Source organism: Helianthus annuus, chromosome 4, assembly GCF_002127325.2.
Source record: "Helianthus annuus cultivar XRQ/B chromosome 4, HanXRQr2.0-SUNRISE, whole genome shotgun sequence".
NCBI classification, from domain to species: Eukaryota; Viridiplantae; Streptophyta; class Magnoliopsida; order Asterales; family Asteraceae; genus Helianthus; species Helianthus annuus.
In genome coordinates, this window is record NC_035436.2 from 155,698,355 (window position 1) to 155,770,443 (window position 72,089).

Sequence of the window (72,089 nt, forward strand, 5' to 3'; positions counted from 1 at the left end):
CAACCCATATTGTTTTGACCCCAAAATCCAGAGTATGATTATTATACCCATATAAAACAAGTTTTCAAACTTGTTGGGTCAAATCACACTCCATTCACGGTTTTCGCCTTTCACGCGATTAAACCGTAACTATCCTTTGAAACTAACCGGTCTAAGCTACGGCTAAATTAAAGACCCGTTAGGATTCTAATAGGTTAAATTAAACCTTCGTTCCAGATTAGGGGACCAGTAAAAACTATCTGCAATTTATTTCAATTTAAGGAATTATACTTGCAAAGGTAAATACTTTTAACTTATTTTCCGTTATACGGGCTTGGGTTACGGTATTTAAAATACCGCTTGGTCGGGCAATTGACCCCAACTCATTAGTAGTTGGGTATTATCAATGTGACCCGTTTAAAAACTTGTTTTGTTGGCTTTACGCCTTTGGGGGCTTAATGACCATGTCCCGGATATCCTTGGCAGCATTTATGAATGGCCACGACCTTGACATCCCGGTGTAGGCGTACACCCGGCATTATGTCTATAACTATAAAAGTATAGCCGTTGGTTACCCGCCACGGTTTTATACTATGTGGTGTGTCTATTAAACTTTAACTCGATACGACTCGGGCGACCGAACGCATAGTAACATGTAATTCTTTACAAGATTTGATTATAAATTATCCCAAGTTATAAAGAGTTTGTGCCTTGTGCATTTAAACCAATTTTATTAAACATTTTACAAAAGTGTCGGTTGAATGTATTTACCAGTGTAAACTGACGTATTTTCCCCAAAAAGACTAAATGCAGGTACTATGCGTAATTGGCTGGGATTTCTCCTTAGCATCACTAGAAGTCTCGCAAGCTTAAGATGCCTGAGTCTGTTGAACAATACTTTTGTTATTTCTATTTGATCCCCTGTGGATTATTATTTCAACAATGGTGATACATTGATATTACACTTAATGTTGAAATATATTATCTTTATGCTTCCGCTGTGCATTCATTTATATTGTGTGGTTTGACTATATTGTTGCCAACTACGTCACGGTAATCCCCCACCGGGCCCACCGGTGAGACACGTGGAAATCGGGGTGTGACATATGAGTACCGCACCTACCGCATTGTCCCCGGTAGATAGGTACAAGATAAGTGGCTCATCTTTGCGTGACGCGGTCAGAGTTGGGAGTTGAATCAAACACTCTTTCATCTCCCGGAAGGCGTTTTCGGCCTCTGCGGTCCATTAGAATTGTTCCTTCTTTAAACAGTCCCGCAGTGTTTTGATGAAAGGATAGGGCTTAGCTGCATGATTGGCTAAGAATCTGTTCAGTGCGGCTAGCCTGTTGGCTAGCCGTTGCATTTCTTTCATCGTGGAAGGTGATGGCATGCGCTCTATCGCCTGAACTTTCTCCGGGTTTACCCTGAATCCATCTTTTGTTACGATGAATCCAAGGAACTTGCGTTCCTCCATTCCAAACGAGCATTTCCCTGGATTGAGCTTCATATTGACGCTTCGCAGAGTTTGGAATGTTCTTTCAATATCGGTAAGCATGGTATCTTCCTCCATGCTCATAACGACCAGGTCGTCCATATAGATTTTGACACTTTTGCTGATTTGGCCGCGAAAAGTGTCGTTCATCAACTTTTGATAGGTTGCGCCTGCATTGCGCAACCCGAACGGCATTTTTGTGTAGCAGTAATTTCCGGTTGGCGTACGAAATGCCGTTTTATCTTCGTCCTCGATTGCCATTTGTACCTGGTGGTAGCCTTTGTAGCAATCGAGGAAACACTTCCATCGAAATGGTGCGAGGTTATCGACTTTTTCATCGATCTCCGAAAGTGCGTAACAATCCTTGGGGCAGGCTTTGTTGAGATCTTTATAATCGACGCACATGCGCCAGCCCCCGGGTGGTTTTTCTACCATGACTGGGTTGGACAACCAAGTCTGGTACTTGACTTCCCGCAGGATGCCTGCGGAGAGCAGTTCTTTGACCTGCTCATGCATTGCCTCGGTTTTTGCAGATCCAAGGTGGCGTTGGCCTTGGATCACTTGCTTGATACATGGCAAGGTATTCAAGAAGTGTTGCGCGATTTCGCGTGGCACCCCCGTCATGTCCGCGGGTGTCCATGTAAAAATATCCTGGTTCCTGAAGAGGAGCTGCTTCAGGTGCGCTCTGATGTTGGGGGACAAGGCATGGCCCAACGTGACCGTTTGCTCTGGGTGTCTCGCATTGAGAACCCATTTTTCTAGTTGGTTGTTGGGGGTAAGCCTTGCCATTTTTGTCGAACGCAGCTCGTCCGACGCCATGACTTCCCTGCGTGCATAGATTATCGCGACCCCTGTTTCGGTTGGGAAACCGACTGCTGAATGGGGTACGGATGTAATCATGTTGAAGTCGCCTTAGGATTCTCTCCCAAGGAGCACGTCATATTTGGATGTGTGATGTAAAACCATGAAGTTCACCTCTTCTGTTCGTGTGTGCCTTCCATTAGTGAGGCGCACAGGAAAAGGAATTTGGCCCAGGGGAAAAGCAGTTTCCCCTGCGAACCCGGCCAACGGGTAGTCCACCGCTTGCAACCGATCTTTGTCCTTCTGATCGAACTGGTTGAAGCTGTCACACCCTGGCTTTTGCAAAAGCGTGGGTTTATTTGGTGTGACTTCTTAATACCATAGCATAATCACAACAATGCTATATGAAAATAAAACCAGGATAGTCATCCATTCATCAAGTTTTAAAAGTTATCACAACAACATTGTTTAAAAAGTCGACACTTAAAACAAGTTACAACATGACATAATTTAAAATGTGTTCACATGACACAACCAAAAGACATGAATAAAAAATACAGTTTAAGACTTGTAACGCGTCCAGGCAAGGGTCACATTTCCTAAACTCGGATGACATCATTATTCCTACGCAGCTTGACGAGATTGCATACCTTGCCAGATCCCCTAATTACCTGAAATACATGTAGTTTGAAAAATCAACAAAAAGTTGAGCGAGTTCATGTAAAAGTGAGTATGAATAACCTTTCATGTATAAATAAAGCTCCTGGTATGTAGCAATAAGGAAAAAGAGATCACCAATGGGTTGCAAAGCCACTGGCATGTGTGAGAAAGTGCAGGGAAACTCAAACCTAGCAAATTTGTTAGCGGGCTTCGGCTGGAAGACACAGTCACCTCTATGGGCCGCCCCGGCCTCATGGGTGTGGGCTCGCTACACCCAAATAGATCTATCACTCTTGTGTCCCTCGGTCCTAAGAACGAGGATTAATGGCCTCAAGTGTTGTACCCACCCCTCACATGATCTAGAAGTATAAACCCTCCCTACGCTAACCATACCATGTAAATAAATGTTTGTAGTAATTGTAGCATGTATTTCACCCCCGAAGTATAAAACTGAAAACAGTAAAGAGAAAAGGGGGACATGAACTCACAGAAGTGCGTAACCTGAAACGTCAATCTCCAACTCAATCTGCTGCGTGACGACCTACACGTACTAATGCATATTAGACGGATGGCCGTGCCTTGGCTTAGGGTTTAACGTTTTTGAAAAAAAATAGTTAGGCAACTATTTCGTATTCACACTTCTTATTTATTTTATAAATATATTCCTTCCCAAGGATGGGTTTTCTTATACATGTATACGTTATAATTCCGAAAAATGTATTTTAAGTCCCACTTAGAAAATATATTTAATTTACTTGTCCAAAACATCTCAACTTCAAAATATATGTATTTTTCCCAATAATATTATATTTTACTTTATAGATTTTTCCAAAATAGTATTTCACCAAAATATACGAATATGAGTATTTTTCTGAAATATACATAAGTTACGTTTTAAAGTTTGCGTTGTAATAACAATACTTGTGTAACTTAAATATTTATTTTGTGAGAGCGTTGGTGTTATTTTGGAGTCGTAAATTCATGGTATTTTCAAGTTATATTATTTTTACCCTAAAAATAATATATCTAGTGCACAGAATAACAAACAATCACACAAGCGTTTTATTATAAAATATATATATTCTAAATATATGTTCATCAAATTTTATTAACGAAAATCCACCTCCGGTACTTGGTAATTCTTGAAATAAAAATCACGACAAAGTTTATTTTGAAAACCAAGTTAAAAATATATTTGTAAACATTTGTTAGAAAAATATTTCTAAGTGTTGAAATTCTAGAAAAATTTCGCCAAAGTTTCCTTTGTAAATAGAGGTGTCCATGCTTTTCCGCATATCATTTTCTATTGTAAAATCATTCAAACAATCATCAACCAACAATATATAATCTCTAATTACCAAACTTGACAAAAATAAGCATAAATCATAAACTTATGAACTTGAAAGTTTATAAAAACAAGTAGTAACTTACTAGCATAATTAGTAAGTCTTGTTACCTTTAAAAATGTGATTAGTTTCTTAAAAGCTTTATTTTTAAAGGATTTTAACATTTGCAACTTCTAGTCATGATTTACAAAAAATATTTCTTTGTGAAATTTTCTTGTTACACAATTGTTTATACACTTGTTTACTTACTAAAAATGTGTTTAGTTCATACAAGATCCAAGTTTTAACAAAACTAATATTTTCACTTGGTTCTTTCGAAAAACCACTTATAGATCTTTAGATCTACAAGTTTACAACTCATTTTTCCAAGAAATCACTTATTTATTCAAGTTCAAAGTTCATGTATGGATGGTTTCATCATCCTTCATATCTTTAACCTTCACATCTTGCTAGTTCATGTTCTTAAACATGATCTAGCAAGTCTAGGTGATGAACCATCTTACTTCTACTAACAAACAACATGTATTAAGCATAACAACACAAGATCAACATGATTTCAACATCATTTAACCATACATCTTCTCTAGTTAGTTTAAACTTCAAGACTTTGATGATGTTCTTTAGAGTTCTTAATATTTTATCATTCTTTCAACTATTAACCACTAAAAATAAGAACAAGATGAATATTTAAAGCACTTACTACTAGCACAAGGCTAGGGGAGTTTCAAAGCGTAAAAGTGGTGGATAAAAGAAAACTAGAGCGGTCCGTGAGCTTCCGAGTGCACCAAGCTTAGTTGTTGGACCTCTTGCATCTTTGTATGTATGTAGGATGCTTGAATGAAAGCTTGATGGTGGTGGTATGGTGGTGATGGGTGGCGGCCGAAAGTAAGGAAGGAGAGAAGAAGAGAAGTGTTTGTTTGATGTTGAGTTTGATGAGAGAAGTGTTAAACCCATGGTGCTTATTTATAATCCAACTTATCTTTTATCCAACATGTAGAATGCTCCTAAACCTCCAACATTTGCAATTAAACAATCAAAAGAAATGTGAGGGTGTCCCACCCTCATGTAACCGTCGAGTGGGGGGGGGTATGGGGTTGGGATTGCAATTGATCTAGTTACTTATTTAGTTAAGTTTCCAAGTCTTAAGTTAGTGTATTAGTGTGTGTTATATAATATAAGGTGTGTTAGGGTGTTCGGGGACCCTAACTAGCTCAGAAAAGTAAAAACAATGTGTTTGGCAATATTTTTATGTTCCGGGTAAATTCCGGTTGTTCGGTTGGATGTTGATTTGTTAAAGTGCTAAATTAGTCTACAAAGTGTCTTTTATATTATTTTTAGTGACACAATAAATTCCCAACACTTTGGAAAGTATCTAGGACTATTTTACCAAGTTTTTGCACTTTACTAGCATTGTTAAATGCTGAATTTTGGTATTTAGTGCAGAATTTTGCACTTAAGGTATGTTTTTGGCACTCCCGTGCACTATAACTATCACCTAGTGACGCAGTTTTATGGTCCTCACTTCCCTACACTCCCTACTAGTGTAGTATTCTATCTCTGGCTCATACTGGTCTCAAAAATATTGTTTGTCTAGGTGCTGGCATTGTCAGCATGTTTTTATAGTTATCCGCTCACTGTGCTAACTGTGCTTTGTGCATCAAGTTTGTCACTAATGTTTGTGTATAATAAATGGAGTGACAGTATAAAATGTGATGCATATGTATGTATGTATCAGAAAACAGAAAGCAGTTTAATCATAATTGTAATCAAGCACAGTCGTTAAGCATAAATTAATTATTAATTAATTGTACGGATACCTGGAATTGTGAGGGTTGTCACATTCTCCCCCCGTTAAGAAAATTTCGTCCCGAAATTTTAAGCTCTGCTTCTAGTTGCAGGGGTCTTTGGAAATAAATGGGGGTACTTTTCTTTCATACGATCCTCACGTTCCCATGTGAATTCTGGACCATGTCTTGCATTCCATCGAACTTTGACGAGCTTGACACTACTCCGGCGTGTCTTGTTAATCTTCCAATCAGTAACCTCAACTGGTTCTTCGACAAAGTGGAGCGTGTCGTCGATATGAATCTCGTCTGCAGGAATGACTACCGTCTCTTGAGTCGGACTCTTCTTCAGTTTTGATACATGGAATGTATCATGAACACTGTTAAGTTCAGCAGGTAAGTCCAACTTGTATGCTACTAAACCAACCCTCTTCAGGATCTTGAATGGACCAGTGTAACGCGGATTCAACTTCCCACGCTTTCCAAAGCATGCCACACCCTTCCAGGGTGAAACCTTCAGCAGAACCATGTCTCCTACCTCGAATTCCAGAGGTTTCCTTCTTCGGTCCACATAACACCTTTGTCGATCCCGAGCCGCCTTGATGCTCTCTCGGATCTGTGCAATCTTGTCCGTCGTCTCTTGGACCAATTCCGGACCCACTAGTTGTCTATCATCTGCGTCAGCCCAGCAAATCGGTGATCGACATTTGCGTCCATAAAGAGCTTCGAACGGTGCGGCTTGAATACTTGCGTGATAACTGTTGTTGTATGAAAATTCGACCAATGGTAGGTGGGTGTCCCAACTTCCACCTTGATCCATGCAAGCTCGCAGCATATCTTCTAATGTCTGGATCATTCGTTCACTCTGTCCATCCGGTTGCAGGTGAAAAGTTGTACTTAGGTTCAACTGAGAACCGAATGCTTCTTGAAAGGATTGCCAAATCCTTGACACAAATCTTCCATCTCTATTAGAGATGATTGAGAGAGGCACTCCATGACGTGCAATAATCTCTCTCATGTATATCTCAGCAAGTTTACTTGTGTTGTCGTTTTCCCTGATTGGCAAGAAATGCGCAGATTTCGTTAGACGGTCGACTATTACCCAAATAGTATCGTGACCTTTGGGCGTTCTTGGCAACTTTGTTGTGAAATCCATTGAAATTTGTTCCCATTTCCCTTTGGGTATTTCAGGTTGCTGCAGAAGACCTAAAGGCTTTTGATATTCGACTTTTACTTTGGCGCATGTTAAACACTTGCTAACATAAACTGCAACATCGCCTTTCATCCTAGGCCACCAGTAGAAATCCTTAAGATCTTGGTACATCTTATCCTCTCCTGGATGAATCGAGTACCGTGATTTGTGAGCTTCATCGAAAATAACCTTTCTCAATCCACCAAACAGAGGAACCCAAATTCTTTTCATGAAACATAAAGGTCCTTCCTCGTTTGGTACCAACTGCTTCTCCATCCCACGGAGATATTCATCTTCAACATTCCCTTCTTTAAGAGCTTCTCTTTGCGCGGCACGAATGCGCAATGAGAGATCTGTTTGGACAATCATCTCTAGAGCCCTAACCCTTAGGGGCTTGATCCTTTCCTTTCAACTTAGGGCATCGGCGACCACATTCGCCTTCCCTGGATGATACTTGATCTCGCAGTTATAGTCGTTCAACAGCTCTACCCAGCGTCTTTGTCTCATGTTGAGCTCCTTTTGGTCGAATATGTGCTGCAGACTCTTATGATCCGTGAAGATCGTACATCGCATACCGTACAAATAATGTAGCCAGATCTTCAATGCAAATACCATTGTGCCCAACTCCAAGTCGTGCGTGGTATAATTTTTCTCGTGAACCTTCAACTGGCGTGACGCGTACGCTATAACTTTCTGTCGCTGCATTAACACGCAACCCAAACCTTGACGCGAGGCGTCACAATATACCACGAAGTCATCCGTTCCTTCAGGTAGCGATAAGATCGGTGCATTACAAAGCTTGTCCTTCAACAACCGAAATGCTTCTTCTTGTTTGTCTCCCCAATCAAACTTCTTGTCTTTCTGGGTAAGGGAAGTCAAAGGTTGAGCGATCTTTGAGAAACCCTCAATGAACCTTCGATAATAACCAGCCAAACCTAAGAACTGTCGAATTTCGGTCGGCGTCTTTGGAGTCTCCCAATTCTTGATTGCTTCGATCTTTGTTGGATCCACATGGATTCCATTTCCATTAACCACATGTCCAAGAAATTGGACTTCACGTAACCAGAACTCGCACTTCGAGAACTTGGCATACAACTTATCCTTCTTAAGTAGCTCCAAAATAGCTCTGAAATGCTGTTTGTGCTCATCCTTCGTCTTCGAATAGATCAAGATATCATCGATGAACACAATAACAAATTTGTCGAGGTACGGCTTACAAACTATGTTTATCAAATCCATGAAAACGGCTGGCGCGTTTGTCAACCCAAACGGCATCACCAGAAACTCGTAATGTCCATAACGAGTTCTAAAATCAGTCTTGGGAATACTTTCCTCTTGTATTCTCAGCTGATGATAACCTGATCGCAAATCGATCTTTGAGTAGAAACTTGAACCTTGCAGCTGATCAAATAGGTCATCAATTCTTGGCAGATGATATCTATTTTTGATTGTCAACTTGTTCAGTTCCCGGTAGTCGATACACATGCGGAAACTACCATCCTTCTTCTTGACAAACAAAACTGGAGCTCCCCAAGGTGAGAAGCATGGTCTGATGAATCCCTTGTCTAACAACTCCTGGAGTTGCGTCGACAGCTCCTGCATCTCCGAAGGCGCAAGTCGGTAGGGTGCCTTAGCCACAGGCGCGGCGCCTGGAACTAAGTAACGTGGAACTCGACTTGTCTTTGCGGCGATAATCCTGGCAAGTCCTCTGGGAAAACTTCAGGATATTCTTTTACCACTGGGATATCTTCGATCTTCGGCTCAGCAACTTCTTTATCCACGATGTGTGCCAAGAAGGCAACACATCCCTTCTGTAAACACTTTCTAGCTTTCAAACAACTAATGATTCTTAATGGAGTATCGCGCTTCTCTCCATGAACTACGATCGTCTCTTCATCTTCTGTTGGGATGCGAATGGTCTTTTCGTGACAAATAATCTCGGCTTTGTTGCTTGACAACCAATCCATCCCTACTACCACGTCGAAGCTTCCCAACTCGACTGGTAGTAGATCCAAAGTGAAGTCGCGTTCTCCCAGCTCAATTACACAACCTCTGACGACCTCATTGGTTTCAACTAGCTTCCCATTAGCCAGTTCAATTGAGTACGGAATATCTAACTTACTAGCGACTAACCCAAGCATATTCTTAAATTCTAATGATACGAAACTATAGTCGGCACCAGTATCAAACAGAACAGATGCAAAGCGTTGATTTATAGGGAACGTACCAGTGACAACGTTGGGATCCTGGCGCGCTTCCCTTGCTTCAATGTTAAACACTCTTCCGCTGGCTTGATTCAACTTTGGGCATTCCCTCTTAAAGTGCCCAACTTCTCCACAATTTAAACATCCCGATCCTCGACCATTTCCATTTCCATTACCAGCTTGAGTGTTGTTTTGGTTGCGATTTCCATTCCCAGCTTGATTCGCAACATTCCCACGGTTTCCATTTTCGCCATTTCCTCCCTGTTGGCGATTTCCATTACCATTCCCATAACCTCAATTACCACTACGCCCAGCACCAGTTCCGGCCCAACACGTGTCCTTCGTGTGGCCATTCCTTCCACACGACTCGCACTTCCTCAACCTGCACTGACCAGAGTGGTGGCGCTGGCACGTATCACACTTGGGCAGAGTACCCATGTAACCCTTTCCTTTGTTTTCAACACCGGTTGCAGCCCTGGCCGGTGTGCTTGATTTGTCACACCCCAACCAATGGCGGAAACATCGGGATGAGACGAAGTGTGAAGATTGCTCGAGACATCATAACACTATTTGTGACGACATTTCATTTCATAACTTTCAATTGTCAACATTACATAAACTCGAGTAACAACAACTTCAAAAGGAATACATGATAATATAAGCAAAACTGATACGACATATTAAACCTAAACGTCTATATGTGTATCTAGGCATCAACGCTACTTCTTTTCATAGCATCGTCATCATCAACCTGTAACATGTTTAAAATACAATTCAATGCAAAAGCAAAGGCGAGTATACAAGTTTGGTACGTACATAACAAAAGATAAGTTTTAAACAATTCCTCATAGCAAGCATGTGATTCAAGATAAACATTTAAATATGGCATGTGTCTAACATATCAAACCAAAAGAGACGCAACATGCTCATGACATAACCTCAAGTCTACGGGCGGGTCGTCAATCCTATAGCGCTACATATGTCACGGTTAGGCTCGTACGAAGTTAATGATAAGTTCAACACATAAGAATCACCCAAGTTTAAAGTATCAAGCCATCACGTATACAAGCATGTTATAGGAATGTTCTTGTGTTTAAGCAAAATGTTCATGTGTAAGTTTTTGCTAAGTAAACATGTTACACCCCAAAAGTGGTAAAAGTAAAAAGGGGGAAATACGAGTATACTCACATAATTGCTAAGTCTTCCGATTATCCAATCGTTGGCGAGTGTATGAGATTAGCAGGATGGAACACCAAGGTAACCCTATAAGGGCAAACGATGGTGCATGAGTAAAAGGAATTATGACGGAGGATAGGAAGTGAAATCTAAAGTATTACTTGTTGCTGTATAAACATATATATATTTTATATAGTTTATACAATAATTCTAAATTACGTCTATCGGAAAGGTTATAGAAGTATTGTAAAAATAAATAAATAAATAAATACATATATATTTATAATTATTGTTATGAAAATTTGATTGAATCCGATAGGCTTCGCCAGTTAAAATAAACGTGTTTCGTTTCACAGAATTTTATGAAAAACAGGCAGAGTTTCCTCTGTTTTTGGACAATCCCGACAACACAAGTTGTCGATTTATTTGTCAAAATTCAACAAGTAACAAAACATTTTATACGAGTTTCATAACGGAAATAAGTGTATTTATACAAGTTTCAAAACACGTTTAGTTTACAAGTTCGAGTAACGAACGTTTCAAGATTAAACAATAACTATATAAATATAAACACTAATAATAGAAATTGCGCCGCTTAAGATTATACCAAGTCGTGTGCCGACTGAGTTTGATCAGTTGACTAATGTTGACCGAGCCGAAACGAACCCGAACTGAACATGAGCTGAACTAAGTGAATCGAAACTGAACTTGAATCGAATCCGATTGTACAGAACCCGAACCTGCTGAATAACGAAGGAATTAACAAAATCGAGTCGGAACTTAGCAAAACAAAACCCGAATCACAACTGACCTGAAGCGACTGCGTCGCGAAACTCGTGCCAGAGCCGGAGCCAAACGGTTGGCCGTCACCCGCACCATCATCTCAAAACCCTTACCGGAACTGAGACTCGAACTGAAACCACGCCACTGCCGTGAACTGCTAGAACCCAGCCGCTGTCGTCGTCGGACCGTCGAGACCCTGCTGCCGTCTCTGATTCCTCTCTCTCATCTCTCACTCTCCTCGTCTCTCTTCTCTCGACTGTGCACTCGCCTCCATACGACACCACCGAAATGGTGGTGGCCGGCCGTTCGACGAACATAGGTAGAAGAAAGGGGTGGTGGTTTAAGAAGAAGAAAGGGGGTGAGGGGGTGGTGTTGCCTGTCGGATAACCCGTCGCCGAAGAATCGGCCGGAGAAGAGGAGTTGAAGATCAGATGTTATGTGTTAGCTTGATCTGAGGATTTTTATTTGTGTAAGCATTGTCTTTGAGTTGCAGACAAAAGGAAACAAGGGTAAATATAATGTGCAGCTGATGATAAAGATTAGGGTTTAAACAATGGGTTTTAGGTTTGATTTAGCGAGAGTATGAGTATTTTGCGAGTTGGATCATAACCGATGTGAAGACCGCAGCATAGCGGATAAGCGCGTATGTGATGGGGGTGTTAACCCGGGTTCGAGTCTTGTGGTCTTCATCATTTTTTTTACTAAAACTTTGAAGTATAACACTTCAACCCCTGATATAATACTTTCAGCTAATTACACAACAGGCCCCTGACTCTAAGAGATTAAATTAACTAAGATTAGTCATGTTACCAATAAAAAGAAACTAACTAACTAAGTTAGTTTGCATTCACTAACTTAAAAAAAAATAATGAGACTAACTAGTTTATTATAATAATATACTTTAAATAATAAAAATAAGGAATAGATAACCATATTTAAAACGAATTGTATTAAAGATAAAAGATTTTTTTTCTCGGCGATTCTAACGAAACGACGAATACGAGCATACAAAGTTTCCAAAAATAAGAATATGAACAATGGTTTCTAAATATGAAAAAGTAATGAAAACGCAGAGCATTACATGATTCACCCTTCTTGTTCACATTGCTTGTGCCTTGCTTGAAGTTTGAAAATTTTCGCTTGTTTTCACCAGACGACTCCACATGAGTCTCTTTCTTCTTTGGCTCAGACACTGAAAACTTGTTCAATCGAATAACTTCTTCAGTAAGGGCCACACTGAGATCAATGGCTTCCGTGATCGTTGCAGGCTTGGACGTGGTAACCATACTCATGATCTGAGGGGCCAATCCCCAGATAAAGCGCTCAACACGTTTAAACTCGGGTGTGACCATGTACGGCACTACATGGGACAAATCGTGAAATCTCTGAACATACTCTGCAATCTTGGACCCTTCCGTTTTTAGGTGCCAGAACTCAGTCTCTAGCTTCTGAATTTCAGCACGTGAGCAGTACTTCCTTCTCATAAGCTCCTTCAGCTCATTCCATGATAACGCATAAGCAGCAGCTTCACCTAAAGTTTGCACTTGCAGATTCCACCAAGATAGGGCTCCATCCAGAAACAGCCCTGAGATGTAGGTCACTTGTTGCTCAGGAGCACACTTACTCATTCTAAGGACAGATTCAGTCTTCTCAGCCCACCTAACAAATGCAACAGCACCTCCAGTGTCGTCGAAGTTCACGGGCTTACAGTCGAGGAATTGCTTGTAGGTGCACCCGCACATACGTTTGAATTTACAAATGGTATTAGCGAACGTGCTATAAATATCCAAATGTATCACAGTATATCTCAAACGACTTAACATTACTATTGGGTGGATTGTTATTGCCGTGGTTGTGCGAGATATTTCCACTCGTTTCTGCATGAGAGGCGGCGTATTGTGCGATAACTGCGGCAATGATTCCTTGGAGTTCCGCCTCATTAGTGGGCATGTGCGGGTCACGTCTTGGAGGCATCTTCTAAAAGATGTTTCACGTTGGTCAGGTCATAGTAAGTAAATAATATGCGTACGTAATAACATTCACCAATCACATAACATCACATGTTATAAAATTTAAAACAAATAATCCAACAATGCATTTAATGAGAATACTGCGATTGCGCTATCATAAAATCAAGACCACAATACAATGTTTACAAGTTTTATAACTGTAGGCCACATCGCCCTTGTCCAAACTATCTAGTCAGCTACAACAACCAGATACAAAATATCAAAAGTCATGTCATAAAATGCGGTCTTCAAGATGCTGTATAGTCAGGACAAGCACGGTCTTCTCACCAAAAGTCTACCTGCATCGAATCAAAATGCCTATGCTGATGGTGGAGGAGGAGGAGGAGGAAAACGAGAGAAAAGTAAGCGACGCATGTGTAACCAGTCCTCCTCTAAAGCACGACAGACGCGCAACAAATATGCTATCTGCTGCTCAGAAGTCCAGAAGCGAACGTCTGAATCGGGAGAAAGTGGATGTGGAGGGTGCGGTGCTGCAAATGGGGTCTGACAATGACAAGACGGACGTGGAGCTCTCTCCAAATCCTGAATACGACGCGTCAATGCATCCTGCTGTATCATCAAGGATGGAAGTATGTCCTCCATATAGTACCCAACGTGGTACGGGTGGTACGGATCAGACAATGGCATGATAGGGGGCGTAGTCCATAAAAATGGCTCGCTCGATGGCATGAAAGATGGTGCAGTAGGTGGTGCAACATGAGGAAACTAAGATGTGAATGGTAAAGATGATGGCAGCACGGGTGGAGCAGAAACAGGCGACTGCTTCGATGACCCCTCTCCAGGACGAGGTGGCGGTATGTCCTGGAGGAACGTAATGGGAAGATCAGTGCGATGAACATCCGTGGTGTGTGGGGGAAACAGTGGAATATCAGTGGGTACAGAAACATGTGCTACTGGTGGAGTGACAGGTAGCACAAACGGTGGGTAATCGTCGTCGTCATCGATCCACCCGTTGCGGGTGTCGGCATAACGAGGGTCTATATGTGTGGCGAAAGGTGCGCGGTCAACCAATACCGGCACAGGATCAGGTAACGGTGCATCAACAACAGGATCATCCACCAATGGTGGAGCAACAACGGGAAGATCAGAAATGGGTATATCATCGACAAGAGGTGCAATGGCCGGTGCATCATCATGAACAGGGTCATGCTCTAGTGCACGATCAGGAGCAACAACAGGCTCTGGGGCCATGACAGGCTCGGGGTCAACAAGATCCATATCAAAATCAGCAGGAATGTCAAACAAAGGATCAATAGGAGCTACGGGCGCCTTTAAGGGCTGGTCCATGTGAATAAACTCGATGTCATGGTCAGGATCGAAATCAGGGGGAAAAACTAGATCAAAAGCGTCATCGATCTCGTGGTCAAACTCGAACTCGTGTGATGGACCGGGTGCAGCTGACATCGCCATGTCGGGGTCGGCATCAGAAAAGTGATGCTGCACTCCTTGGTCGTGTAAAGACGCAGATGCCACAGACTCCAACGAATCTGGGACAGGTGAACTAACAGGAAGCTCCTCTACAGGGGCCTCAGCCATAGGAAGGATAACATCAACATCAATCGGGGCCCCGCCCTCATAGTCGTCCTCAGGCGGACCCTCCTCGAGCAGATCAATGTCGTCATCAGATACGACATCGAGTGGCGCATCCACCACGGGGAAAGCAGCAAGCGGAATGGGAGCAGGGATCACCGCAAGAGGTAAATCCCCAACAGGAATGCCATCAGCAGGCTCAACTCCGATGTCTGGCAGCGCGAAGGGCTGAAAATCGTCGTCATCTGTACTCGTGGTGTCTGAGGTGTATACGTCTCCCTCTGATGGTATCTCGTCATCTGACACAACTGCCATGGGGTCTACTGTGTCTGATACTCCTGTGTCTGAAGAAGAAACCATGGTATCTGTAACACAATCACATATATGCACAAATATCAACATGAAATCAAATAAACATGTAGGTCACCATAAAGCAAACGAGTAATTCTCCTAGTCTTCCTAGACTACTCTCCCAGCCTCTCAGACTGAATTCCCTAGTCTCTCAGACTAACTCCCTGGTCTCTAAGACCAACCTCCCAGTCTCTAAGACTAAACCTCCCCAATCTCTAATATTAAACCCTTCAGTCTCTAAGACTGAACCTCCCTCAGCCTCTAAGACTGAACCTCCTCAGTCTCTAAGACTGAAATATAATTTTTGAAAAAGTGTATTTGTGCCTTTTATTTGTAAAAATGTTTTGTATCCTGGATCTGGACGTTTAGTGTATGCAATGTAAAAATGTTTTCGTGACAGCCCTAGTGATCATAGTCTAGACTCGAGAAAGAATCCTAGTTCGCCATGATCGATGCTCTGATACCAAGCTGTCACACCCTGGCTTTTGCGGAAGCGTGGGTTTATTTGGTGTGACTTCTTAATACCATAGCAAAATCACAATAATGCTATATGAAAATAAAACCATGATAGTCATCCATTCATCAAGTTTTAAAAGTTATCACAACAACATTGTTTAAAAAGTCGACACTTAAAACAACTTACAACATGACATAATTTAAAATGTGTTCACATGACTGATGACACAACCAAAAGACATGAATAAAAAACACAGTTTAAGACTTGTAACCCGTCCAGGCAAGGGTCACATTTCCTAAACTCGGATGACATTATTATTCCTACGCAGCTTGACGAGATTGCATACCTTGCCAGATCCCCTAATTACCTGAAATACATGTAGTTTGAAAAATCAACAAAAAGTTGAGCGAGTTCATGTAAAAGTGAGTATGAATAACCTTTCATGTATAAATAAAGTTCCTGGTGTGTAGCAATAAGGAAAAAGAGATCACCAATGGGCTGCAAAGCCACTGGCAAGTGTGAGAAAGTACAGGGAAACTCAAACCTAGCAAATTTGTTACCGGGCTTCGGCTGGAAGACACAGTCACCTCTATGGGCCGCCCCGGCCTCACGGGTGTGGGCTCGCTACACCCAACTAGATCTATCACTCTTGTGTCCCTCGGTCCTAACAACGAGGATTAATGGCCTCAAGTGTTGTACCCACCCCTCACATGATCTAGAAGTATAAACCCTCCCAACGCTAACCATACCATGTAAATAAATGTTTGTAATAATTGTCGCTTCACCCCCGAAGTATAAAACTGAAAACAGTAAAGAGAAAAGGGGGACATGAACTCACAGAAGTGCGTATCCTGAAACGTCAATCTCCAACTCAATCTGCTGCGTGACGACCTACACGTACTAATGCCTATTAGACGGATGGCCGTGCCTTGGCTTAGGGTTTAACGTTTTTTGGAAAAATAGATAGGCAACTATTTCGTATACACACTTCTTATTTATTTTATAAATATATTCCTTCCCAAGGATGGGGGTTCTTATACATGTATACGTTATAATTCCGAAAAATATATTTTAAGTCCCACTTAGAAAATATATTTAATTTACTTGTCCAAAACATCTCAACTCCAAAATATATATATTTTTCCTAATAATATTATATTTTACTTTATAGATTTTTCCAAAATAGTATTTCATTTCACCAAAATATACGAATATGAGTATTTTTCTTAAATATACATAAGTTACGTTTTAAAGTTCGCGTTGTAATAACAATACTTGTGTAACTTAAATATTTATTTTGTGAGAGCGTTGGTATTATTTTGGAGTCGTAAATTCATGATATTTTCAAGTTATATTATTTTTACCCTAAAAATAATATATCTAGTGCACAGAATAACAAACAATCACACAAGCGTTTTATTATAAAATATATATATTCTAAATATATGTTCATCAAATTTTATTTACGAAAATCCACCTCTGATACTTGGTAATTCTTGAAATAAAAATCATGGCGAAGTTTATTTTGAAAATCAAGTTAAAAATATATTTGTAAACATTTGTTAGAAAAATATTTCTAAGTGTTGAAATTCTAGAAAAATTCCGCCAGAGTTTCCTTTGTAAATGGAGGTGTCCATGCTTTTCCGCATATCATTTTCTTTTGTAAAATCATTCAAACAATCATCAACCAACAATATATAATCTCTAATTACCAAACTTGCAAAAATAAGCATAAATCATAAACTTGTGAACTTGAAAGTTTATAAAAACAAGTAGTAACTTACTAGCAAAATTAGGAAGTCTTGTTACCTTTAAAAATGTGATTAGTTTCTTAAAAGCTTTATTTTTAAAGGATTTGAACATTTACAACTTCTAGTCATGATTTACAAAAATATTTCTTTGTGAAATTTTCTTGTTACACAAGTGTTTATACACTTGTTTACTTACTAAAAATGTGTTTAGTTCATACAAGATCCAAGTTTTAACAAAACAAATATTTTCACTTGGTACTTTCGAAAAACCACTTATAGATCTTTAGATCTACAAGTTTACAACTCATTTTTTCAAGAAATCACTTATTTATTCAAGTTCAAAGTTCATGTATGGATGGTTTCATCATCCTTCATATCTTTAACCTTCACATCTTGCTAGTTCATGTTCTTAAACATGATCTAGCAAGTCTAGGTGATGAACCATCTTACTTCTACTATCAAACAACATGTATTAAGCATAACAACACAAGATCAACATGATTTCAACATCATTTAACCATACATCTTCTCTAGTTAGTTTAAACTTCAAGACTTTGATGATGTTCTTTAGAGTTCTTAATATTTTATCATTCTTTCAACTATTAACCACTAAAAATAAGAACAAGATGAAGATTTAAAGCACTTACTACTAGCACAAGGCTAGGGGAGTTTCAAAGCGTAAAAGTGGTGGATAAAAGAAAACTAGAGCGGTCCTTGTGCTTCCGAGTGCACCAAGCTTAGTTGTTGGACCTCTTGCACCTTTGTATGTATGTAGGATGCTTGAATGAAAGCTTGATGGTGGTGGTATGGTGGTGATGGGTGGCGGCCGAAAGTAAGGAAGGAGAGAAGAAGAGAAGTGTTTGTTTGATGTTGAGTTTGATGAGAAAAGTGTTAAACACATGGTGCTTATTTATAAACCAACTTATCTTTTATCCAACATGTAGAATGCTCCTAAACCTCCAACATTTGCAGTTAAATAATCAAAAGAAATGTGAGTGTGTCCCACCCTCATGTAACCGTCGAGGTGGGGGGGGTATGGGGTTGGGATGCAATTGATCTAGTTACTTATTTAGTTAAGTTTCCAAGTGTTAAGTTAGTGTATTAGCGTGTGTTATATAATATAAGGTGTGTTAGGGTGTTCGGGGACCCTAACTAGCTCAGAAAAGTAAAAACAATGTGTTTGGCAATATTTTTATGTTCCGGGTAAAGTCCGGTTGTTCGGTTGGATGTTGATTCGTTAAAGTGCTAAATTAGTCTAAAAAGTGTCTTTTATATTATTTTTAGTGACACAATAAATTCCCAACACTTTGGAAAGTATCTAGGACTATTTTACCAAGTTTTTGCACTTTACTAGCATTGTTAGATGCTGAATTTTGGTATTTAGTGCCGAATTTTGCACTTAAGGTATGTTTTTGGGACTCCCGGCCACTATAACTATCACCTAGTGACACAGTTTTATGGTCCTCACTTCCCTACACTCCCTACTAGTGCAGTATTCTATCTCTGGCTCATACTGGCCTCAAAAATATTGTTTGTCTAGGTGCTGGCATTGTCAGCATGTTTTTATGGTTATCCGCTCACTGTGCTAACTGTGCTTTGTGCATCAAGTTTGTCACTAATGTTTGTGTATAATAAATGGAGTGACAGTATAAAATGTGATGCATATGTATGTATGTATCAGAAAACAGAAAGCAGTTTAATCATAATTGTAATCAAGCACAGTCATTAAGCATAAATTAATTATTAATTAATTGTACGGATACCTGGAATTGTGAGGGTTGTCACAGAAGCACTGCTCGTATATGATGTCAGAAGTACTGTCGGGGTCGATGAATAATCGCTCGGTGCAGTAATGAGCCAAGTGGCATATAATAACGACGGCGCGCCTGTCGCGCGGGCCGCCTCAGACTTTTGGAAACACGACTTGCTCGTCTTTCCAGTCATTATCTGGTCTTCTCGCCGCCTTGCGCGACCTTCCTTTGCCTCCGTTGATCATATGGGTTGAGGCTACATATATGGTCCTCTTCCCCGCGGAGGTGCCCTCGCCGTGGGGGGTGATGCTCTTGGTAGGTTTTTGTCCACCTGGCAACAGATGTTGCAGCTTCCCCTCATTTAGGGCTCGCTCAATCTCCAGCCGGAGACTGATGCAGTTGTTTGTTGCGTGGCCGAAGTCCTTGTGATAATCACAATAGAGTGTGAGATCCTGGTTTTTCTTGGACTTCATCGGCTGGGTTGGTCGCAGAAAATGCGCGTCCGTAAGGAGAACGTCGCTTGGCGACTGAGTAATCTCGGTCCAATTACGGTCCCGAGACTGTTTTTTCGACGCCCGGTTCTCACGCTGGGCGTTGATGGTTGCCCTTGCGTCGGGCTGGTTGTTGCGCAGGACGTACGGCTTGGGATCGCTACCGCGATTCCAAGTGTCCCGGTTGCGCTTATTGTTGCGCTTAGGCTCTTGGTGGGAGGGCTGGCCTTCCGCTCGGGGGGTGCCTTACCAACATGCGGTTTGAGGGACCGCTGAGTCTGAGCGTATGTCTTGACCGCAGCCATGACATCTTCCCATTTCTTTGGCAAGCCGTCCTTGCCGGAGATAGTCATCACCATCTGTTCGTCTCTAACGGCTACGATGAAGTGGTTACGTGCCATTTGGTCTGCCACGTCACCTATCTCCAGGCATTCTTTGTTGTATCGGACGACGAACGCTTCAAGTGATTCGTCGTCCCTGCGCCAGATGTTTATGACGTCCATGGAATCACGTTCATGGCGTCGCTGCTGGCTAAAATACGCGAGGAACTTGGCTTCCAAGTCCTCAAATGAGGCCAGTGATCCCACTGGCAAAGAATCGAACCAAGCCCTGGCCAGACCCGTAAGGGTCTGAGGGTAAAAATGACACCAGGTGGGCTCGTCCCAATTGCCGTTGCACCCTGCGTCGGTGAAGATATTTATGTGGTCGTCCGGATCGGACGAACCATTGTATTTCCCAATGTTCAATGGGAATTTTGTAGTGTTGACGTCGGCATGGGCGATTCTTGGGACGAACTTGGAGTTTTCGGCGCAGATTTTGGCTTGTAGGGTTGGCTCTCGGGGCGCTTTGCAGCGCGGAGGTATGTGTTGCGGGGATGAGTGGGAGGAACATAGTGGCGTCCTCCCGGTCTGCTGCTGGTAGCGTGAGACTCCCCGCGGTATGTATCGTCGTCCGGATCGATACGACCATATCCTTCGTGATGGGACTGCAGTCCCAACCGGCTATGGATGCCGGAGCCATGCCGGGCTGTGGACTGCCGCCTTTCCTCACCGTGAGGGCCTAGGCGGCTATGTATTGGGCCCCTACTGCGGGACCCGTATGAGGAATCGTCCTCATCAATTGTGCGGACGTCACAGTAAGAGGATCCGCGGTCCTCACGCCTACTTCAGGAGATTGGACGTGAGGGAGCTCTTGTCACACCCTGGCTTTGCGGAAGCGTGGGTTTATTTGGTGTGACTTCTTAATACCATAGCTTAATCACAACATAGCTATATGAAAGTAAAACCATGCAGATCATCCATTGGTTCATGGTTTAAAATAAAAGTACCACAACATAGTTTTAAAATGTCGACACATGCAACGGAATTACAACATAACAATATAAAAACATTGTTCAGAAGACATAACCACAAACATGAAACAGACGCAGTTTAAGAACTGTGACTCGTCCAGGTAAAAGCCACAACCCCTAAACTTGGATGACCCCATAACTCTTACGCAGCGTGAAAACGTAGCATACCATGCCAGATCCTTAATTCCCTGAAATACATGTAAGTTGGAAAAATCAACAAAAATGTTGAGCGAGTTCATGTGAAAGTGAGTATGTAAAACCTTTGTAATACATTTATAAGTATAAAAACCCTGGTATGTAGCAAATAAGGAAATAAAGAGATCACCAATGGTTTGCAAGGCCATTGATATGTGTGAAGTGCAGTAGGAAGACTCAAACCTAGCAGATTTTTGCGTCGGGTACCAAGTCACCCCGAGGTCCGTACTGTTGGGCCTAGGGCTGGGCTCGCTACACCCAGATAGATCTACCGCTAAAGACCCTCGGTCCTACAATGAGGATTAATGGCCTCCAGTTCCCGCCTACCCACTCACATGATCTAAGTAGTAACCCTCCTTACGCTAACCATACCATGTAAAAAGTATTCGTAATCATAGTAACATGTATTTCACCCCCAAAGTATAAAAACTGAAAACAGTTAAGAGAAAAGGGGGACATGAACTCACAGAAGTGCGTCTCGAAATAGTAATCTCCCAGTCAACCTGCTGAGTGACGACCTACACGTACTAACTTCTATTAGACGGACGGCCGTGCCTTGGCTTAAGGTTTAAGTTTTTGGGAAATAGTTAGACAACTATTTCGTATTTACACTTCTTAATTATTTATAAATTTTATTCCTTCCCAAGGATGGGGGCTTTAATACATGTGTGTTTGTATAATTCCAAGAATATATTATTAAGTCTCACTTAATAAAATATATTTTATTTTAGTTGTCTAGGATATTTTATCTCCAAAATATACATATTTTTCCCAAAATATTATATTTTGCTTCGTATAATTCCCAAAATAATACTTTATCAAAATACACACTTACGAGTATTTTTCGAAAATACATAAGTTACATTTTAAGGTTCGTGTGGTAATAATAATACCGGTGTAACTTAAATATCCATTGTGAGGGCGTTAGTATTATTTTGGAGTCGTTACTGTTCAGAGTATTCCAGTAATATTATTTTTACTCTAAAAATAATATTTATGTAGTTCACAAAAAAATCATAAAATTCTCACAAGTGTTACCATGAAAAATATATATTTAGCAAGTTTTATTTACGAAAATTCCACCTCCGACACTTGGAAATTTTGTAATAAAAATCATGGCGAATTTTTATTTGGGAAAACAAGTTAAAAATATATTCACAACACTTGTTACAAAAATATTTCCAAGCATTATATTTCTGGAAAAATTTCACCAGAGTTTCCTCTGTAACTGGAGGTGGCCACGCTTACTAGCGTATCATTTTCTTTTCAAAATTCAATCAACAATTTTCCCATCATCAACATACATCATTCAAACATTAAACTAGTCAAAACAAGTATAAATCGCAAACACATGAACTTGTAAGTTATGTGAAAATACGTAGTAATCTTCCAACATTTTTAGCAGATCTTTCTATCTTTAAAAATAAAATCGGTTTCTTGAAAACTTTATCTTCAAAGATCATGTAACTTTACAACTTTTCTTAGTAAAAAATTACGAAAATATTTCTTTGTTAAATCCTTTCGTTACACAAGTGTCTACACACTTGTTTGTTCACCAAAACACTTTTGTTTCAAGAAAGATCCGGATTTGAAACATGATTTGCATCTTACACTTGGTTCTTTGGAAATACCACTTGTAGATCTTTAGATCTATGGGTTTAGAATTCCATTTTACAAGAAAAACTATTTTTACACAAGTTCATGTTTATGTATGAAAGGGTTCGTCATCTTGTATCTTTCCTACTTAACATATTGCTAGTTCATGTTCTATGAACATGATCTAGCGTGGTTAGATGACGATCCGTTCCACTACTAGCAACCAACAACATAAAATAACCATAACTAAACAAGATTCATGAGTTTTACACCATTATTTACTCTTTAACCATCAAGTTTATCATTCTTACAAGACTTTTAGCTTTGATCTTTAGTGTTCTCGATTTTTACCCGTTAAATCTCTTATTAACCACCTTAGACAAGATCAAGAGGGTGTTTAGAATCACTTACAACTAGCTCAAGGCTAGGGAAGAATCAAAGCGAAAACAAGGTGGTTAATAGCGATGTAGAGAGGTCCTTGTGATTCCGAAAGCACCGAGCCTCCTTGTACAAACTCTAGCACACTTGTATGTATGTGGTTTAGCAAGATTGAAATTTGAAAGTGATGGTGGGTGTGTGGGAGCTCTCGACCGACTTCAAGAGGAGAGGGAGAGAGAGTGCAATTTTCTTAAGTGTTGGTGTGAAGGAATGAATGATCTTATGGTCTTATTTATAGACCATTTAACTTAATTGTCTAATATATAATGTGTAGCACTAGTTTGATTAGTTAGAACTTTAAGTTAGGTATTTAGTGTGTTATGAATTATAAAGGGTGTTAGGGTATTCAGGGACCCTAACTGACTCAGAAAAGGAAAAACAATGTCATTGTCAATATGTTTATGTTCCGGGTAAAGTCCGGTTGTTCGGTTGGATACTGATCCGTTAAAGTGCTTAATAAGCATTTAAAGTGTCTGTAATATTATTTTTAGTGACACAATGGATTCCCGACACTTTGGAAAGTGTCTAGTATTATTTTCCCATGTTTTTGCATTTTACTAGTTAGCTTAAATGCTGAATTTTGTATTAAAGTGCAGGATTTTGCAGTTAGAGCATGTTTTAGGCACATCCGGTCACTATAACTATCACCTAGTGACGCAGTTCTACAATCCTCACCTCCCTACACTCCCTACTAGTGTAGTAAACTATTCCCGGCTCATACTGGCCTTAGAGACAGTGTCTGTCTGGTGCTGGCTATGTCAGCACGTTTACTGGGTTATCCGTTCATTGTGTTACTGTGCTATTGTGCATCAAGTTTGCCACCATAGTTCGTATGTAAATAACGGACTGACAGTTAATAAAGTATGATGCATGTATATGTATGTATCAGAATTCAAGTAGCAGTTTAACCACAATTATAAGCAAGCACAGTAATTAAGCATTAATTAAATAGTAATTAATTCGTACGGATACCTGATTTGGTGAGGGTTGTCACAGCTCTGCCGTCGTAGTGTAAAGTACGACCCGCGTGTGTATATGGTGCCGGGGTAGGCCCGACCGGTATTTGCGCTTCTGCGCAAGCTCTGTTATATTCTGCGGCCAACAGGGTTGCCTGCTGGTCGTACCAGGCATGAGGATTCGTGTCTGGAGGGATCACAGATGCGTACTGTGAAAGATCGTGTCCAAACGTAAGGGATGCGCCCCCTTGCGTTGATGTGCCAATGTGGCCAGGATTTAGGGTTGGAGGAGTAGTCCCCACAGGCCCTGGGTTTGCGGGGTTTAGGTTATCCCCGGTGGTGTTGTTTAGACGATCAGACATGATCTTTCGAGAGGGAGAGGGATGGTTGAAAAAGTGCTAAGAGTAGCGGTGGGCGCCAATGATGAAACAATGGTTAACCGGGCAGGGTTAACTCACTGGTCTCGTCAAGAAGGGTTAATCCCTTCCTCTCGAAGATCGCTGGCTGGATCGTCCGCTGGTTGATCTCCTGCACAAGGAAACAAGTCGTGACTCATAACAAGGAGGATGGGGTGGGGGGTGCTCCTTGTTACCACTCTCCGGTGTGAGAATCAGTAATTTGCTTGGGAAGCAAAGTGTGATAGTAGTAGTAGTGAGAGAGTTGTGAAGAGATACCTCAAACCTGGTTTGGGGTTGATATTTATAGCCGAGGAGTGAAGGAGGAGTTGAAGGGACGGACTGACGACGTGCTGCCCCTTTGCAGGTGTGTCAGGCTAGTCGGTTGTGGAGGTGAAGCCACGTCCTACTGCAGTGTCAGTCCGTTGCTTACGTATGGCATGACAGGCGACTGCCAGGGGTGCCACTTGCTCTGTGGTGTCAGTCTCACTTGCCTAGTGGGCAGGATGCGGTGCGGGCCGCATCGCTGCCTGCGGTAACCTTTGATGATCCCGCGCTCTATGCTCTGACAAAGACATATGCGGGATGCGGTGCCAAGCCGCATCGCCGTCTGTGGTGACTGTTGCTGTTGCCCATATCCCTTGTCGTGACGAAAATGTCCATATGATGCGGTGCCAGCCGCATCGCTATGCACATCTGTTTTCCTACACAATGTAAGGCTTCTTCTCATCATTGGACCGACTGGATTCGAAGGATGCGTTCGTGCATAGCCGCACGGACGCAGAGAACTTCCTTGCTGGTGGGGGTGTTTTGATACGGGTAATGATCACTCGCGGTCAACTGATGCTAGATTTAGGACTTCAGATTGTTTTTCAATAAAATACAAATGAAAATCATCAAAATAATATATTTGAATTGGAAAGGGTTTGGGTTATGTATCTAACGAGAGAAGATTCCACATGAATAATGAATTGAAATGGATTATACCACTACACGTACTACCATATGTAGATGTGACATTATACGATGTTCCAAAAAAAGAATATGCTTTTCAAAATCATGGTATCGGGTTGCAACACCTTGTGGGGTTTCCCAATCAATCGACTTTCAAAACGACAACCTTTTTCTTAGACATGGTGTGTGTATGCACATGTCAATTGGCTTAGATTTGATGTTTTTAAATATTTTCTAGATATTAAATGAGTGGATTTGATGACTTAGATGATGGGTCTCAACTCTCAGGTAGGTATATTTTTAAAACAAAATGAAAAGTTTTAAACAATTATAATGTCATATTTATTTTTAATAACTATTATTATGAATTCGTTATATATCTCATATAAAAGAGAGATTTGGGAAAAAATTCTACATTTGTCTAAATAATCCGAATTTTTGTTTAGAAATGGTTCGATACTAAACCGGACTACTGACCAAAAAATGGCTTGTTTGTTTTGTATTGAATTTACAAATTGAAAACATTGTTTCATGTTTGGAAATTAGAGAAAGTGATTGGATTGAGGTCATGATCAAACCAAAAGCTAATTTCTAATAAGCTTCTATCGTATATCATTTTTTAAATAGTTAGTATCCAAGAGTGAACCAAACATAATCCGCTCGGGTTCAACTTTCCCCTCTCCGGTTCAGTTTTATCAACATGATTTTGAACGCTATTGTTCCACCTCTCAAGTGTTAAGAGAGGAGCTCAAGAAGTGATAACTAAACAATTTACATGAGTGCATGTTTGGGCATCTGAAAGTCTATAAATAGTGGCATGTTTTCTAACAAATCAATCCCAGTATAAAGACTAATCGAAGACATCAAGACCGTCACTTTCTTTTGGGTGAAAAGTAAATCAAATGTTAACGCATTAGCGTGAAACAATTGGTGTAATTTCCGTTTTCAGCCTAAAAAATGACTCACATACGTGTTTGGTTTGCCTGCTTGTTCCTAAGATCAAACGTAGTGGGGCGGTATGGATGGGCATAGCGCCCCATCGCGCTGCCGAACACCACCACAAAGGGCGGTATGAAGGAGAAAATGGGGTGGGGCGCGACCTCCATAGCGGCGCCATTCGTTTGATTTTTTTTTTCTGGTTTTCCCCTCCATTGCTCTGTTTCTCTTTTGTTCTTTTGTTGCAGGTATAGAAGAAAGAAGAAGGAAGAACCTTGGAAACCACTGGAAAAAAATAGGTTTTTAGTTTGTATTGAGTTTGTATTGGGCTGGGCTCAAAAGGTTTTACGGTTTTATTGAGCCAAGAAGCCCGGTTATTATAATTTGAGTTAATGTAAAGTTTCTTTATTTATTTTATTTTAACGCTTTTTTTATTTTATTGTAATGTTTTTTTTTTATTTAATGAAATGGTTTTTAATTTTATAAAGTTAGAAATTAATTAAAAAACAAAAATTAATTAATTGAGTAATGATGAGGTAGAGACTTTATAACTACGGGCTCTAGTGACATAACGCCCCATAAAGCCCCTGTGTGACGTGGCACGACACGTGTCGCATAACGCCCCACAAGGGGCTTTATGACTACAGATGGCCTAATAACATGCTATAGCTTGCTGCCTTTTTCAATTTTATAAAACACTAGGTTAGAAACCTATGTATTACACATGTTGAATAAAGAAAAAAATTTATATCCTTATTAACTAATGAAAATTTAGAAATCACAAAATGATATTTTGAAATAAAATATATATTTTTTAATTAAAGTTTAAAGTTAAAAAATATCATACAAAAAAATATCACTTATATATTTATGACTTGTAACACAATTAGTTATAGGCATAGCTTCGTCATTAAGAAAACTAAGAAAACTACTAAACAATTTAGAGAATTATATATCTTTTAACATGTGGATGTTCATATTTTAAGTGTTCATATGCTTCACTTATATTGAACTTTACCAAACATATTCTTTTAGACCGAGGGGTATGGGGCTCGTCTCCGGTCCGGCGCCCTCAAAGTGGGTCGTCCCACATCGCCCCCTAGGGCACGTCGCGGCACCTCCATCCTCCTCTGGACGTTAGAGACGGACCAAAATTGTGGGCCCCCTTCATTTATGTCTCTATCTCATTTGAATATTATATTGATTTTTTTTATTAAAGTGGGTAGTCCCCACACCGTTGGGTAGTCTCTAAGAGGATGTTCCTCCTCCCGTGATGACGTGGCGCCTACGTAACGGGTAGTCTCCAAAATACTATCCATCCCATACCATGGTCTTACATTAACATAGCATCCAAGGAACCCATGGCATTATAGCCTAGTGGTACTGGGGGTGAGATAAGGTTTATGACCATTACGTTATGAGTTTGATTCCCACAAAGGGGGTTTTCCCAGATTTATTGGGTTTCCTCCTGAATTGGTGTTTAGGTATTATTGCCTCGTGGAGATGGATATGATCGGGTGGTTCTGGTGGCACAATGATACTCAAGTGGTCCGCCATGATCCAAATTTGCCGTTCAAAAAAAACATAGCATCCAAGGCGGCTAAACCAGGCGGCCAAGAAACTTCCAGCGTCAACTCCCATACCAACTCATCTTCCCCTTATATACCTACCACTTCCAAGCCCTAATTTTCCAACTTTCAATCAAATCATCTCAATCCCGTACATACTTTCACCATGTGGAACCGAACCTTCTCGAAGGATGACTTGGAGTCAGGAACAACCGAACCACTATACCCAACCATGATGGAGTCACCTGATCTCCGGTGGTCATTCATCCGCAAGATTTACTCAATCGTCGCTATACAGTTACTCCTCACCGTCGTTGTCGGTGCTATTGTCGTCTCGTATCATCCGATTGTCACTTACTTAACAACTACTCGTGGCGGATTCGCTCTTTATATTCTTATTATCATTACTCCCTTCATCAGTATGTCTGTTTATTACAAGTTTCAATGTTATTTGTGGTTGAGATGTTTTGAGTGTGCTTATGAGATCTGTGTTGTGTTGTGCAGCGCTTTGTCCATTGTCGTGTTATTATCAGCGGCATCCGGTTAATTATGTGTTGCTTGCGGTTTTTACTGTTTCTCTGGCTTTTGCTGTTGGGTTGACTTGTGCCTTTACTAGTGGTAAGTTGGAGATTAACGGCTGCTTAATTTGTTTTATGAGTTTTTTATGTTTTTAGTATGGTAAAATTGTATCTAATGGGTTTAAATGTTTCATTTTTGTCAATCTTTTAAAAACCGGTTCAAACCTGCCAGTTGAACCGGTTAAACTGCTGCCCGATACACCCTGTTGAACCGCCTGATACACCTGGTTAAACCGTTTCTAAGCCAAATCTGGTACGCTATAAAAACCGTTGTTCTGGCCACATACTTCTAGATGATCCTGATTTTTAGATTTTTTTTTTTTTGCATTTACTGTAGTTACTGATGACACGGGTTTCTACTTTAAATTACAGTTTAGGCTTGTGGCCTCGCGGTTTCAGGGTGGGTAGGAAAGGTGTTCCTTTTGTGTGGTTAAGGGTTTAAGTTTATAGTGCACAAACCCGTAGCTTTATGAGTAGGATTAGAGGGCGTGTGCTACTTTTAGGCTTAGAAAGATCAGATTTCTTATGACCTATGGTGTTTTAGTGGTCATTGGAGAATGGATTTAGCCATGGGATTACATTGATCAATGTATGGAGTTATGTAGTTAATATCCCGATATACTGTTGATATATCGGTTATCGGTCCCCTGCCAAGATATCGGTGCAAAATATCGGTCAGAATATCGATACCGATATTGACCGATATTTGACCAATATTGGATCCATACATCTCCGATTTTCCCGATATCAATACCTTTCTTCTTATTGCTGGTATTAGTGTTTTAAGTCTTAATTGAAAGTTGTTAGTGTTATATGTTAGTGTTTTAGGTCTTAGTCAGTTCCTACTTGCTACAATTGTTAGTGTTTTGCAAGTTGCAAGAGGTTATTTTGTTAATGGTATGGAGAGTATACTGAATTGTTAGTGTTAAATTGCTATATATATAAATTCAGCATGATATTAAAATTACCGATATCCCACCATGATAACCGATTGATATTTTACCGAATTAACTAGAGTAATAGGAAATACAACGTTCAGAGTTTCACTGGTCTTTATTACACCGAATGGTGGTGCAACAAGATAGGACTTTAGTTATTGGTTGCTTAATTTTGTTGCAGTTGTGAAAGTTACAACAATGAGATACTACTAAATGCTAAGATCTTTTTTTTTCATTGGTGTATTTTGGGAGGCAAGCTTATTGTTTTTTATTCTTTGTTATGAAGAGTTGAACAAACAGTTTAAATAGGGAAATAGTCGGTATTTCTAGTATGGTTTAGTGTATTTTTAGAGATATAAGTTGCATAAGCAGCAGCCAACAAGGTGTATGTATCCCTATATGCTTCTTGTTGATGATATCACAATATTTTTCATGATCTACAGCCTTTTTTTTCAATTCTATATGCACCAACGGTTTATAGAAAAGTAACCATTACCTCTTGTAGTCATTAGATAGGGTGTTGATGGAGATACTCGTAAAGGATTAAACTATCGACAAGTTTCATCAAAGGTTCTATGTTCCAAACTGGCCGCCATTCTTTGCGTTTGTGAATAATGACAACCAACTTGCGGCATATTATCTTATATGCAACTGTTTAAATTGTTTATCAGCAATTTTTGCCATTTTTGCAATTAAGCTAATGCTGCTTTTTGAACACAATTACTTCCGAAACAAATTTCTCAATCGTGTAAAAACTATTGCAGGGAAGGTCATATTGGAAGCTGTTATACTAACAGCAGCGGTGGTTGTGAGTCTCACTTTGTTCACATTTTGGGCTGCAAGACAAGGTTACGACTTCAATTTCTTGGGTCCTTTCTTGTTCGGTGCTCTCATAGTGCTCATCGTCTTCTCCTTCATTCAGGTCTGTTAACCTCGCCTGTACATGTTTCTCAAAATAAATATTTTGGGTTCTAAACTTGTAATTAATTTTCTTAAATACCTCTGCAGATATTTTTTCCATTGGGAAAGATTTCAGTGATGATATATGCTGGTCTTTCTGCTATAGTCTTCTGTGGCTACATTGTGTACGACACTGATAATCTGATCAAGCGATACACATATGACGAGTACATTTGGGCTGCTGTGGCGCTATATCTCGATATCATTAATCTTTTCCTTTCATTGCTTAACATATTGAGAGTCCTCGACAGATAGACTGATGACTGCTGTTGTGATTTGTTCATATGTACGCAAATCGTAATTTTAAGAGAGAATGTGGTGTGAAAATGTTGAATTGATTTGTGTTAGATGATTGTTACTTGTAGCATCGTCTTTTGTAAGCTGTCTTATTCTGTACTATTGTTTATTGATTTGTGTACTTTAGCTATAAATAAAGCCTTTTTCTTGTCACCTGGGAATTTATCCATGCGGCCCTTTGCGGGAACACCACCTCATCCCCTGAGTGAGAGCCACAAAATTAATTCGCAAAAAGGAGTCAAAGTGCCAAACTGCCAATGTGTTCCAGCCTCCAGGTTCCAAGCGACTGGAACTGATTTCAAACTGATTTCACAAAATTGAATCAGAGTACTGCAAATTACAAAACTTATTTCGAATCAGAAACTGATTTCAAACTAATTTCACAAAGTTGAAGTTGCCAGTGTGTTCGATTTCAGACTTTCAGTTCATATAAAAAGAGTAAAAAAGCGACTGTTGTTACCTGCCATGATTATTGTTGCGGATTGAAATTGGGATGCCATGATTATCGTTCATCGTTGCGTGTTTACATAGCCATCGTCAGGACGTCAACGATCTTCTTGCCCTATCATCGAGACTCTTTCCATTCCACGTGCTTTGGGGTTTCACGTTCTGGCCTGCCTTCTATCACTTATAAGATAGATATTATGTACAAAATGGGCCTAGTATAAGGAAACCTATTAGAAAAATGGTGGCCCTTTAAATCTGGTGGCCCTAGGCCTGGGCCTAGGGTTGTAAGCCCATAGGGCCGGCACTGATGCCTTCAAGATCGTTTCCATCCAGATTGCCCACTAAGTGTAATTCGATTCAGTCAACTTTGGGCATTGAAGGGATATATTTCCTTGCTCGCGAATTGACATTGACGTGCTTTCCTTGTCGTCTCCTCATCCTGGCATACTTCCTTTCTGATTTGCTTTCTTAGACTTTTTCTTTCATATCTTTCTTGCTTTAGTTCATTCTTTCTTGCTTAGCCACACAGGTCTTTCTTTCTTGTTTTGCCATACATGTCTTGTCACCACGAAGGTTCTTGCACTACGAAGGATTTTCCACCACGAAGGTCTTGCACCACGAAGGTTTTCTACCACGAAGGATTTGTACCACACAGGATTTCTCGAATTTCTAACTTGCTATTTGAGATTCATTTTGAATTGCATTATTTTCTAAAACATACTTTCTGTTCTTTTAAAAAATAGATTTCATTTGAGATTTGAATTTCAAAACAAGAGTTCAAACAAACGAAATATTTTGTTGCAATCAATCAATTTGCAATTAAATTTTGAAAAGAATACAAAACCTAAAAAAAATTCGAGAGAACCTGGTTGGTTATGATGATTTAATCGACTTCTTCTTCCCAGATTTGAAACATGCGATCTGATACCATTGTTGGTCAGAATCCTTACGAACACGAACACAATGATAAACTACAAACAATCGAACGAATAACTATATTGAATGTGAAGTATAAGTGATTCTGATGATTACAATTGAAACATACAAACCCTATTTATACCAAACGAACATGTGCGATTGTAGAGACGTCTCTTCACAAACGGTTGTGACTCTTGAACTTGTGGATGTCATTGATCTTGAAGAGGTGTGTCTCCTGTGGTGTTGCTTGAAGTCATCGATCCATCCAACAAATGCATCTCCAGGGCAGGGGCAGATTTACATTCAAACATCGGGTTCCCATGAACCTATTCGGTTTGTATTTTTTTAGTGAAAAACATATAAGAAAATATGGTGGGAACCCATAAATAAATTGTAGGTGAGCCCATAGCATGAAAATGTCTGATGTTACACTGGTAAAGCGCGTTATTTCAAACCTTAACACCCCAGTTCGATTCCCGCATTAGATCGTTTTTATTTTGTATTTTTTCAGCGAACAGGCACCTCAGTTCCACCACTTCTAATCTAAGTAATCTCCCTCAATATCTAAAATTGTCTTGTAATTTGCTGATGTATATCTAAACCCAAGCATCAGACAACTAGTAAATATCTGAAGCTAAAGCAAAGTCACCATTTTGCCTAATATTCCCTCAATCTCTAAAGTTGTCTCGGTGTTTGAAGTTGCCATGTCTGTGTGTTCATATTATTATGTATCATTACAAGTAAAAGATTATCTTATAGAAAAAAAAACAATATGCTAGAATCGTATTCCCCCAAAAATCCAAAATCAATTGGTTAGTAACAGAAGAAAAATTGGTTGGAGATGGTAATATTATAAAACCAAATTCGTTGTCACCATTTTCTCTGTTGTCACTTACATAGTTCACTGCAAAAAAATATATATAGTACTTTCAGTATACCCACAAGTTCGATTACACATGTTGTGTTCACTCTAAGCGATTTCAAGTTCTTCAATTCTTCAAGTTTCCATCTCGGCTATTAGGTTTTAAGTCTATGTTGGCATAAGTGTGTAGTTTGATTCATTAAGCATGTTTGGCATAAGTTTTTAACTCAAATACTCAATATTTGATTAAATTTATGAACTCATTAGTTGTGATTTTTGGTTTTTATAGGATGGTTATTTCATATGAACTTTAGGTCTTAGGCAATTTTAGTTTTATAGAGCTAATGCTAATGGAAATTTAGGTCTTTCTTTTGTTCTGTGAGTTGCGACCCGACCCAACCAAAAAATGGTAACCTATGGTTGTGAAAATATAAGTATATAACCACTCAAAAAAATGAACCCAGAGGAAAAAAATCTTAGATCCGCCACTGCTCCAGGGAAATGTTGATCCCTTAAGTTGTTGGTTATGACCTTTCGTTTATTCACTTCTAGTCTCCATACTTGCATAACTAATCTATTCCTAATATAAAATATTTATAATCTAATTACTAAACAACCCTCGTACTTTAAGATGTGAGGGATTAGAACTTCACAACGGGGGTCACATGTGTAATTTCTTATACTTAGAGACCAAACATTCGATATGAGTAGACCACGTGTAATTAACTCTTATGCTCTGTCATCTGGCCCGTATGATGACGCAACATGGTGTATGTATAGCTTCATTAGTGTATAAGGAGTAGTTACCTTAAATATGAAAGAGATGTAACATCATAAGCTCGTTACATTCGAATATCATTTAAATTTGTTTACATAGTAGCATAATAGTTTAAAATAAAAACAATGAAACACTAATGTTGTTGGTTTGGTTTATATGATTTACATCTCTCATGTTCATGGAATGATAGACAATATAATTAGTACTTAGTTCGTATTTTTATATGTATTAATTTAGTGGTACTTAAGTGTAACATCTTGTCCTATATATAGGACCTCTTTGTAATCCTTTATTCAATAGAATCAATAATACGTATCCTGTGGTTTAATATGGTATCAGAGCCATATTTTTAAAACCCTACAGCAAAACAACTTCTGCTGCAAGTCAACCCTATTCTGCCGCCATTCCCCTGCAGCCCTTCTTCTTCCTTATTTTTTTTTCTCTTCTGATCTCCATCACAACCACAACTAAATCCGGCTCCATGGCAATGATATCAGCATTCACAACCGCTGAGAAAACAGCCCACAACTCACATAAGTTTGCCTTCACACTTACACCTACAAACTATGGTTTTTGGAAAAACATGATCCATCCCTTCTTAATCACCAACAATTTATATGGATATATTGACGGAACAATTCCCTGCCCACCACCCAGAACCGCAGCCACCACTGACACAGCCTCCATGGATAACCCAAGCTACCTGCACTGGATCGCAAACGATGCCCATGTACGCATGGTCATCATCTCCACAATCTCCGAATCTTCGTTTCAACATGTTCAGGGTGCAACCTCTCGGGAATTATGGCTCTCACTTGAACGTGCTTATGCACCACACAACTCCTCAAGGGAATACACTCTAAAAACTCAGCTATTAAAACTTGAGATGAAGAGTGACGAAACCTCAGCCGCCTACCTATGCCGTGCACAGGAATACGCTACAGCCCTAGCTAATATTGGTGAGCCATTCAAAGACAAAGACCTGACCATGTTAACCATCTCTGGCTTGCGTGATGAGTATAATGGCCTGAAAGCCAACCTTATTGCTCGTCAACCACCCATTACCTTCAATGAATTACACGGTCTTCTTAGTGACCATGAGTACATGCTTCATCGCAACCTTCCCACTACACCCCAGGTTTTCATGGCCTCCACATCTATCCCAAACACAGCTGGTCTACTGCCTACTCCTATGTCCAGCCCTTCTTCTAATGCAATGCTGAACTCCTTGCAACAACAAGCAGCTCAACTTGGGTATCAACTCAATCCCATCATTACTCAAAACAACCACTCTCAAGCTTTTTATTCCACTCGTTCAGCAAACAATTCTCGAGGAAATCGTCGTGGTAATTACCGTGGCAGCTCACATGGTGCAAACACTAGGGGTCGTGATGAGTCCCGTTGGGCTGGTAGTCAAAACCGCACGCCACAATTTGCTTGGGCATCCACCCAAAACATGGTTTACGGTCATTGTAATCGATGCGGTATAGGACACATCCCTGCGCAATGCCCCAATGCTTCCTCAGTTCGTGAATCTTCACAGGCTAATTATGCGGCTTTCTCTGAGACTGGGTCTGTAAACGGTTCTGTGTGGAAACCCGACACAGGGGCCAATAGTCATGCTACACCAGACCTGACAAGTTTGGATAATTCTGAAGCCTACCTTGGTAACAATTCCCTTCATGTTGGCAACGGTAATCCTCTCCCTATTTGTCATATTGGTTCTTCCAAATTTTATTCTCCTAATAAAACCTTTACCCTAAATAATATCCTTCATGTTCCTAAACTTAAAAAGAACCTTTTATCTGTTCAACAATTCTGCTTAGACAATAACGTTTTCTTTGAATTTCACTCCTCTTATTTTGTTGTGAAGGACGAGTCTACACGTACCATCCTACTTACGGGTCCAAGTAATCAAGGTTTCTATTCGCTCCATCTTCCAAATTTGAAGTCTCTACCACATGTTTCCTTCACAGCAATCAAGGCACCCTCCACCATCTGGCATCAACGTCTCGGGCATCCTCATGCTCGTGTTTTTCAATCTATTGTTTCTCCTAGTAATTTACCTGTTTCAAATAAATTATTTTCATCTTTATGTGCTTCTTGTCAAATGGGGAAATCCTCTAAATTGTCGTTGAACCTTTCAAATTTTCGTACTAATAATATCTTGGATTTGGTTTATTGTGATGTTTGGGGTCCAGCCCCATCTCTTTCCTTTAATGGTTGTCGATTTTTCTTATTATGTGTCGATCATCACTCACGATATATGTGGTTTTATCCACTGGCGAACAAATCTGATGTTTTTTCTACCTTTAAATTATTTGTGCAAATGGTCGAAAGACAATTTAACACTAAACTTAAACGGGTACAATCTGATTGGGGGGGTGAATTTCGTAACCTTGCACCGTTTTTCTCCTCACTTGGCATCATTCACCAGCGCTCGTGCCCTCACACTAGCGAACAAAATGGTATTGTAGAACGGAGACACCGACATGTCGTTGAAACTGGTTTGGCTCTTCTCGCTCATTCTCATGCTCCTCAACGTTTTTGGGAGTTTGCCTTTGAGACAGCCGTTTACCTAATAAATCGGCTGCCTTCACGAGCCTATTCCAACACATCCCCATTTGAACGTTTGTTCCACAGATCACCTGACTACTCTTTCCTTCGAGTTTTTGGGTGTGAATGTTTTCCTTACCTACGCCCATATAACCATCATAAAATGGATTTTCGATCCACTCCCTGTGTCTTCTTAGGATACAGCTCCATCCATCACGGGTATCGTTGCCTGGACTTACAAACTGATCGTGTGTACATTGCACGTCATGTCCGGTTTAACGAGCACCTTTTCCCCTTTCAACCATCTCCTACATCTCCTACACCTGATTCAATCAACCATGCACCTCCCTACTACTCCTCCTACCCAGTCCCTTTCACTACACCGACTCAAAACTCGACACCCATCACAACCTCAACACCTCAGACCCCCACACCTACCCATCCAACTACTACTTCACCCACACCTACGACTCCTAACCACCATAACCTGGACCCCACGGTCACATCCTCAAATAGTACCCAACCAACATCGGCCACTACTACTCCATCTCCACCACCCCGTACTCGTCCTTCTAACCTACGACAAAATCCTAAACCCACCATTCGATTTGATCCTTCCGCTTATCATACCTTTACTGGTCCCTCTGATACTCTTGAACCTTCCTCATTTACTGTCGCTAACAAATACCCGGAATGGCGCCAAGCCATGGCTGAAGTGTTTGACGCACTTGTTCGGAATGGGACGTGGTCTCTTGTTCCTTGTGTTGAAAATACTAATGTTATTGATTCAAAGTGGGTTTACAGGATCAAAAAGGATGCAAACGGAGACGTCACTCGTTACAAAGCCAGACTTGTTGCTAAAGGTTTTAACCAGAAACCTGGAATTGATTTCCAGGAAACGTTTAGTCCCGTCGTCAAAGCCACAACCATACGGGTTCTTTTATCTCTCGCAGTGACGAATCAATGGACTCTTCGACAATTAGACGTTCAAAATGCTTTTCTTCATGGTGACTTAAAAGAAACTGTGTACTTACGACAACCACCAGGGTTTATTGACAAATCCAAACCCGATCATGTTTGCTTGCTGCATAAGTCACTTTATGGTCTAAAACAGGCGCCACGAGCATGGTTTGAACGTCTTAGCAAAACTTTGCATAATCTTGGTTTTCATGGTTCAAAGACAGATCCATCATTGTTTATACTAAAGGACCGTGGTACCTTGGTGTATCTCTTGGTTTACGTGGATGACATAATTGTTACAGGCAATAACGATAAAGCCATCAATACCGTGATTGAACAATTGGGTACCTCTTTTGCAGTCAAGGATCTGGGAAACTTGCATTATTTTTTGGGCATTGAAGTTGTTAATCATGGTAAAAACCTGATCCTATCTCAGCGCAAATACATTTCTGACTTGATTGACAAAGCTGGTTTATCTGACTGCAAACCTGTATCCTCTCCTATGAGTACCTCTCAGATTCTTACTCTTGGTGATAGCCCACTTATTGCTAACCCCACGAAATATCGTCAAACAGTGGGCGCCCTTCAGTATGTGTCTTTATCCAGACCCGATATTACCTTTGCTGTGAACAAAGTATGTCAGTTTATGCAGAATCCCACAGAAAATCATTGGTCTGCTGTCAAACGGATCTTGCGTTATCTTAAAGGTACCTCCCACTTTGGTCTTTTCATTCGGCAAGATTCAGGCTCCACACTTCATGCCTTTACTGATGTTAACTGGAGCACTACTTTGCGAGCATATTCCGACGCCGATTGGGCCGGGTGTCCGGATGACCGTCGATCCACAGGGGGGTTTGCAATATACTTAGGCTCCAACCTTATCTCATGGAATGCTCGAAAACAACGTACGGTATCTCGCTCATCCACTGAATCTGAGTATAAAGCTCTAGCAGACACTGTTGCAGAACTAACGTGGCTGGAGGCATTGTTACACGAACTCGGTATTACCCCAAAGGTTACACCGACACTTTGGTGTGATAATTTAGGTGCCACATATCTCTCTGTCAATCCTGTCTTTCATGCTCGCACGAAGCACGTTGAATGTGACTATCATTTTGTTCGCGAGAAAGTTGCTCAAGGGAAATTACAAGTTCAGTTTATTTCTACACATGATCAGATAGCCGATGTGTTTACGAAACCTCTACCATCTCAAAGATTCTTAATGCTAAGGTCCAAGTTGCAGGTCGTTCCCCGCCCTCAACTTGCGGGGGGATGATAGACAATATAATTAGTACTTAGTTCGTATTTTTATATGTATTAATTTAGTGGTACTTAAGTGTAACATCTTGTCCTATATATAGGACCTCTTTGTAATCCTTTATTCAATAGAATCAATAATACGTATCCTGTGGTTTAATATGGAAAGAGTAAACCATCATGTCTCTATGAGATAATCAAAGCATATAAGAGCCAGTACGCCTAATGTCCAGAATCCATGAGGTTCGGATCAACACACCGTGGCAGAGCACCAAGCGTACAACATTGAACGCCTTGACACCGGCAATATGTGAGAAATGGAACCAAAGGAGTTAACGCATGTAAACAAAACGATGGAATCAAAACTCGTTCTTTATTGATCGATCTAACTAACAACTTATATTTGATTCAAACGCACGAGGATTAGGCCTTTGAAGCACTACTAATACGCGGATCTTATAACGTTAATCATAAGACAAGTCTTTTAACATTAATCCTAAGACGAGTCATGTTAACCGCAGGACTTGCTGTACACAAATCTAAAGAGATGTTTCAAGGGGCAATTATCCTTAAACCATTAATACGTGATAAAATATAAGAATTCCTTCACAATAACTACCAAAATACCAACCAATCTTATATTATTAAATTCATTACACAACCCCTATTATAACCTTATAATTAATTATAAACTCTCTAAAACCCACAAAACAACTAAACCAGACCACCGTAGTCCTTTACAACACTTAAATATCTCATGCATTCCGACTAAGTTTCTTTTCGGCCACAATCGCCAAAAGCCGCGAAACCCCTTGAGTCCACATATCATATTCTCTTTGGTTCCTACACTCAAATTCCACCAATCCACGGATAGCCGTCCTCAGCCCAAAGTACCGCCGCTGCTCACCGCCATCAAACAGGTGCCGCCCGGGCCACGCTGGCATATTCTTGCAAACCTCCAACACCACATCTGAAATATTCGCGCCCATTAGGTGGTGGTAACTAACACGCATAATCAGTTAAACGTTATAAGTTGAAATCACTTACTTTTATTCTTTTTTGTGATTGTAGAGCCAACATGTTTGCTTTTCATCTTTAGCATCACTTCACCCGACCGGTGGATATAAACAGACACAATTTTCCAGTGAAGATCACCTGCATTATGTGTCCAATATGTTATAAACATGTGCTATTGATTATTTTGCGAGTAGCAGATGTTGAGAAGTTGGATATTTACCGTTACGGGTGCGTTTGAGAAGCTCGCTACCTCGAGCAAGAAGCTCTTGATTACAAATACCGAGAAAGTTTTCTTCGGGTAGGAGCTCCTCACAGTAACCACTGGTGTTTCCATGATTTTTGTTTACTTTGATTCCTCTATCAACTGGTATAACTGCTGCTATATTCCATACCTCTTTCAATGCCCTTGCCTTTAATGTCGCCGCCCCACGTAAAGCTATATAAAAACACAAGTTATTGAGACAATTTGTGTGTTATACGGATCGTTTTAAATGAAACGGGTCGAAAGATAGATGTTTACCTGTGGCAGCTGCAGCAGTGAGAGTGAGTATATCTCCGTGGGACTTGACATTAACAGCCGAGTTGACAGCAGCAATAAGGTGTTCGCGTTCAGCTCCCATGGCTTCTGCCGCCTCAACGCATTGAGCCGCAACCAAGGTGGCGGCAGAGGCAACAGCCATGTCAGTTTTGGCTGTTTGCTCATCTTTTCTGGATGCTGATGCTGCTGCCGTGGCGGCTGCAATTGTGGCCACGGCTGCAGCCACACCAGCAACAGAAACAGCCGCGTGGAGTTGGGCATTGTGGGCTCTCGTCTCTTCCTTTTTCTTCTCTCTTCTCTCTTTTAACCACCGTCCCACTGTTTTTCCAGCAGGGGTGCTGCTGCCACCTGGACCATAACCGCCGCTTCGTGTATTGGCAAACAGGGGCTGCAGTGTGTTGTTGGCTCGAAGATACTGCAATACAGTGCAAACCATGACCTCCATATGTATGTAAATCTAACAATTATCTTAGGAAAGGCAAACTAACTACCGTACGAGTTCTAAATACAAGTCGATTGTTGGTTCAGCTGAAAGCAATATGAAAAGGTCAAATAGCATGACTAATGGTCCAACACAATACAACACATTTCTATTCAAAGTAATATCCCAAATCAAATAATATGTTCTCCTCATGTGTAAGGGATAATACTTACAAATATTTGCAATATTGATCTTAATAGTTTGTACACATTATTTTCTATTTTTTTCACTATATCAACAACACCTAAAATCGCTTATTGTAGTACTCCGATATGCAAAAAGCGGTTGATGTGAGTATGTGATACTTGTACCATAAGCGATTGGCATATACTCATATAACGTATCAAACACGTAAAAGATTAAAGTATATTATATAGCAATAGTGTAGTCAAGTTAAAGTTTTTATTATTGGTATAATTTTTTTAAACTAACAATATATTCTTCTCGATTTAATAAGTTGCAAATACGAGATACACCTTAACCGTGTTTCGACCAATACAACTTATTTGTAAGCTTTCCAGCGGCTTACTGGCTCTTTATTATTATATATATGTGTGGTCCAGAATATTTCTCAAGTTTCTCAACTAGCCTATCACTTCTCACATGATCCTTATCCTATATATATATATATATATATATATATATATATATATATATATATATATATATATATATATAAAGATTATTTGCGGTTCAAAAAAAATACAACTTATTTAAACCTCACATGTTTGACTAATATAATATAATGGAATGGAATAATAATCCAATGAAAATAAAACAAAATAAAACTGAGATGGATATAACAAGCACTCTGAGTGGAGAACTCACACTGTCCAAAAACAGAAACTGTAAGAACATGGTCAGAAACTGGCACAGGGTAAATAAAACAAGACACCATCCCCGAAAAAAAGTAGGTTTAAGTTAAATAAATATTCTTTTTTATGTAAAATTTACCAATTCCAAAACAGTAGAATTAGTAAAAAAAAAATGTACCGTAATAGTAGTTTCCTTTCTTTTCAAGATAATTCAATAACATCAAATTTGTTGATGAAAAAAATTGATCTTAAATTAGTTACTGTCTGTCTGTCTTGGAAGACTGGTAAAACAACAAGTACAGCTGTAGGTGGGTAAAATAATAAAATATTAGACCTGTAAAAAAAGTTGGGGGTAAAAGTTATCCTAAGTTCCTAACACGGTTCTAGAGACTTTAGAAACATGTACATCTTAGGTAAAAACAGTAAAAAGGGTAAAAATGTACAGAAAGCTTATCAATCTCAACCATTATGACACAGTTTCTAAAGCGAAAAAACAAGATAAACAATATAAATGGTAATAAGTAAAAATATATATTGCTTTTAAAAATTAAAAAAATAAAATTATAAACATATTCCGTGGGGTGTATAGTAGTTAATATAGTTGAAATTTGTTGACAAACATTTTCATATATGTATGAGAGGTCCCGACTAAAATATTATACTGGCATAGTGACGGATTTAGCCCAAAAATTCCAAGGTATCAAAAAAAAAAAATTTGGGATCAGGGGTATCATTTGTATAAAAAAATAAAAATTTTACACTACGGACACGGAGTTGAAAGATGTTTTTACACTACGGACACGGAGTTGAAAGATGTTTTTACACTACGTACACGAAGTTGAGGGATATAGCCCAAGCAACCCCTCCCTTATACATTGCCTCCGCCTCATAACCGCACCGTGGTTATGGGTCTGGTTCCGTGTACTGGTTCAGTTTTAACTAGGTTATAAGCAGTTCACTTTCACAACAGTAAATACTTCCTCACATCATTCAAATTCAAATTAATAATTATAACACAACAGTTTCCTGTAAGTAAATAAATAATGAGACATACTATTTCCATATGGCCTGGGAAATGATTTTGGCATAGAAGTATCCATTGTCCTATCAGTCACGTGATGCCATCAAGTAAAGAGGGGTACTTGCATTTATCATTACAGGGCAAGAATTAAACCAGAAAAAGAAATGAAAGCAAACACCAAAAACACTCTAAAGTCCAACCTTGACCCTTACAGTTGTCTAAACACTACTTATGTCTTTTCTCACCTTTATTAATCAAGATTCCCATATCTTATCTTTCATTAAATTTTGGGAAAATTACCAAAGTGGCCGTTTGACCAAGCCATTTTCTAAAATAGCCATTTGACCGGGCATAATGCACCCTCCCATCAAAGTGAACTCCCATATTTATGCACCTTCAATCCAACCACCAGCTAGCCGACACGTGTCCCTGAAGCCTGAACCGGCTTTATGCCGCGTCGCCTGGCAGCCGAGCCGCTTCCCCCCAAGCCAAGCCGCTTCACCGCCTGCCCACAAGTACAAGCCATGCCGCCTAATTTACAAGCCAAGCCGCGTAAAGTACAAGCCGAGCCGCGACAGTTGCATTTTTTAAAAAATATCAAAATATATAAAAAAACATTAAAAAAATATCAAAAAATATAAAAAAAAAATCCAAAAATATCAAAATACTCTTTCTCTCCATATATTTAATAACTCGGTTGAATATTGTGAATAATGGAATTCATTTTTTATCTCTTTTCTCTTTATTTTTTATCAATTATTAATTTAATAATTTAATATTTTATTAAATTAAATAAACTAATATTTTAATAAATTATTTTCCGCCGCTATGTTAGATCCTTTGATTTGAAACTTTTATTATTATTAATTTGCATGTATCATTATGTTTTTTTAATTAATTTTTTTTTTAACAATTACTTAAAAAAAATGCACAAGAAACTAAGAAATATCGTTTACGCGGCATAAATACAGCGAAGCGGCTTGGGGGTAGCGGTGTACCGGCATATTTGTAGGTGAACCGGCATATTGGCAGGTGTACCGGCTTGGGCATAGCGGTAGCGGCATAATGGGCATAGCGGTAGCGGCATATTGGCAGGTGTTCTGCGAAGCGGCTTGGCTTGGGGGGGAAGCGGCTCGGCTGCCAGGCGACGCGGCATAAAGCCGGTTCAGGCTTCAGGGACACGTGTCGGCTAGCTGGTGGTTGGATTGAAGGTGCATAAATATGGGAGTTCACTTTGATGGGAGGGTGCATTATGCCCGGTCAAATGGCTATTTTGGAAAATGGCTTGGTCAAACGGCCACTTTGGTAATTTTCCCTTAAATTTTTCTCATTCAATTGCTCATCAAAAGAAGTTATGCTATGTCTTTCCCATAAAGTAAAATTCACATAATTTACAATTTAACTCTATGATCATTTCATACCTTTTTTTTAACAATCATATCTTTTTTTTTAACGGTCAGAAGTATCTTTTATATAAATATTTATTAAAGAAGAGATTTATCTAAAAACAAAATTATTTACCACAACATCGACCCCTCAGAACAACCAATATTAGCTCTTTTGCCTATTATGACTACGGATGAGCTCGGTACCATAACGTACCGGTACCGAAAGTACTGACCCCGACAATCACCAAAAATGAGTACCAATACGGTATTCAAAGGTAAAAGGCTGGTAAAATAACGTACAATATCGTACTGAAAACACCAAAAATGAGTACCGAATTGATACCGAAATTCGATCGGTGTGGTACGATTTGGTGCCGGTATATGTACTGAAATTACAATTTACAACAGAAAACTTTTTGATTGCCCGAATGAAAACTTTACATAGACTGCTCTAACTCAAACCAGCAATCTCTAATGTTTACTATAGGTGTTACACTCTAAACCATCATATCAATATATTAAAAAAAATCATATAAAGTAAAAAATGACCTCCCGAGATCCGGTGTGTAAAATGAAGCCAAAAAGAAAAATAGGCCTAACGTCTTGTCGACTTAAAGAATCAAAAAGTAAAAGCTACTGCCGGCGATCGGAGGTTCCTATACATATACATAGACTTACAGACTCACGTCATAAGGGTGAAGGGGGTGCACACCTAATAGGTGAGTGCACTCTCTTACGCCAAACCAATCCCCGTGTGCCACATCAACTCCCCTCTTAAACTCCCCTAACACCCCCATTTGATGGCGCCACTCCCCTATTAGGTGAATTGGGTTTTTTTTAAAAAAAAAAAAAAAAAAAAAAAAAAAAAAAGAAAATACCTGATTGGTTGAAACAAAGCTGGCCCCACCACCTTTCCCCTCTCTCCGTCGGTAACCTCACACCCATCTTCACCCCCGATTCGGGACCCCGCGGGGATGGCGGCGGTGTTCCCGATCGGGGAAATGGTTCACCGCTTCCCTCCCCGATTGCGCCCCGTATACCCTAAGGCGCCTCCTCTCTCTCTCTCTCATTGTTTAATCAAGATTCAAAAGTAGCAACCATATCACAATAATTACCTCGTCTTCCATTATACAAAAATAAAAAGATTATTTTCATTTCAGGTCAAAAAGCAACCATTCCCATTGAAAAAGAGTAAAGCAAAGGATGATGAAGAAGAAATTAAACAAGTGGTCACACTTACTTTTTATTTCATTTTGGGATCTAGGATAATTCATATAAATTAAAGAAAAAAGTTAAATGAAGGAATTTATTAGTATTTACCTTGACGACGTCGTCGTAGTCATCGGAAGGTGAGATCGGAGGACTGTCGGTTTCTTCTGTGAGCGTTGCATTTAATGGTCCACTACTGTGTGACAACCTCCCTGATGCTAACGGCGATATATCCTGTTATCCCACAGGCCCAATTCATTTATTTATACGTTAATACAACAAAAATATATAATAAATAAAAATATATCATTTATGAATAACAATTTGGTTTCTCCTACAGTTAAGTTCTAGTTAATATCATTTATTATATTTAAAGACCCGCTATTCATTTCCTAATTATTCCAGGTTTTTAGGTTAAATGCTACTTAAAAGATCAATAATAAAAAAAAAAATCATTTTCCAGGTTTATAGGTTAAATGTTGTAAGATATTGGTCTACTGGTTAAAAGACATGTCTTCCCTAACGGAGATGCTGGTTCGATTTTTGTTTGGGTCATTTTCGAAGGGCTTCTAGGTGAAGGGACGAATGGGGCTCTAATCCCAGGTTCGAACCTGAAGGGAAGCCAGGGTTTACGGATTTCATCTGATTCCAGACGGACCCATGACGGTCAAGGAGTCGACCTTGGAAAATTCCCCACGCAAGGTGAATTTACACGTGAGATTCTTTGCTGTTAAAAAAATTGTTACAAGATCACTAACTATAAATCATTACAAACTATGAAAATTTGGTTAAGTGTCTCATATTACTTTCGTAAATCATCATGTTTTTTTCATCTCCCCTACACATAGCACCAAATCAAGAGGTCTATAGTTGTTGTTGGATTAGAATATTAGATCCCTTACGAGTGATTTTTACGAAAAAGTACGAAAATCAACACAGTTAATCAATGAAACGTAATCTACAGTAAACAAACTCACGGATTGAGACATGATACGTTCAAGCACAAGCTGTGAAGTAGCAGATGACGCAAAAGAAAACGTGTTTCCAGAAAGTAATGTGGCGGCAACCGGTTCCTCCACCGCCTCCACGCCGGAGAAACGGTTGTTTTCACCGGAGTTTTCACCAGTTTCACTAAAATCAGATTTCGGAACCAACGGAGATAGTGGAGAATGTAGAGTCTTTGACACCTGAAGCGCGGCGGCGCTCCATGACCTGGATAAAAACTCCATCGGCTTACGTGGACTCTCCGGCAGCTGAAAACCGCCGCCGTGGTGATTTTGTTCCTGCCAGATAGTTTCCATTTTTAAGCGAAAAATAAAAGTTGATGAGGGTTTTTTGTTAATATCTGATTTTGGGCGTGTTTTGCGCTTCTACATTTGGCAGTTTAATATTTTATAGAGAGAGGGGGGTGTGGTTTAACGGGTCGGGTCGAGTATTTTCAGTATATTCGACCCGGTCAATGTTTTATTCCGTGAGCATTCGCTTTCCACAATTCGTTTTCGTTGGTTAATGCGATGGGTCCTAAATGTATGATGAAATTAATACACGTGTAATTCCTCATGACTATCGTGAAAGTTAACAAATTATTGTTTTGGGATTTTTTTTTCATTATTTCTCTCATGCGCGTATATAATATATACATATTATTATTCTTTTTTCTATTTGTTGCATTTTTTTATTTGCATTTTTATATTTCCAAATAATTTCTTACGATGTCAAGTTGTTTAGTGTTTAAAGACATCCACTATTAATAATAGTTATGGCATTGAACTTGAGCTTTAGAAATTATGATATTTTATTGATTGACATGATACGTTAGATCATCGATTTTATACATATATAATTTATTAATCATAATTTATGTATCCTTGCCTAATTACAAAGATATTACACGATTTATTAGCATGTCACAACTTTATATTATTGGTTATTTATTAGTAACAATTACATATCCATTCAAGGCAGATCTTTCCATTCTTAGTCATCAAGCATGAGTTCACTTACATTTACGTGCATTTCTGTAAACATAATTTAGAATGTTTTACCAATAACTTTTTTTATACTTTTTACTTATCCATAGTATGTTTCACAAATTATTTTGTTCTATACAATGAAGTCACACAATGAAGACACCCACCTATCTATCAAAGTTATGTTTCTTGGTCTAATTTGTATGATGATTGCTCTATGAGCACCAACAACACACCATGTCATAATCGACTTTACATCAGCTTATCTAAAGTTTGTCCTCATAAACCTTTCCGTTATCGCTCTAAAGTCTGATCAAACGACTTCTCTCTTTACCCATTCTCTTTCATGTTCGCAGTCCGTGAAACTTAAAACCTCCAATATCATATGCTCTAAGTATTTGTTTCTCTTTTATATGTATTACCTACATATACATTTCCAAGTTAAAGGAATACTGCCTGGCACTTCCCTATTGGACCAACTCATTTTTAAATTAATTTGATTTTCAGTTTAAAATTACGCTTTCGTCCTTCGTTTAAAATTACGGTTTTGCCCCCAGCTAAAAAATAAAATTATAATTTTGCCCCTACCTAAAATTACGTTTTCGCCCCCAGCTCAAAATAAAATTATAATTTTTCCCTTAGCTCAAAATTACGCTTTTGCCCTCGATTTAAAAACTCATTTTTAATTTTGTTCCCAGTTTAAAATTACGGTTTCACCCTCCGTTTAAAATTACGTTTTTGCCCCCAGTTCAAAATAAAATGTTGTTTTTCCCTCTAGCTCAAAATTACGATTCTGCCCTCAGCTCAAAATTACGTTTTTGCCTCCAGTTCAAAATAAAATTATGTTTTCCCTTGCTCAAAATTATTAGCTGTCTGTCACTTCCCTATTGGATCAACTCAACTTTTTATTTAATTTTATTCCCAGTTTAAAATTACACTTTCATCCTTCGTTTAAAATTACATTTTTGCCCCCAGCTCAAAATAAAATTATAATTTTGCCCTAGCTCAAAATACGTTTTTGCCCTCGGTTCAAAAACTCTTTTTTAATTTTGTTTCCAGTTTAAAATTATGGTTTCGCCATCCGTTTAAAATTACGTTTTTGCCCCCAGTTAAAAATAAAATGTTGTTTTTTCCTCCAGCTCAAAATTATGATTCTGCCCTCAGCTCAAAATTATGATTCTGCCCTCAGCTCAAAAATACGTTTTTCCCACAGTTCAAAATAAAATTATGTTTTCCCCCCTAGCTCAAAATTATGATTTTGCTTTCAGTTTAAAATCATGATTTCACCTCTTGTTCAAAATATAATTCCGATTTTGCCCTATGTACAGACATACATGTTATGAGAGAGAAATATTTGCCTTATTGCCCCGCAACGCGGGCGGGGCAAAAACTAGCATATAAACATTATTCATTCATTCATGTATAAATAGTGTGAAAAGAAATAATGAGATTATATATAAAATTTCTCAACAAGTAGAATCCATTTCTTGTGTAAAATAATATGGTTTAACAGCAAATTATAAATGCAAAACCAAATTAAGTAACCACAAATGATGAAATTAAAATATTTAGAAAATAGAATCATAAATAGTAACACGACGGATTTGAATTTTAGTTTAAAAGAACTTTAATAAATATTAGTTATATTGATTTATCTTCTCACCTTTAGGTCATATAAATGTATAATATCTAACATATAAATTAATACTTTATTAATAATTAAAGTTTTCAAAGAAAAGTATATTCTTTTAATCTTTGTAAAAATACTTTATTATGTATTTTTATTTTTGATTCGTCCCATATTTTGATCATCTATCTTTGTCTTAATGAATACCATGACCCTGTAGTGAGCAATCACTTTCCAAAGGAGTGTTGTTGTCTTTTGAGTAGGTAATAATAATAACGATCCTTAAATAGATTTTTTAACGTCGGCTATTTTATTAAAACAAACAAAATAGAACAAAGGGGTCAGCAAAAAACTGGAGATCCTGAAAGTCGAAACAAAATTACAAGATCATGTCTCGTACAAGCCCACTAAATTTTGATCTAAGCTTGATCCACAAAAACGAGTATTCTTTCATATCTTCTACCACTTTAATGACATTAAACGAGACTTTGTCAAAAACCGTCGCATTTCGAGCTCTCCAAATGTCACACCCTGACTTTCGGTATATGGTGTATATATATAATTTTTATAATTATATATAATTTCAAATTTTTAATATATCAGTTAAAATAATTATACTCTAACTTAAATTATTTTCATACGAGTATTCAGGGGTTTTGTTAAAAATAATATATTTTTAACTTATTTTGTCATACGGTTCCCATATACGTATTTTCAAGTATAGGTATACTTGTATTATGTGTATGTTATTTTGCATTTTCATATTTATGCATAATACTTGTATATGGGCATTTTACCAAGTGTTGGTAGTGTATGTCGGTATGTATTTATTCATATAGGAATACGTATTTTCTTGTATTTATTAAGTATTTCATACTTAATTTATGTAAAATTTTTCCCGAATATTGTTTTGCACAAATAAAAATCACCAACTTTATATTCTTAATATATATATATATATATTAAGAAAATTTTATAGAAAAATATCTATAATTTTACTTTGTAAAATATGTATATATTCACATTTATCTTAAAAATAATATATTTTTAAGATCAAAATTAGAAAAATATATATTTTTAGTTTTCACCAAAATAATATATTTTTGAGTTGTTTATGAAAATATATATTTTTTATACTTCAAAATAATATATTTTCAAGTTGACAAAATATGATATATTTTCATAATAATTGTAAGAATACATCCTTTGTCATTTGTTCGGCTTTGAGGGTACCGTTTACCAAGCTTGTCAAGATACGAATTATATTTCCGGAATACTTATATATTTTGTCCAAGGTGTCCATCGTCCGAATCGTCCAATATTTTTATGTAAGTTATGTATTTATTTTCTTGTAATTATTGTAATACTTCAAATTATAATTTTTGGTATTTTGGTGTGGTATATTATTTTTCAAGTTCCTAATTTTTGTATAACTAATACAAATAATATACACAGAGCACATAATTTTTGTGACTTCTAAATAAATATTTTCCTAAATATATACTTAGTCATTTTTATTCTTGAAAATCAACCTCCAATACTTGTAATTTTAATACCAAAAATCTATGATAATTTTATACTTAAAACCATGATCCGAAATTACTTGTAAACACTTGTTTAAACATATTTTTCTAAGTGTTAAATTTTTACAAAAATTTTGCCATGGTTTCCTTTGAAAATGGAGGTTTCCATGCTTTATAGCATATCATTTTTTTTCTTCAAAAATTCATCAATAATCATCAATATCAACACTACACTTACCTTATGCCATAAAACTTATTTCTACATGAAGGCATGAACTTGAAGTTTTATAAAATTTTCTAGTATTTTAACATGGTGTTTAACATGATTTATTAACACCAAAAACATGACTTTTAATTCATAAAAATCATTTTACAAAAATTCCATCTTCACAACTTGTAACTCATTTTTACAAAAACTCATTTGCTTGAATTTTTCTTGTCTTCTATACATTAATAGTTTCATTTTCACACATAAAGTAAGTTTATTTCCTTTCAAAACTCAAAACCATCTTCTTTGTAAGTAAACTTTTGTTTTCTTGAAACTTTTATGTTTGAAATCCCATACTTTTATAATCTACAACTTGTAGGAACCATCATTCTTCAGAAAATCATGTTTATTTTCAAGTTCATACTTAATATAAAGGATGATTAACATGGATCTTTCAAGATCCATCTTCATACTTGCTAGATCATGTTTTAAATCATCATCTAGCAAGCTTTTATGTGGTGTCTAACACCATACACTCAAGAAATCAACAAACAATTTCATCGCATACATTAAACAACTTAGATCCTTATGATCTTGAGTTTTATTCTTATGTTCATCTTCTTGTTTTGGTGTGATCTTTAGATTTTTAGCTACATGTCTACTTTAACCACTAAAATAAGATGTAAAACATGATCAAGAACACTTACTACTAGCTCAAAGGCTAGGGATGAACAAGATGAAAGATGAAGAAGAAAAGTGGTGGTTAATAGCTCCTCAAGGTGGTCCTTCAACTCCTCTAGCTTGCAACCTTCCTAAATATGCTTGATTCTCCTTAGAACACCCTTAGATTTGTTGGAAATTGATTGGAAATGGATGGTGATAGTGATGATGGAGTGGCCGAGAGTTGGGAGCAAGGAGAAGAAGATAAGAGTTTTGAAAATGTGTTATGGAAAAGTGATGTTGAAAGTGTTGGTGATTAGGTGTTTTATGGTCCATTTCTCATGTCTTCCATAAGATAATATCTTTAACCATCATCAGATAAACATCCATTAGGAGACAACATGAGGGCTTGTGGGGCCCTCATGTTGACCGTCCACATCTCAGGGGGGGGGGTAAGTTGCCAAGTTTCAAAGTTAGGGGTGTAAAGATGTAAATTAAAGGGTTTAATTAGGTGTTATATGTGTCTAAGTGTTTTTATGGTTTTTAAGGTGTTCTGTCACCATAACTAGCTTAATATCATAAAAAAAATGCTTCTAATTAAATTTTGATGTTTTGAGTAGTGTCCGGTTATTCGTTTCATTAACGGTTCGTTAAGGTGCTAAATTGCGCAGTTTTACTAGGTATGAAGAACCTTTTGTGACAGTTTCAATTTTCGACACTTTACAAGTTATTATGGATGACTAAATAATGTTATTTTGGCTTGTAAAAGCTGAATTTTGCTGAAAAATGCAGAATTCGTTGTTTAAAGTGTGTTTCGGGCAGTTTTTAGTGCGTAGTTTAGCTTCCGGAAAGTGTTAATGTAAACCCTTGTACCCACACTTGGTTTTAATGTATTTTTTTATGTTGGACCTACATCTAGGCCCTAAATCTATTGTCTAACTGTATTTGTTCTGTCATGCTGACGCAGCTTGTCTTACCGGTGAGTTTACTAGTCTTTTCGATGTAACGCTTAATGTAATGCACAATGCAATATTGGAGGTATAAAACATGCACGAATTCATATGTAAAGCAAGTATGCACTTAGTGTTGACGTTTAAGCACATAATTGCAGGAATAAATAATTAATAAAGTAGTACGGAAATTACCGGTTTTGGTCAATTGTCACACCAAATCCGCCAGAGCGTAGCATGTGTAACAACCCACGTCTTTGAAGTCAAAGTACAAGTCAAAGTTGAAGTCAAAGGAAGAAAAGATTGCTAATCGCGATCTGTCACTCCTTGCTTAACTATTGATTGTACTACTTGACTTGTAATCTATTTCTTTAATTTGTGTACTTTAGTTGTATTATGTGGAGTATCAATAATAATCACAGTTTAATCGCATTTTAATAGCTAATCTATTTATCGCTAATCGCATCGCAACTTTAATCGCAGGTTCTGAATATTGTTTTATGTGTGTGTGCTATTTATGTGTTACTTGTGAATGTTTATATTATGTTTGTGGTGGTTAATCGAAAACGCAATCGCAACACAATCACATCGCGAACTGTAAACGCAAGGTTAATTATGTTGTTGTATGTTGGTTATGTTAATTGTGTGACTATTATCTAAGCCTATCGCATCGCTTAAACGCATCGCAATGCTCAACGCACGAAACAAAACATCGAAACTCAACTCGCCGGAGACGTTCGATCGAATGACCATGGCCATCCGATCGGACTGCCCTCCGATCCTTCACCTGCACCGCCTTTCCTTTTCTATCACCTATAAATAGCACCTGTCACATCATGAACGATGATGTGACAGCTCTCTTTCGACCCTTCGACTTCTCAGGCTATTTTCTCGCGATTCTTGTAAGTTTCTACCTCAAATATTGTACTTCTATGATCTACACACCCATCTTTATCTTTTTCACCAACAAATCTTCACTTTTCACCATGAAATCGGCTGGTATGAGGTGTTCAAGAATGATGTCATCATGGGCTTCTTATGAACTTCAAGATTTGACCTCATTCCACAAAGAACAACTCAGATCTAATATATTTCAACATGTTTAAACACTGATTTCACCTAAATCTAAACATTTTCAGGATTAAAAAGGATTGAGAGATGTTTCATAACTTTTCTTTCTACTATTTTACACTCTTGCACTCAAAACCGATAGAATCGGAGCTCATTCCGGCCTTCCACTCCTTCTCTAGTGACGTGTCGATCTGAGAACTGATTCCTATCGACGAGATAACCGACTTAGTGGGTTGAACATGAACTACCATCAAGAACATTAACTGACCAGACGGAGTGATTCCCATCCGATTGGATAACTTGGACTTGGTGGAGTTTCCGTTGTTTAACACGTTGTCATACCGTCACGGTCAAACCGCAAACTTTTCAAACTCAGCAAAATATTTCAAGTTTCAAACGATCAGGTTGTCGAACGGATTGCCGTCCGATCGGATTGTCATCCGATCATACGACAATCCAATCGGATGACTCATGATCTCAAACACTTAAACATTTTACAAGTTTTCAATAAACGTCATATCCAAACGAATGATCATCTGATCGGACGACCATCCGATCGAATGACCATCCTACTGGACTTGTTCTCATGAGATATCTCGCTGGAACGGATCGCCATCCGAGCGAACGACCATCCGACCGGACGACCGTTCGACCGGACGCCCTGAAAGGTAGAGATACTTCTCTGATTTTAAAATGCTACAACGAAAACTTCAAAGCCATCATACACAAACACATCCATCCCAAACGAATGGCCATTCGACCGGATGACCATTCGTCTGGATTGTCATCCGATCGAATGACCATTCGTCACTTAGTCACGCGACACCGTTTAACGCACCGTTCATCGCTTATGCTATCGTTCTGTAATCAGGCTAACTTTCCAGCGCTCCCTTCAATCCAATCCAAGGCTGTGTTATTCATTTAACACAATCTGTGAGTATACTCGAACCCGTTTTGCTTTACGCACTTTTGGGTGTTACATACGTTACTTATTCAAATCACAATCGACACACAACGAAAACACTTTATACGCTAACCGCTATTGCATGTTGTACGTGTTACTCGATGAATGCTTGTATGTTATGTTTACACAGTGATTGTTGCCTGACACCTTAGCAACGATAGTACTATAGTTTGGACTCAGCACCTGTCATGGACAGGGGCTGTTAAGGGCTTTACTCCACGTGTCACAGTGGTGATATATGTTGCGCATTCTACAACTCGCAGTCACATCTGTGCATATTTCATTGTCGATAACCTACTAGCTTCACTTTGCTACGTGTTACATGTTGGTTATACGTAAAACGATTTCGCTATCTATTATACTATTAAACTTGTATGCTCACCTTTACACTATGTGTATGGACCTCTATTTTAACGTATGTGACAGGTGTTTGAGATGCTAGGATGCTTGCTATGTGGAATCAAGTAGGAGAGTCTAGAAACAAAAACAATTAATTTATGAGTTGTCGGAACAACTTTTTATTTGTCTTTGAGATACTTGGTCTGTAATAATTAATTTGCTGAATATGTTATGGTATGGGACGTAACTTAAAAGTATTTGGTAATATTAGTTGTTATGGATTTCTCCTGGACAATCTGTTTTGCTCAGTGCCTCACCCCGATGTTTTCGCCATCGGTTAGGGTGTGACAGCATGAAAGACTACTTCAATAACCTTCTTCCAATCAGTGGACCCTTTGATATTTTTTAAGCCTTCCACCAAATCTTTTCACGAAGTTGGTTGAGTATGAACCGGAATCTTGAGCCATACACACACGTGCCACCACACCGTCCTAGCCATGACGCAAGGGGCGGTTAGGTGGTTAATCGATTCTTCCCCAAACCCACATAAACTGCAACGGGTATCCACAACTTATACTGTAACAACCCGAGTTTTTGAAGTCAAAGTACAAGTCAAAGTCAAAGGAAGAAAAGATTGCTAAATGCGATCTGTCACTCCTTGCTTAATTATTGATTGTACTCCTTGACTTGTAATCGATTACTTTGATTTGTGAACTTTAGTTGTATTATGTGGAGTATCTATAATAATCGCAGTTTAATCGCATGTTCGCTAATCTATTTATCGCTAATCTCATCGCTATCGCCTCGCAACCTGAATCGCATGTTCTGAATATTGTTTTACGTGTGTGTGCTATTTATGTGTTACTTGTGCATGTTTATATTATTTTTGTGGTGATTAATCGAAAACGCAATCGCAACTCTATCGCAACGCAATCTCATCGCGAACTGGAAACGCAAGTTTATTTATGATGTTATAGGTTGGTTATATTATTTGTGTGACTATTAATTAAATCTATCGCATCGCTTAGTAGACACTCGCTTAAACGCGTCGCAACGCTCAACACACGAAACGAAACATCGAAACCCAACTCGTCGGAGCCTTTCGATCGAATGACCATTCGATCGAATGGTCATCTGTCCGGATGACCATCCGATCGGACTGCCCTCCGATCTGTCACCTGCACCGCCTTTCCTCTTCTGTCACCTATAAATAGCACCTGTCACATCATGAATAGTGATGTGACAGCTCTCCTCCGACCCTTCGACTTCTCAGGCTATTTTCTCTCAATTTCTCGCGATTCTTGTAAGTTTTCAACTCAAATCTTGTACATCTATCATCTACACACACTTATTCATCATCTTCACCATCAAATCTTCATTTTCACCATGAAATCGGCTGATTTAAGGTGTTCTAGGATGATGTCATCATGGGGTTCTTATGAACTTCAAGATTTGACCTCAATCCACCAAGAGCAACTCAGATCTAAGAGATTTCAACATGTCTAAACAATGATTTCGCCTAAATCTAAACATTTTCAAGATTAAAAGGATTGAAAGATGTTTTCATAACTTTCTTTCAACTCTTTTACACTCTTGCACTCAAAACCGATAGAATCGGAGCTAATTCAGGCCTTCCAATCATTCCTTAGTGAAGTGTCGGTCTGAGAACTGATTCCTATTAACGAGATAACCGAATTAGCGGGTTGAACATGAACTACCGTCAAGAACAGTTAACTGACCAGACGGGGCGATTCCCATCCGATCGGATAACTTGGACTCGGTGGGGTTTCTGTTGTTTAACACGTTGTCATACTGTCTCGGTCAAACCGCGAACTTTCTAAACTTAACAAAATTTTACAAGTTCCAAACGATCTGGTCACTAAGCAGACTACCGTCTGATCGGATTGCCATCCGATCGAACGACAGTCCGATCGGATGACTCGTGGTCTCAAACACTTAAACATTTTACAAATTTTCAAGGCATGCCAATATCCAAACGAATGGTCATCCGATCGGACGACCATCCGAGCGAATGACCATCCTGCTGTGAACTTGTTCTCTATGAAGTGTCTCACTTGGAACGGATCGCCATCCTAGCGGACGGCCATCCGACCGGACGACTGTTTGACCGGACGACCTGAAAGGTAGAGATACTTCTCTGTTTTTAAAATGCTACAATGAAAACTTCAAAGCCATCATACACAAACACATCCATCCCAAACGAATGACAATCCGACCGAATGGCCATCCGACGTCCGGATTGTCATCCGATCGAATGACCATTCGTCACTCAGTCATGCGACACCGTTTAACGCACCGTTCATCGCTTATGCTATCGTTCTGTAATCAGGCTAACTTTCCAGCGCTCCCTTCAATCCAATCTAAGGCTGTGTTAATTATTTAACACAATCTGTGAGTATACTCGAACCATTTTTGCTTTACGCACTTTTGGGTGTTGCATACGTTACTTATTCAAATCACAATCGACACACTATGCAACCACTTTTATACGCTGACCGTTATTGCATGTTATACGTGTAACTCGATGAATGCTTGTATGTTATGTTTACACAGTGATTGTTGCCTGACACCTTAGCAATGATAGTACTATAGTTTGGACTCAGCACCTGTCATGGACGGGTTGTTAAGGGCTTTACTTCATGTGTCACAGTGGTGATATGTGTTGCGCATTCTACAACTCGCAGTCACGTCTGTGCATATTTCATTATCGATAACCTACTAGCTTCACTTCGCTATATGTTACGTGCTGGTTATGCGTAAAACGATTTCGCTATCTATTATGCTACTAAACTTGTATGCTCACCTTTATACTATGTGTATTGACTTTTATTTTAACGTATGTGACAGGTGTTTAGGATGCTTTGCTTTGCCTTGCTTATGTGGAATCAATTTAGGATGAGTCTAGAAACGAACAATTAATATTTTGAGTTGTCGGAACAGAACTTTATTTGTCTTTGAGAATGATTGTCTGTAATAACTGTGTTACTTATTATGTCATGGTATGGGACATGATGCTTAAATAATTGGTAATCGTAGTTGTTATAGAATCTCCTGGATAATCTGTTTTGCTCAGTGTCTCACCCCGATATTTCCGCCATCGGTTGGGGTGTGACATGTACTCCTCTACGCCCTAAAACCAATTTGGTTGCAATACAACCCATGCTCATTTTCCATACAAAATAAAGGACTTTACATGGGGTCCAAATATTCCAGCCAAAACCTTCTGTGTGAACTTTGTTACCTATAATTTCAGCAAGTTTCCACCTAAACTGCGTCACAGAGAATGACCCATCTGCACCCACCATTCCCAACGATTCAACCTCGTGCACCCCCACCTTTTCGAGATCTTTAGACACCATTGTGATATCCTTCCAATTTCCTGCAATCTCCTTCACAAGAACATCAGAAGTACTATCAGGAGTGCCATGAATTGCTTTAATAACATTTGTCTAAAGCTAATCCGGACAATTTTTGAATCTTGTTCTCCACTTCACCAGCAGCACCCAGTTAAGGCTACATATCTCGCCCAAATAGATACACCATATATTGCTTTTATTTATAAAATAATAAAGTAGTAAGTCATTTATGAAATTGTACTTCGTTACAATCTTTATCGGTTGAATAAATGTAATGTTATAAACTTAGTAATAAAAGTTTTTTCCACTACTTGAAAACCATTTATTGTACATTTTAAATAAAATATAATCTTATTAGTTAACACATCCACTCGTCATAATATGTCTTTATAAAATGAACTTTGATTTGACATTTATAAATTATATTAAGTTAACTTTTAAATTATTTTTTTAAACTGTGTATTAACTTTTTTATATAATTAATATAAGTTAATTCAACTAAAAGTGTGATTACTTCTTTAAATATCATTTTAACACAATTAAATTAACTTACAAGTATAAATATATAGAAGTATTAACACATATAACATTAAAGACTAAAATTTGAATTTTTTTAATACTGCCTATTTTTTTATTTGACATCTTATTTTCCAAAAAAAAATATTATTTTTTCTTTCTTTTTGTAATATTTTAATAAACATAATTTGGAAATTGGTAATATTTGAAGACTTAAATATAAGTTACCTAAAAATAAGTTTATTTAGAAATTCATAGCTAACTTAAATTTTCCTGTTAATGAATAATAAGTATCAACAATTAAATAATATTGTCCATAAGTAAGTAGAAAACAGGGGCAAGAAACCAAAAAGTTAATGGCCTAGAATGATGATAAGTATATCCTTAACATTTTCTTTTAATATAGTGTATAGATATAGATATGGATTCAATATTAAAGTAGAAAATAGAAAAAAAAATTTACAACAAAAGATATACACGTTAACAAAAAATGACAAGACGCTAATATATGTCCAAAATTAACAAAAAGGACTTTTTTATCTTAATACAAGAAATATGTAAAACTTGTTTATACATAAAACAAATGTTTTTATTAATTTATAAAACTACACCTTTATTTATTTAATACATAATTATAAAAAACATTGTTAACTATACAATAAATACATGATAATATATATATATATATATATCTATAGGTAAAGAGTATGGTACAATTACCTTATCGTACATTACATACGCGACCGTAATAGCCATACACGTGTCCTGATTCGTTTTTTCATATATAAGGTTAAATGAAGCAATTAATTCAATCATCTGAGGGTAAATTCGTCTCTTCATTCAATCAGCGAGCGAGAAGTTCGTTACACTAATATCCCGGTAATTATCATTCGAATCAATTTCAAATTTTTCATAATTCTCAATTTGCAGTTTTCGTTCTTCTGTGTTAGGGTTTCATTCAATTGTTTTTTTTCGATGGATCCACAGAGCAGCACTGGACGAGCAAATGTTGATGTGGAAGAAAGTCGACCTATCGGTGATCATGCTCAATTATCTGCATATCAGAGAGTTTCTATTGAGGATGTTTTAAATCCGCCATCTGCAAATCCAAATCCAAATCCAATTGCAAGTTAAGGTGCTCTAAACGATTGTTTTAATGGTAATTATGTTAATTCAGATCTCTAAATTGTTCGTATACATGTTTTTTGATTAATCGCACCTCTGATTTTACATTGTTGTAACTGTTTTTGAAGTTTGAATGTTGGGTATATTTTTCACATCAAAGCAACATGTACAAATTCGCATGTTATGAGTATTTCAATTCGCATTTGATGTTTATTTTCCTTAAGTCTTTCGCATGTTATGGTATAATAAATCGCATAGATAAAACAGATTAATCAAAATCATCAATTTCGCATGTTTTTTCATAGATTTCACATGTGTTGGTGTTCTTTAAAATGAAATTATGCTGTTATTAATATATCGCATGTAAATAGTCCGATAATTCGCATGTTTTTTGATTTTCTGATTTGATTCATTTAGATGAAAGGGTTTACACTCCAGAGGTTCAAGCATCAGCTACACCTGTGGTTAGAATGCAATTTATCTCTATTGAACAAGCATATGCGTTTTACCAATCATATGCTAAGTTAGCTGGTTTTTCTATTCGGAAAGGTGGTGAAGTGCACAGTGGTGGTATAATCAAAACTAAGTATTTTGTTTGTTCTAAAGAGGGACATAAGCCACTGTGTATTGATGATTGTTATTCGAAGTCAAAGAAGCAATTCAAAACAAGGAACAGGGGGACTATTAGAACGGGATGCAAAGCTCAACTTATGATTTGCACTGTGGATGGTAGATTATATACAGTAAAGAGATTTGTTGATGGGCATAATCATATGTTTGTTTGTCAAGATGATATTCACATGCTGCCAGCTTACAGACAATTGTCAGATGTCCAGGAGGAGATGGTATGGGAACTAGGCACTTTAAACCTTGGTCTTGTCAAAGCTTTCCATATAATGAGGAAACGTTATGGTGGTTTCGAGAATGTTGGTGCCACGGTTGATGATTGCAAAAATTTTAGGAAGCGAATTAACAGCTATACAAGAGAATATGATGCTGATATGGTGATTAATAGGATGACTAACAAAAAAAAAGTATTTAGCTGATTATTCGTTTGAATATTCTGTTGATGATGACAAACGTTTAACTGGTTTGTTCTGGGCTGATGGTTTATGCAAGCTTAACTATATGGAATTTGGGGATGTGATATCCTTCGATGCAACTTTCAAGACAAACGGGTTAGTGTTTCAAGACAAACATGTTTTTTTTTACTATTTTTCGCATGTTATATGTCTTCATGAGCTTGTAATATCGCATGTGTAGAAGTGGTGTTGAATATATCGCATGTTTTACTTTTTGTTTTCGCATGTGGTTTTTTGTAATTCGCATGTTTTCAACGTGTTTTCGCATGTGTTGTTCAGGTACAAGATGGTGTTTGTCCTGTTCACTGGTATTGACAACCACTGTCGAAATGTAACACTTGGAGCTGGGTTGTTGGCATCGGAGAGCATTGAATCATATAAATGGCTTCTGAATTCATTTTTAAAGTCATTTGGTCAGCAGCCAAAGGTTGTAGTGACAGATCAAGACCCTGCTATGAAACAGGCTATTGAGGAGGTTTTCCCTATCAGCAGACACAGATTGTGCATGTGGCACATAATGAAAAAAGTGGCAGATAAGGTATAGCATGCTATATTGTCTTCTGTTAGCGTTATTTTTTATATTATATATTTTTGTTATAGGCTGATATAAAAAGCATTTATTTTTATAGGTTGGACACGAGTTGTGCAATAACGATGAGTTTAAAAGGAGGATGTGCGACATTGTATGGACTGATTCGATTGAGCCCGAAGAACTCGAGAGACAGTGGAAGTTGGTGATGATTGAGTTCGGTCTCACAAAAAACAAATGGATCGATGATATGTTTGTGATGAGATCCATGTGGATTCCGGCTTTTTACCGACACGAGCCAATGTCGAGACTTATGAGAACAACCTCAAGATCAGAGAGTGAGAACCATTTTTTCTGCCAGGTGGCTAATTCACAACTCACTCTCGTAGAGTTTATGAATCATTTCGACGGTGCAATGGATGTCCAACGTTTTAATCATAGAAAGAACGATCATATTTCAAGATATACCGAGCCTGCTGATTGGAGCGAAACTACTTTGGAAAAAGATGCTGCTAAGAGATTCACCAGATCTATATTTTTTGATCAGCAAATAGAGATCTATGGTACGATTTCTGAATGTCTGCCCATGGACACTAAAATAGAGGGTCCACAGATCAGGATAATGTTGAAGGACTTTAAAGCCCATGGAGATGGTTTATTGGAGGTATTATAGCATATTTATTTCAAACATGCGATTTGTTGATAACATACATGCGAATTTCTTTTTTTTTTCAGTTCATCATCTTGCAATATGCGATTTTGGTTTTTATCATGCGATTTTTAAAATTTATTCATTTGCATGATTTTTTAGGCATGCGAAATTGTTATGTTACACATGCGATCTTAATTGTTGTTATATATATATATATATATATATATATATATATATATATATATATTTGGTTTTTCCTAGGTGTGGTTCAAGAATCTTGAAGATGATGTAACTGCACAGTGTAGCTGTTTGCGTTTTGAGCAGTATGGGCTGCTATGCAAACACATTTATTTTCTTTTCAAGATGTTTGGTGTTAAAGAAATACCAAACAAATAAGTTATGAAGAGATGGACGAAGGATGTTGTGCCGAATGAGTTAAATGTGAAGTACAATCTAAATGTGGGTGGCAAGGATGTGCAACACAAGGCTAAACAGATTGCTCGTGAAATCATCCACACAGGGGAGTATTTGGTTAGTAATTTGATTTCCGACCTTGATCAACTTGTTTTAGTGAGGGATCAAATGATGCAGCTTAAAGTGAGAGTTGATCAGAGTCGAATAACCAAGCAACTTGATCCAAAATTTGACCGATTTTCAAAGTTGATTGGTTATCAACAACCAGTAACTAATGCTCCTCCTACTGTCCGTGTGCCGGCTGGTATAAGAAACAAAGGTCGCAGCTCGCATAAAAGGATTAAATCTAAGAAGGAACAAATGATCAGCCGCAAAGGGAAAAAGGTCAAGGACATGTAGCGTATGTAATGAAAAAGGTCATGACATTCGGACTTGCGAGGAGCTGAAAGCCAAACAACAAGGTAAACAACAAAAAAAGAAGAAGAAGGGCGTCCAGATCGAAAATGTTGCCAGAGACAAAGACAATGAGGTCGAAGACGATGACGAGGAAGATGAGTTTGAAGATTACAGTAGTGATGATGGATCTGAAGAAGAAGATCAGTGGGAGGAGGTTTCGGAAGATGATGAGGATGAGTAGTTTTTTTCTAAATGGACATGCGAATTTATACGAAACACGTGCAATTTTTATATTCATCTGTTTATATCAGTTTTCATGCGATTATAGTTTTTAAACATGCGATTTTATAATCTTCAGTTTATAATCATTCTTACATGCGATTTCACTTTTATTACATGCGCATTTGTGAGTTATCTTGCTTTTGTTATGTGACAATGATGGCTATATCATTCATGCGATTTAATATTAAGAGCAAAAATAATATGTGTTCAAAACATGTACCCAAAATATAATAATAGTTATTGTCTAACACAGCCACATCCACAAAACGATTAAAAAGAGATTTTAGTTACTTGAAGCAAATATTTTGTCACGTTCAGAAGAGCTGAACTCCATCTTCTCCTTCACAGTGTTCAGAGCATCTGTCAGGAAAGAGAAGGCTAAGTCATCAGCTCGAGATTGCTCTTTTATGTGATCCAAAGCTCTGTCTCTGAAGCTTGATGGTGGTTCTTGAAGTAGCTTTTCCCATACTGCTTGATTTTTCTTGATTTGTTCAAGAATTTTGCCCTGCACATCAAGAACCAGATAAGAAGAGGTGACATCAGTGCTTATTTCTGTCAACGTGCGAGTTGACAATAGCTCTTTGATTGCAATGTTATTGATTTTTCTAAATCTTCAGATGCCATTTTTGTTGGTCTGTGTTTTTTGTGTGTGTTTTTTTTGTCTTCTATGTCTTAATATGGAAGGTAGTTATATCTAGGTTTTTTATATTAATATAATAAATTTATTATATAGGTAGGGTGGTAAGTTCAGTAGTATTTATTGTAAAATTGATCATTACATGTCAAATTACAGTCACATCGGTAATAAATTAAGTTTTTTTATATAAAATACTACTATTTTTAGTTTTTAAGATTCGTAATTTGTTTTTTTTTTTGGCATTTCTAGGAGAAAGTAATTTTAAAGTTTTTTGGAGTGTTTTTATTCAAAATCGCATTTGAATGGGAAACAAATTCGCAAACTTTAAGATACCTAAATATAATTATCTTTTTTTCTGATAGCGCATGTGTACAAGCATGAAATGCACACTATATGAAATTTCAAAGAATAATTAACATTTTACTGAAATCGCATGTGCATTATCACGAATTCGCACACTATATGAAATTTCAAAGAATACTTAACTTTTTACTGAAATCACATGTGCATTGTTATGAATTCGCACACTATATGAAATTTCAAAGAATTCTTTTTTTTTTATTGAAATCGCATTTTCATTGTCCATGAATTCGCACATGATATCACATCCTGCATCATCTTCTTCGATAGTCAGTCCATCGATTTTTTTCAGTTCAGAATTTCTAAATTCATCAGAAGTTCATTTTCACAGAAGGATTTGGTGAATAGGAATCGATTGATTTTTGATTAATTGTTGTAATTTCGATTTCGGTTTTGATTTTTAGAATCTTACGTTATGAATTTTGAGGTTTTGTTTGCTGATTATCAGGGGTTTTGATCTCGCATTTGATGATTTTAACCTTGGCGGTTTCTTTTTATTAATTTTAATTTGAAAAATTTAATAGTAAAACACACTGTTTAAATGAGATGATCTGATGGTTGTGGATGAAGCGTACATAATGTACGATTAGGTTATTTGTATGATAACCGACCTCTGTATATATATATATATATATATATATATATATATATATATATATATATATATATATATATATATATATATATATATATATATATATATATATATATATATATATATATATATATATATATATATATATATATATATATATAGGGAGGGGCTCATGCGAGAACTCCATTTATTGTGAGAACCGCGAGAACCAATGTGAACACAACATAAAATAGCTAAAAAAACCTAACCCCCCTCCCCCCCCCCCCAAGCTAAATGCTAAAAACTAAAACCCCCAAAAAACCTAAAAAAAAACTAACCCCCCCCCAAACCTAAACCCCCCTCCCCCACCCCCACCCCCCAAAAACCTAACCCCCCCCCCCCCAAGCTAAAATGCTAAAAACTAAACCCACAAAAAACCTAAAAAAATCAAAAAAAAAAATCTAAATTTTTTTTTTAATATTTTTTATGCTCAAATCGCTACTTTTAGTGGCCAAAAAATTTTTTTTTTTAATTTTTTTTTGGCTTCGAAAAGTAGCGATTTTTATATAAAAAATATTAAAAAAAAAAATTGTGTGATTTTTAGCTATTTTTAGGCATTTTTGGTTGTGTTCACATTGGTTCTCGCGGTTCTCGCAATAAGAGGTGGTTCTCGCATGATCTTCTCCCTATATATATATATATATATATATATATATATATATATATATATATATATATATATATATATATATATATATATATATATATATATATATATATATATATATATATATATCGGGTAAGGTTCATGCGAGAACCACCTTTATTGCGAGAACCGCGAGAACCAATGTGAACACAACCTAAAATAGCTAAAAAAAACCCTAAAAAACCTAACCCCCCCCCCCCAGCTAAATGCTAAAAACTAAAACCCACAAAAAACCTTAAAAAAAACCTAACCTCCCCACACCCCCCCCTGAAAAAAACCTAAACCCCCCTCCCCCACCCCCAAAAACCTAAACACCCCCCACCCCCCAAGCTAAAATACTAAAAACTAAACCCCAAAAAAACCTAATAAAATCTAAAAAAATAACAAAAAAAATCTAGTTTTTTTTTTAATATCTTCTATGTTAAAATTGCTAGTTTTAGTAGCCAAATTTCTTTTTTATTTTAAATTTTTTTTTTGCTACTAAAAGTAGCGATTTTTTTATAAAAAATATTAAAAAAAAATTTGTGTGTTTTTTAGCTATTTTTAGGCATTTTTGGTTGTGTTCACATTGGTTCTCGCGGTTTTCGCAATAAAGGGTGGTTCCTAACGGATCTTTGTCCTATATATATATATATATATATATAGGTAGCCGCTAGAATGAAAACCACCTCGAGTTGTAAGAACCGCGAGAACTACACCCCACGGAGCGCCGTTCGCCACGATTTTTTTTTTTACAAATAGATGTGTATATTATAAACACAGCCGTAAAAAATCATGGCGAACGGCGCTCCGTGGGGTGTAGTTTTTTACACCACAAGTTTGGTGAAAAAAAAAAGAAAAAAGAAAAAAAAATTAAAAATACCAAACTTGTGGTGTAAAAACTACACCCCACGGAGCGCCGTTCGCCATGATTTTTTACGGCTGTGTTTATAATACACACATCTACTTGTAAAAAAAATCATGGCGAACGGCGCTCCGTGGGGTGTAGTTCTCGCGGTTCTTACAACTCGGGGTGATTTTCATTCTAGCAGCCCCCTATATATATATATATATATATATATATATATATATATATATATATATATATATATATATATATATATATATATAGGGGAAGGTTCATTTGAGAAGAAAATTTTATTGAGAAGAAAAAGAATAAAAGGGTACAATTGTAAAACATTAAATATTTTTTTCTCATCTCATTTATTATTATATTTGACTAATTAATTAGTCATTAAGACTATAATCCTTCACACTAAACATTTTTGCCTACACACATCAAAAGTTATCCTACACATTTCGAAATTTATCCTACACATATTGAAATTTATCCTACACAACTCGTAATTTATCCTACACGCCTCGTATCTATCCTACACTATAAATGAATTTTTATTTTTATTTTTTTGTGAAAAATATATATCTTAAAAATAAGTTACAAATTTAATATAATTAGTTATTAAAGATGAAACTACCAATTAATGATGTATGTAAGTTTACTAATATACCCTTATAATTACATTAAGTACAAATATTAAATGAAGTCTAATGAAGCATTTCTATTGGTTGAAATTTCTTCTTTTTTCTTCTTACAAAGAATTTCTTCTCATTTGAACCCTCCACTATATATATATATATATATATATATATATAAATTTTAATCCATGCTTAATGATAAGAACATTTGTATATATGATTAGTCAATACTCAAGCTTGTGTCATGTCACATAAAATATTGTTTAAAAAAAATCTTAAGCAAACTATTTTCATCCATTACTATCTTTTGAGTAAACTGTTATTTTGGTCTCCGTGGTTTGCCCAGTTTTGCCACTTTAGTCCAAATCAAAGGTTTTGCATCTGAGCCCCTGTAGTTTCAATTTTATTGCCATTTTGGTCCAAAAGTGAAATCAGGTCAGATTTCTCAAAAAAACCTTAGTTTTTTGTCCTTTTCCTCAGGGGCAAAATGGTCATTTAAGCATTGATATATATATATATAAATATAAATATATATATATATATATATATATATATATATATATATATATATATATATATATATATATATATATATATATATAAAATAAAAAAATCTCAAAACCCTGCACACACACACTCTCTCTAAAAACACCCCTCCAGCTCTCTTATTTGCTTATTTAAATGGTGCTTCCTCAACTTATTTCCTTCCTGGCAGGTCAAGTGATGACAGAAGAGGAATCAGATATGTTAGTGCGTGCTCCAGGCCTTATCAGAATAATCGAGAGCTCGATTCTTACTTTCCAGATGTTCATAAAGATGGATAAGAAAAAGAAGAAGAAGAAGTCAAATGGTGTCCGGAATCTGTTTGGAGGTCAAGACCAGAACTAGATGGCTACCCCTCTTTAGAAGGTTCCGTCTTCACTGGACAAGGTAAGAAAGAAAACCAACAAAGAAACAACAGTTTTTCAGGATTTGTTTAAAGTTGATGTATTTATTTATGCAGAGGAAGGTGAAGTTGAAGGATATGTGGAAGAGGAGGAAAGGGGGAAGAAGAATGAGTGGCCTACAACGCAAAAGGAGGTTGGGTGAGGGTGGTTCAGTGGTGGTGTGCCGGTGGTGGTTTGGTAGGGCAGCGGTGGTGCAAGGGGTTGGAAATGGTGGTGCTTCTGTGGAAGAGGAGGAAAGGGGCTGGTTTCATTTTTTATTTTTAATTTAAAACAAAATCACACAAAAAAGACGTAAAAAGATGATTTTGCCCCTGAGGAAAAGATTAAAAAACCAGTGGTTTTTTTTTAGAAATCTTACTTGATTTCACTTTTGGACCAAAATGGCAATAAAACTGAAACCACAGGGACCCAGATGCAAAAATTTTGAGATTTGGACTAAAGTGGCTGTTAGTGCAGTATGTCTATTGACTTTGTCTTGTATCGAGTCATTTAATGATAGGATAACCAGTGCTCGGGGTGCTAGAAACTGTGTTTTACTTAATTGGCGGTGATTCCGCTTGAAAGTGCCAGAGACCATTTCAAGCGAAATCATATTAAACTGATTCCGCTTGAAAGTGTCTTTGACCATTTCAAGCGAAATCACAATAGTATAAATAGGGGCACTTGGTTTTTCATTTGTAACTTTCGGATCTGAGTAGCGAAGCTCTGCCGAATTGTCTCCAGGTTGTAAATCAGTGTTAGATCAATAATAGAGACATTATAATTACATCGAGCATCCGTTTCATTGATTCCGCCTTTGATTCGGATAAACAACTCTTCTGATCGACTCATTCGGGTCACACAACGATCCTACAAGTGGTATCAGAGCTCAGGAAGAAGAGTTCAGCTTGATTACATCTATTTTCTGACTTCTATACCTTCTTTTTCAAATTGGACAAAATTTCCCGGACAAAATGGACTAAATCTTTCACAGTACATGCGAAACAGTGTTTTAACAAAGCCTTGAGAGTTTCAGACTTAAAATCAGACTAAAAGTCACAAAAACAGGCCAATAAGCTGATTCCGCTTGAACGAACATTATAATTCCGCTTGAAAAGTTCAGTTAATTTCGCTTGAATCAGCTATTCCGCTTGAAATTAGCATGTGATTTCGCTTCAAACAGCTATTTCGCTTGAAAAATCCATATGATTTCGCTTCCAGTAGTATTCCGCTTGAAATTAGCATATGATCTCGCTTGAATCCAGTATTCCGCTTGAAGATTGATTCTGATTTCGCTTCAAGACTTGATTTCGCTTGAAGGGTCAACTAAGTGATTTCGCTTGAAGTGTCATCCAAAGTGATTCCGCTTGAAATCACTATTCCGCTTGAAAGTGAAATTTGGTGTCGAGATCATTTCACGGAGTGTCAGTCTGTTTCGGGATATTTGTTATTATTGATTCTGATTGTGTTTGTTTGTTTGTCTCCAGGATTACATCATGGCTGAAGAATTTTTCAATACGTTCTACAATGCGTTTACCTCGGATACAGTGGATGCTTCAGAGGTTACACCCAAAGCGATAACAAAAACCATCAAAGACAACATCAAACATGACAACTTTTATGGAACCTATTCAAAACCTCCGAAGCTGGATAACATTGAGGATTATGTTTGGTGGAAGGATAGATTTGTCAATTGGACGAAGGCATATGCACATGAGAGTTGGTTTTGTTTGAAGTTTGGATATGATAGCCCAGTAAATGACAAAGGAGAAGATATTCTGATCGAAGATTTTTCAGAGGAAGATAAAAAGAAATTTTCATACGAACAGAAGATGATTGCTTTGATCCAGCAATCAGTTCGAGATGACATTTTTTCATTATTAATACATGATGGGTCATCGAAGTCTGTGTGGAAAGCTTTGAAGGCGAAAGCAAAGGGGGGTAAACAAATTCAGAAAAACAAAATCGCGTTATTGAAAAAAGAATTTGATTTATTTGATAGTTTAAAAGGAGAGACAGCGAGGCAAATGATTGAGAGGTTTTGTCATTTAAAGATTGAACTAGAAAGATTTAAAATTGTGAAAACTAGAGAAGAAGTTGTTGATAAAGTAATTGAAGCGTTACCACGAGCTGATCAGTGGCAAACGTTTGTTTTTATCTTGAAAAATGATGCTTTATATGATATGATTTCTCTTGATGTGTTGTTAGAAAAGATTGAGAGTCATGATCTGGAGCTACAAAAGCAAAACAAGATGAGTGGTTCATCGCATCATCAGAATGTTGGTCTATACTACAAAGGCAATGTATCTTCGGAGAAAGTTGTCAGTTCACCAAAGACAACATTCAGTGGTGAGAAGATGAAGGAACCACAAACAACCTCATCAAGTTATCATTCTGGATATCATTCATCTTCAAAATCAAGTTCTGATGAAGCAGAGGAGATTCTATGCAACATTGCTCTCAAACTGAAGAATTCTCCGTCGATGAGCATCAATGCAGCTAAACAACAAATGAGTTTTCTAGCATCTGTTCTGGAATTGTATGAAGGTCTTGAAGCTGGTAAAATTGGAAACTCAGAATTAACCAAAGAAGACTACGACCAGATTGATCCAGAAGAAATGGAGCTCATAGACATTCGCTGGTGTTTGGCAAGTTGCATTCGCAGAGCTCAAAGATATATGGAGATTACCGGGAAGCAATCGTTAGGTGGTCCGTCAACGAAGCTTGGATTCGACAAATCCAAAGTGACCTACTTCAGATGCAAGCAAAAGGGTCATTTCAAAAGAGAGTGTAGAAATTCTGAAGTTGCTGAATCTGAGAGACCTTTCAACGATGACTATTACCGAAAGGCGATTTATCATCGTAGTAAAGAAGAACCAAAGATGATCGAAAATATTCCAAAAGAGAAGTCCAGAGCTTATGCAGTAATTCATGACGATGAAGGTTTTGACTGGAGTCAGTTTCTTCCAGATGAAGATCGTCCTGTAACAGCTCATGGCAGAAAAGCATCAAAAGCCCAGCATCATGTTCTTGTTGCTGAAATTCGTGAAGAAAACAAAGAAAAGGATACAGATATAAAAGAGAAAACTCGAGAAGAGATTCTAAGTGAGAAAACTGAGAGAGAAAGATTCATTGTGGGGTGCAGAATGGAGAAAATGCAGGAAGAATATGAGAATGCTTTTGCAAACAAAAGATGGGATAAGAAACAAGAATGTTTTGTCAACAAATAAGGCGAACCAGTTGTTCCAAGAAGTGACATAGTTCATGATGATGTTCTCCTAGTAATTCCTCGATCCGGCGAATATTATTCTAATGTTTCAAAAGACAAAACATATGTAAAAAGGCTGGATAAAATCATTAGGGATGCTATGACAACAAAACTGAGGAAAAGGAATGAAGAAAGAATGAAGAAGAACATTGAGAATTTAGTTGATGATTTGAAGAAGGTTGCTGAGGAGGTAAAGGTTGAAGATGTGAAAGTTGAAGCTGAGAAAGCTGAGGTTGAGAAGATGTCTGAAAAAGAGGAGGTGATGAAAGAGAAAGTTGTTGAAAAAGAAGCTGTTACCGAAGAACAACAAATGAAGAATGAGATTTTGGAGGTCGCTAGTGATGCTGGTGATGAGATTGGTGATGAAAGTTCTGGTGATGAGAAGAAGGAAGAGCTGAAGCAGACAGAAGTTGCAGCAAACACCGAGGTGCCAATCACTGAGGTAAATTCTGATTCTGAAATTTTAAAACCGATTGAACAGTGCAAGAAATGCATGGAACCATGCAGATCTTGTACTGAAAAAGATGAGAAGATCAGAATAAAAGATCTTGAATTCACAAAAATTGAAAACATTTTCAAAGAAAAATGCAAAGAAATGCTAGAAAATGAAAAGGTTTTAAAAGAAAATGTTGAAAAACTTTCAGAAAAATATAAAAAATTAGAAAAAGAAAATGAAATTTTGAAAGAAAATGTTTTGAAAAAGACAGAAAAATGTGATAAAAACGAAAATGTTTGTCAAGAAATGAAGAAAGAATATGACTCAATGAAATTGGCATATCACATTACAAAAGAGTCATATGAAAAGGTAAAAAGTGAAATGAAACTTGCTCAATAAAGATTGAAATACTGTTCTGAAATATCAAAGGAATTAAAACGAATGTATGTGTCACACCCCTAATTTCCACGTGTCACCGGTGGGCCCGATGGGGGAGTATCGTGACGTACTTGATATCATCATAGTCAAACAACACAAATTATAATACACAGCGGAAGCAATAAAATAGATTTATTTCAACCAAACAAACTGTAATATCCAAGTATCACAATGTAGCTGAAATAGATCCACAGGCGGATCAAAATAAAAAGGAGAAACTGTTCAACAGATAATGGCATCCAAGCTTGCGAGACTCTAACGATGCTAAGGAGTGGCCAGCCTATTACGTGTAGAACCTGCACTTAATCTTTTTGGGGAAAATACGCCAGTTTACACTGGTAAATACAATTTAACTGACTCATTTTGAAAACATTGAAAAATTTATTTGAATGCACA

At 37.8% G+C, this 72,089-nt stretch overlaps 2 protein-coding genes across 2 annotated transcripts; one reads left to right on the forward strand and one right to left on the reverse strand.

Moving 5' to 3' along the window:
• Positions 1-28,058: 28,058 nt before the first annotated feature.
• Positions 28,059-31,093, forward strand: LOC110937005 (protein LIFEGUARD 2). The gene is made up of 4 exons (XM_022179417.2): positions 28,059-28,586; positions 28,672-28,785; positions 30,448-30,605; positions 30,692-31,093. The coding sequence occupies exons 1-4, from the start codon at positions 28,334-28,336 to the stop codon at positions 30,896-30,898; spliced, it is 732 nt and encodes a 243-aa protein (XP_022035109.1). The 5' UTR covers positions 28,059-28,333; the 3' UTR covers positions 30,899-31,093.
• Positions 31,094-39,268: 8,175 nt separating this feature from the next.
• On the reverse strand, positions 39,269-46,559 carry LOC110937006 (VAN3-binding protein). Its single transcript, XM_022179418.2, has 6 exons — positions 46,165-46,559; positions 45,299-45,421; positions 40,256-40,688; positions 39,956-40,171; positions 39,766-39,873; positions 39,269-39,688 (listed from the first exon to the last, which is right to left on the reverse strand). The coding sequence occupies exons 1-6, from the start codon at positions 46,486-46,488 to the stop codon at positions 39,474-39,476; spliced, it is 1,419 nt and encodes a 472-aa protein (XP_022035110.1). The 5' UTR covers positions 46,489-46,559; the 3' UTR covers positions 39,269-39,473.
• Between the last annotated feature and the right edge of the window lie 25,530 nt (positions 46,560-72,089).

Excerpts from the sequence above, each read along its gene's own strand:
- LOC110937006 (XM_022179418.2), bottom strand. The coding sequence starts at position 46,488 with ATGGAAACTATCTGGCAGGAACAAAATCACCACGGCGGCGGTTTTCAG. Across the intron at positions 45,422-46,164 it reads AACGTATCATGTCTCAATCC|GATATATCGCCGTTAGCATC; the intron begins GTGAGTTTGTTT and ends GTGGGATAACAG. Across the intron at positions 40,172-40,255 it reads CACTGCTGCAGCTGCCACAG|CTTTACGTGGGGCGGCGACA; the intron begins GTAAACATCTAT and ends GTTTTTATATAG.
- LOC110937005 (XM_022179417.2), top strand. The coding sequence starts at position 28,334 with ATGTGGAACCGAACCTTCTCGAAGGATGACTTGGAGTCAGGAACAACC. Across the intron at positions 28,587-28,671 it reads TATCATTACTCCCTTCATCA|CGCTTTGTCCATTGTCGTGT; the intron begins GTATGTCTGTTT and ends TGTGTTGTGCAG. Across the intron at positions 28,786-30,447 it reads GACTTGTGCCTTTACTAGTG|GGAAGGTCATATTGGAAGCT; the intron begins GTAAGTTGGAGA and ends AAACTATTGCAG.